This window comes from Arvicanthis niloticus, chromosome 6 (assembly GCF_011762505.2).
Source record: "Arvicanthis niloticus isolate mArvNil1 chromosome 6, mArvNil1.pat.X, whole genome shotgun sequence".
Classification (NCBI taxonomy): Eukaryota; Metazoa; Chordata; class Mammalia; order Rodentia; family Muridae; genus Arvicanthis; species Arvicanthis niloticus.
Window position 1 is genome coordinate 69,216,226 of NC_047663.1, and position 70,259 is coordinate 69,286,484.

The 70,259-nt window shown below is 50.5% G+C and overlaps 1 protein-coding gene and 1 long non-coding RNA gene across 6 annotated transcripts; one reads left to right on the top strand and one right to left on the bottom strand.

Annotated features, from left to right (window-relative positions):
• Positions 1-4,040: 4,040 nt before the first annotated feature.
• On the top strand, positions 4,041-51,679 carry Jade2 (jade family PHD finger 2). 5 transcript variants are annotated; one of them, XM_034505609.2, is made up of 14 exons: positions 5,357-5,730; position 5,968; positions 8,102-8,188; positions 13,879-13,936; positions 16,306-16,400; positions 28,133-28,290; positions 32,468-32,628; positions 33,229-33,440; positions 35,214-35,381; positions 36,855-36,971; positions 38,128-38,592; positions 43,819-43,936; positions 46,334-46,465; positions 47,309-51,679. In XM_034505609.2, exons 1-14 carry the CDS (start codon positions 5,603-5,605, stop codon positions 48,112-48,114), a joined length of 2,706 nt encoding a protein of 901 aa, XP_034361500.1. In that variant the 5' UTR covers positions 5,357-5,602; the 3' UTR covers positions 48,115-51,679. The 5 variants fall into 5 exon arrangements, with proteins under 5 accessions (XP_076792993.1, XP_034361498.1, XP_034361500.1 ...); XM_076936878.1 differs by lacking the exons at positions 5,357-5,730; position 5,968; positions 8,102-8,188 and adding an exon at positions 4,041-4,142; XM_034505607.2 differs by lacking the exons at position 5,968; positions 8,102-8,188 and having other exon boundaries at positions 5,350-5,459.
• Positions 6,019-7,523, bottom strand: LOC143442808 (uncharacterized). The gene is made up of 2 exons (XR_013111305.1): positions 7,329-7,523; positions 6,019-7,150 (listed from the first exon to the last, which is right to left on the bottom strand). It is a non-coding gene; the product is annotated as an uncharacterized LOC143442808 (long non-coding RNA).
• Positions 51,680-70,259: the final 18,580 nt, after the last annotated feature.

Genomic DNA, 70,259 nt, shown 5'->3' on the forward strand with positions numbered 1-70,259 from the left:
CTCTCTCTCTCTCTCTCTCTCTCTCTCTCTCTCTCCACCAAGTACATTAAACTTGGGCAGTGAGGATTGGCTGTACCCACTACGCCATCTCTTCTAATGTTCTTAATTCTTCTCTTTCTTTAACAGAATCAGCAAATTCTGTTACTATACATACAGAACCCGCCCACTTTACCCATCCTCATGGCCACCACTCAGGTCCATGGCGGCATCATCCTTCATCCTAAATGCACATCTTGCTTTGGCCCTGAACTTGCAGTCTACTCTCCATGTGACAGCCAAGTGACATGTAAAATCTAGTGTCAGATCACAGCACTCTTCTGTTCACCCCCAGCCCCATGTCACTCAGGAAAAGCCGAATCCTTTACAAGATCTCACAGAGCCCTACAAAGTCTCACCCTTCACAGATGGCACACTCTGCCAAGAGCAGCTACCTGCTAGCCTCTTAACCTTGTTTGTACCATGTACTCAAGTACTCTGATACCTATGGATTCTCTTCTCGAGTATAAGATCTTTATTGTTTTTGCGATGCTGGGAGTTGAATCCAGGACCTTAGGCAGCCTAGGCTGACCTCAAATTTGCTATATAGTCAAGGATGACCTTGAACTCCAGATTCTCCTCCATCAGCCCCGCTAGGTGGTGATACTGAAGCCCTTGAAAAAAGTTCTATGAATTACAAAGAAACCTAATTATACTGAAATATCACTCTCAAGATATTTTCAAATGTGTAACGCACTAATATGTGTGCTTTATTAAATTACAGGAGCAGCATAGTTTGAAGTAACGATGTGTAATGACATCCTAGGGTATTAGTAACAACTGTAATGGAGTACGAAAATACCTGTGATTTCTACCAGCAAGCAAGTCACAGGTGCACTTAATAGCGAAAATTTGTTGTCCCTATTCATAATTGAAGAACATGCTACATTTTACTGATGGAAATGAAGATGTGACCTTTTCTCCCATAAAATCAAGGCCCCTGAATTCTACCCACAGACCCATAGAGGGGAGCACCCCTAAACTCTAGGTTAAGAAGCTTTCGTTCAGAATGCCCCCCTTCTCACACACACACACTCTCTCTCTCTCTCTCTCTCTCTCTCTCTCTCTCTCTCTCTCTCTCTCTCACTTGTCATCTTCTCAGAGCATCTGATGTAAAACTGTACCCCTTAGATCTGATGCCTTCTTCTGGCCTCTACAGGCACTGCACATACATAAAACATAGACATACATGCAGGCAAGACATCCATAAACATAAAAATAAATCTTAAAAGAATTAAAATTATACCCCTATACTGTTTTGATTTGCAATTGAACTTCTCACTGTAGCACTTAATTATCTTCAAACACACCAACACATTTTTGTAATCCCAGCATTTGGGATGACAGAGAATTTGAGGACAGCCTGGGCTACACAGTGAGTTTGAGGCTAGTCTGGGCTCACACTTGATTACTTGTTTACTTGTCTGTTTGTTTGTTTGTTTGTTTTTCAGGGCCATAGAGATTGCTCTTGCAGGGAATGGGAGTTTTGTCCCCCAAAATCAAGTCAAGTGGCTGACAGAGCCTGTAACTTCAGCTCTAGAGAATCTCATGCCCTCTTCTGGTCTCCCCAGGCACCTTGCGTTCACACACAGATATCCACACACAGGCAGGCACATACACATAATTAAAAGTAGAATACAATTTAAATTCTTCTTCCTCCTCCTTTCCCATTTTTTTGCTGGGGGAGGGGGACAGGCTACTCGCTTAACCTGTCATCTCATTTTGCTGTCTTCCTTGAGTCAAATTCTCTGTGTAACCCAGGCTAGCTTTTAACTCTTGGCAGTCCAGTCCTCTTGCCTCAGCTTCCCAAGCTCTGAGATTATAAGTGCAAACCATGATGCCTAGCCAGGCAGATTTCATATTTGTTTAATTGAGTTAGCACATCCAAGGTTAGCCTTAGACAGTAGCACAAGGCTCTGGGGAATCCAAGGACCAGAGGAGATTTCGGTCCTAAGCCAGTGGTATTTTCTAAGGACTGTTTAGGGGTCCCTGGTTTGGCCCCCAGTTAGGAAACTATGTCAAGGACTAAACAGAGCTGCTGTTCTTACCAAGATCAATCATAACATGACTATATAATAGCACAACTTCTTTCCCTCTGCTGTGTAGCAAGAGCAAAGGATAATGACACTGGTGCCAAGGTCACCTGCACTTAGGTGTCCACTCACCACTGCTGGCTGTGCATTACTATTGAGTTTCTAAGGCCTTTCTGAAGAGGGTAATGGGCTTTCCTGGGGATGAAATGGACTAGCTCGAACGCAGGGCACAGAGGAAGCCCATAATCAGGGAGGTGCTCATCCCTTCCCTCTATCATCTCTCTAGGTCATTTTAGAGTTCCTTGCCAAGACATTTTCCCATTCCAGTTCATGGGCTCCCAATGGCCAAGAGAAACAGCTTGTCCTGTCCTCTCCTGCATAGACACCCCACCCCCAACCCCCAGGCAAAAGACCAAATCTGTGGGTCACTTTAGACTCTGCCTCTGTACATTGTGTCTCTACCTACATCCCGGATTCATGGGTGACAGTTATCGGGACCTTGACCTTATATAGCACACTGTTTCCAACCAGGTCCTCTCTGAGTCCTCTTTATGTGCACGCTGGAGTTCTTATATGTATCCTCAGGGCAAAGACAGAGAGCATTGACCTCTTGTTCTTGCCTAGCATGGGCAAGGCCCTGGGTTCAATCAGAAGCAACAACAGCAAAAAGAAAAGGCAGGAGCTGGAGATATGGCTTTGTAGTTAAGAGCAATTGCTGCTCTTCCTAAGAACCTGAGTTCAGGTCTCAACTATACACATTAGGAGGCTCAAAACAATCGGTAACTCCAGCTACAGAGAGAATCCCATGCCTCTGGCCTGCCTCACCTGCATGCATGCCCACCTGCCCACGGTGCTTACACATAATTAAAAGTAGGTGCACATACACCTACACACCATTAAAAATAATTGAAAAAAAAAAAAAGTTTAGCAGAAAGAAAACAGGACAAAAGCACTCAGGTGTGCTGCCCATTCTTAGCCGGGCCCTGCCTTACCCATAGGGAATGTAAATTTACATATTCACATACATGGGTATGTATGTCTCTGGAATCTTCAGCTCACCAAGGTGAAAACAGACCCAGAGAGATGTATTAACTGATCTGCTCCACACAGCCTTCTGAAAAGGAAAGCCAGGATTAGAAGCCATTAACCACTCTGCTGGGCATTCCCAGACTGCAACACCTGTTAGCAGACATTGACCTGGGCCTGGGAAAATCTTCTCAGTGGACCTTTGAGAACCAAAGCCAGGGCTATCTGTGAAGTGATGATGAGCCAGCCCCTCCTCTTGCCATAGGAGCCTCTTCAAACTTTGTGAACGAAGGCCAAAGAAGAGAAATTCTGCTGGTGGCTTCCTTTGAGTTCATCTCTCTTTCTCGTTGCAGAAAGCGCTTGTTTCAGCTTTCCTCGTGCCCCTTTTTGTTGCACAGACAACCTCCCCGCCAGAGGACTGGAGCTGCTATGAGTTTGTTTATTATTAGATTTATTTCTCCTATAAGCAAATGTGTTCACAACATTCCATCGGGGAATCTTCTTAATTGTCACATAAATGTCATCTTATGTAAATTGAATATTTATCTTTGCAAGCAAGAGGGGTGGGAGTGGAGGGGAAAGGAAAAATAAACAACCTTCAGTCTTGGAGAGGGAAAGGGATTTGAAACTCATCCACCTGCCTTCAAAAACAAAGGTGAGCTGGGGGGGGGGGGGGTAATCATTGGATTATCTCGGAGAGGGTAGACTAGGTTGGCAAGGATGAGATGAGATGCCTTAGGGATGCTGCGCCAGGCTTCCCCAAACCTCAGCCCGAAGCTAGCCAACCTTCCCAGCTGGAGCATTCCCAGGAGGCAAAAGGTTGCCCCCCACGTGTCTACCCATCCAGGAGGCCTGCCCTTTTTCTTCCTAGAGAGAAGGTGAGCTCCCCAGGCGCAGCGGGTTGGGTGGGTGTGGCCCGCAGCTCAGGGAACCGACCCAAGGCTCCGCCACTGCCGGCTAGCCGCCCGACAGCCCGCCCGCCTGGCGAGCGCAGGCTCTTCTTCCAGAAACTGCGAGGATTGGAGAGCACTGTTTGTGCACCACAAGGTCAAGTCGGGAAGTGGAGTCGGAGGAGGAGGGGCGAGAAGGAGAGGGTGGGGAGAGGGGCGCCCCGCTTCTCTGCCAAGTACCAGCCCTGGGAAGTTGCCCCTCGGTTTTTAACCCTTTGCGGTTATAAGATGCACGAGGCAGGAGGAAGGGGGTACCCGGGGGCAAACTCCTCCTGAGGCTAGGACATGTTGCCACCCTGCTAGCCACCCACCCATCACAGTGCGCCTCACCCCCCACCCCCGGAAATGCAGGGCAGCACCGGGCGCCAGGAGGCACCCGCGAGGGGGAGGGGGCAACGAGTCCAAGAAGGGACCCCCTCTAAGGACAGCCCCTCTCTTCCGGAGGTCGCCCACAATTTCAACTTTCCCTGCCTAGAATGCTAGTTTGCATTTGGTGTGGGTGGGGGAGGAGGACCGCGCCCCCTCCCCCAGCCCCGTGCGCGCCCCTCCCCTGCACTCCTGCCAGCACTTTCTGCTCACTTCTGGTGCTGCAAAAAACGCCACGCGATTTTATTCGATTTCGATTTTAAAACCAGTGATTCCGAAACCGGGCGGAGGGCGAGGGTCTTCCAGCACCGGAGTCCCTGGGGGTGGGGCGGGCGGGCCCGGTACTCCGAGCAAGACTGGTTTCCTCCGCGAGTGTCGCCTCCAGGCTGTTATTTGCAAAGAAACGTCTTTTTGACGCAGGGAGAAATGGCAAATTTTAAGTACGTCATTAATATGGCGCCAAAAGATTTTTTTAAGTATATGCTTGCTTTTTTTTTTTTTTAAGGTTGCGGGGGGCTCCGCCTGGGTCTGGGGCGCGAAGGGGGCGGGGTGTGAGCAGAAAGTGTGAGTGAGCGAGTGGAGGGGCGGGGTATGTGTGTGAGTGTGTGAAGTGTGAGCCGACCTGATGGGACTTGCACGGGCTCAGCCGGCGCTCGGGCCCGGCCCTGGGGACAGGGCGGGCTGGGGGCGCCCGGGAGTCCACGAGGAGTCCGGGCCCGCGTGCAGGCGGGCGGGTGACCGTGCAGGGCACCCCCCCGGGGGGGCCGCAACGCTACCTGGGACTGTCGCCGGAGCCAAACAACTGGGAAGGGGGGGGGACGACAGGAGGGGTGCCGGGAGCGGAGATCCGAGTGAATTAGAAAAAAGTGGCTACTCCCCCTCCCTCTCTTCTTGCCCGCCCCCACCCCACCCCCACCCCAACACATTTTTTCCCCCTCTAAAGAGATCACAAGGAAGTCTTGGTTTAAAAAGAAACAGAAACATACACAGGGGGTTGGTGAATGGTGCCGACCGCGGCCATCGCAGTTGGAGGCTATTTTTTTGGGGGGTGAGTAGCGTCCATGGAGTTACTTTGCGCCCACTCCTAGTGGCACCAGCTCTGGGCTGGAGGGCTGACCATCTTCCCAGCAGGGGTGCGGGGCTTGGGGGACGCCGCGGCCCGGTCGCCTCCCTCGCCACGACCCCGGATGGATGCGCGCCCCCCGCCCTCCCGCGCCGGCCCCAGGAGCTCCTGGCTTCGGGAGCATCCTTCCCGCGCCGGCCCCCGCCGCGGCGCGTAGCCGAGGGCAGCGCCCCTCGGGAGGGCACCGCGGAGCAAGGTAAGAGCCAGCCCCCAGCGGATGGGCCCTGCGCATCTCCACGGCATTATTTTGTGGGCTTTTTTTTTTTTTTTTTTTTTTTTTTAAACAGATCTGCCAGTGCTCCTCGCTCCCTCTCTCTTGCTCGCTCGCTCCCTCTCTCGCTGGCTGCCTGTTCTAGGAAGCCAGCGCGGGGGGTGGGGGGACGCACAGCACTGGGGAGAGAGATTGCGCATGTTGGTCAGCCGTGTTTTAAAGAGTACAGTGCGGGGAGGCTGAGAGGGGCGCATGCAACAACTTTTGGAAGGGTGAGCCTGGCGACCTTCTTTATTAATGACTGCGGCAAAGAGCCCCTGGGCCGGCGAGGGGGCGCGGGCGGGTGGGGGCGCTGGGGCTGCAACTTGCCTCGCGGGCTCTGGCCGGCCCGAGGGGCTGCGGCGCGACCGGGGTGCGGGGTGGGAAGGCCGAGTGGCGGGCACCGGGGTACGGGAAACCTGGAGCTATCTGCCCTTCTGTCTCCCCGAGTTTCATTTTGTTGATACGCAGCACGTCCGGGTGCCGAACCGGGCTGAGCCGATGCACATGACCCCGCGCTAGGCTCACGTGCAGCCGGTCCAGTCCTAGACACCTTCCGGGGGCCACCGCCTCCGCCCTGCGCCCCCTTTCCAGGCTGGGTGCACGCGGGAGCTGCACGCGGGGGCAGCATGCTCGGTTCTTGGGTTCAGAGGCATTGCACAAATTAGTTTTTTTTTTTTTTTCTTTTTAAGGGGTGGGGGACAACGTTCCCAGGTGAGTGCTGGGTGCGCAGCCCAGGCAACTAGGGTGCATACTGGGGTAGTGGACAGCAGCTCTCCGGTGCTGCGCGGGAGTCCGGTGGGGGAGAGGCACTGCGAGAGTGGAAATGTACCGGCGACGGCCGGAGCGGCGGGTGCGCGCTCGCGGGGCGACGGCAGGGGGCGTGGCCCTTGTTTACCTTCTCCCAACTCTGCTGGTTCGCGTCCCGCTTCAGGGACGACTCTGCAGCTTCCCCCCCTTCCCTCCGCCCTTACTAAACTCTGGGTGGTACCTAGGAGCAGCAGACAAGTGGAGGGCCCTGCCTGGGACACACGCACCTGACCCCAAAATGAGTGACATTGCAGCCCCCGCCCCCACCAAACACTGCTGCAGTCCTGCCGGATCCCCGGCCCCGCCCCGCCCCCGGCAGTGGCATCTTCCCGGCTCACCTCCTTCCTCCCTCTCCCTCCCTCCTTCCCACCCACTTGCCTGCGCCTGCGGAGCGGCTCTCGCTCGCCCACTCCCCGCCTGGGTGCAGACTTGTGGCTCCCCATGGTCCCTTCCCGCCCATCCCTGGGCTCTGAGACCTTCCCTTCTCCGGGCAAGGGGTGATCCTGGATCAGCTTGGAGACTCTCCGGTAGCTTTTCTGCCGGAGGGTGAGGACATCTGCAAAACCGGCTTGGAGGGTTCCCTCTACCTTCCAGAGAGGCCCAGCCAGCTCAGCCCAGTCCCCCTACTGCACACCTCTGCCCCGCTCAGTACCCCCCGCCCCCACCCAGGGCTCAGTTGCCCTTCCCTGAGTCCCCTAGACCCCTCCCCCGCCCCGGGCGCCAAGCCCACCCACCTTCTGGAACCTCCCCTGGCCCGAACCGCCTCTTGCCCTTCCTACGCCTGGGCCGGAGCCCCCCGCAACCACCTCCGGCTCCTCCTCCCGGCTCCCGCGGTCGGTCGGAATCACGCCGGCGCGCCTCCAGCCTGCGTGCCCGCCGCCCGCCGCCAGGGGCAGGCTGGAGGCGCACAATCCTCTTCTAATCCCCTTAGCCGCTGCAGCCGGCCTGTGCACTTTTTTTTTTTTTTTTTTTTTAAACCAGCTTTGCCTCAGGCCTCCTGCTGGGGGGCGGGGGAGGGGCCGGGTTTCTTTATGCCCGAGGGTACATTGCACTGGCTATCCCGGGTCTCTGCAGATTTCCAAACTTCACCCTTGCCCCTAACACCGCCCCCTCCACCCCCTCCTCCTCATCTGCAGGATTCCGAGGTACAAAGTTTTACCCAGAGGCAGTTTGCAAGAGGTCAGTGGGAGGGATTATGGTTGTTTTCAGAGAAGTGCCAGAGGGGTTAAGGAGGGGCGAGGCCCCCATTTTGAAATGAAGAGTTCTGAGCCCGGAAGAACTGTTAGGATGCTCCCTTAACATTTATGTTTGCAAACAGACTGGAGCTTGGGAGCTGGGTTCTCCCCCCAGAGTGGCACTGTCTCTCCTGTCACTGGTAAAATTCCCAGTAGGACATTTGGCAGAAGATCCTGGCAGAGGGCTGCCAACCGAGCCTGGCCCTGTTTCCTGGGTTCCCAGGGTGCTGACTTCTTTTTCCCCTCGCCTGATTTCTTTTTTCCCCCCTTAGGGCCCAGGCGAACACACCAGCCCTCCAGGCCCTCCTGTCCCATCTTCCTTGGGCGGGTTGGGACTCGCAAAGCAATCTACTAAGCAGGCAAGGAAAATAAGAGAATGAACTGTAAGGGGGGGAGGAATGAGTAATAAAACTGACCCAGTCAAGGAGAGCTTTTATGTTTAGGCTATGCTATTTGCTTTTTAGGTCACAGGCTGCAAAAACAGGCTTTGATCCGAAGTGGGCGAATAATTTATTGAGAAAGTTTGCATGGTGTGGTGGGGGCTGTGGGGGGGGGGAGATGTGTGTTTGATCTGGAGCCCTCTCCTCGGTTGTTCCAAGAGCTGTTGGCTGCTGTTTTGAGTGGGAAAGCATTTGGTTCCACAGTAAGTGCCTTTTAGGGGGGAGTCCTCACCCTACGCAGCAGGACTTAACAGTGAATGTTGGCTTTGAAACTGTTTGGCCAAGGGTCTCCCCAACACTCTTGGAGATGAAGTGTTTAAGGACAGAGTTGTTTGGGCTCTGGATGCAGCAAATGTTTCCAGAGTTCTTCCTCATCCAGCATGCTTTTCCTTTCCCTAAATTGCCTGGGTAAATGGCCAGTGACTCCTATCCAAGAGGCTGTCAAAGATCTCAGCCACTTAGTTCTCATTGATAGTGTGTATGTGGGGGTCCCCGGGTCCCTATTGTACTTTATAATCTAAGTGTAAGCCTTTGACACTGACTTCCCTGTTTGAGGCTGTGTTGGTTGCCTCAGTGCCCCTACCAAGTGTTTCACTGTCTGTGCAACAGGCTGTCTGAAGAGCTTATGGATGGATGTTTGGGTTGCGTGAGAGGTTGCCAGGCTAGAGTTGGGGGTGAGGGATGACTTTGACTTGTCATGTTCCCCATGGATGGGACCTAGATCATGTGACACTTAGACACTTAAATGGCAGGTCTTAGCTCAAAGCTTCAGCACTACGGGAAATTGGTTCTGGAGCCTTGCAGCCCTCTTAGCTTCCGCTCAGAAATCTCTTCGGAGTTTGGAAAACTTCATTTGTACCATACATAAGCTTTCCTGCCAACTTGAGCCCTTTGCCCGTGGAGTCAGCTAGCCTAGGTTTGAATGTCGTTTCCAGCTTGGTAAAAGCACTGTTGGTCTTACTTTACTTATCAGCTAGTAGGATTGAAATACTTCCTATTTCTAAGTGAGCATAGGAAGTAATAGATTGTATTCAAGACTAAACCTGGGTCTAAGGATGTATGTAGCTGATGGTCAACCACTTATCTAACAATTCCAAGGCCCTGGGTACTAGCACTACAACGAAAAGAAAAGGAAAGAAAATAAACAGAGGAAGCCTGAAGTGTGTGGTAGCACACAGCACAGTGTTACCACTCTGTTAATGAACTGAGGCGAGCCAGTTTATTATACGAACTGTGGCCTTTGGTCTGTCTGCCCCAGGCTAGGCCAGAAAGCCAGCTCTCTTCTCTGCAGAAGAGATGAGCATCTAACAGGTGCCCATGGGCAGCTAGACTTAGGAATGGTCCACTGTGGGGTGAAGAATAAGATTGAGCAAGTACTGAAAGATAAATTAGGTAGAACCCATCACACTCTGTGAACTCCTTGCTTGGGTTGTAGAGCTGGCCTGCGTGATACTGTAGGCACTGGAGGTTGGGGCCTGGCTGAGACACTGAGGGTAGGTAGTGATGTGGCAGGAGAGGAATCCAGCTCCTCGCAGGCTCGGAGAAGTAAGAGTCGACAGTCCCAGACAACAGCCCTCTTGCCCTGTGTGCACAGAATCATTTTTTTTTTTATCTGCAGTTATTGTCCCTGAGAAGGCATTAAAGTTAATGAGAGATGGGAAAGAGAGGGGCTCTGACCCCCGTTTGAAACAGTTTAAGAGTGTGCGAGCTCTTGTTTTCTGAATGTCTGGCCTTCCCTGCACAAGGAGGCTCTGAGGACAGGTTTTCCAGCCGAAATATCATTAAATTGTATTAGCATCTTATTACACACACACGCCTTCGCGGTCTGCCTCAGACAGGGAGAGTTTTTGTTTCTCTCTGAGAGATTGTGTCTGGAATGGTAAATTGCCTGCTTAAAGCGCCCCCCCCCCTTATTTTTAAGGAGGACCGAATCCTGCTGTGTGTGTGAGGGCAGGCTTGGTGGCCCCTGGAGAGGAGAGACTGGAGGCCAGGTTGGGGTGTTTTAACTGCCCCAGGGAGTGGCTGCTGTAGCTGGCCTGAAAGACCCACTGTTCCCAGGGTCAGCTGGGAGGGCGTTAATGGAGGCCCAGGGTGTTTATTTGAATTTATTTGCAGAGACATCTTTAAAAGAGACTGGCATTGGGCAGTGGTGTTCCAGGGCCAGAACTTTAGTGGGGGCTAAGGCCGGTGGCCTGTGCTGCCAAGAAAACATCTGCCACCAAATTGCTGCCCTATTACTGAGTTGACATTGGTCATTAGCCAGGAGCCCAACCAAATAAAGCTGCCTGGAAAATGTGTAGGGTCAAGACTGGGAAGGAGGACTGTGCAAACAGGAGGGAATCTTGGGCTGGGGTGTCAGTTTCTGCCAGCAGCAGGCCAGCCAGCTGGGCTGTGTGGTCCTGACACTCCATGAGGGAGGGACCTGCAATGTGTTCAGTACTCCCCATTATACTGGGTGCAGTGTGAGAGTTCTGGCATTCACACAAGGATCTAGCCAGACATGCTCTTTACTCATTCCCAAGAAGGACAGTTGGCAAGTAGCTCAACACACTGAAGTGCGCTCTGAAAACGGGGAAACTGGGCAACTCATTTCTCTAAATAGGGTAATGGTCAGAAACTGACACAGGCAGCTGGGCAACCTTTAGCTTGGGAGAGGAAACAAGAGACCAGAGGCTGTGGCTCATTGGTGAGCTCTTGCCTTGTATGTATGAGGTCCTAGGTTCAGTCCTTACTGTTGAAAGAGCGATGCCGCTGTCCTGCAGTGGAGTAAGGAAGGGGATGGTCACTGTGAACTTTAGGTAGGCAGGGTCCAGATTGGTGTAGGTCTTGTGGGCATATGGAGATCTGGCCTTGGGTCAGCTGGAAGCCTGTCAAAGAGTTTACAGGGTTGGGAGTAAGGCAGGATTTAGGCTTGGAAGATCTCTTTGGGTGCTGTGTGGAGTTTGGATTCTGTGAAGGAGGTCGGGAAACGGAGGAAATGAACTTAGATAGGTCCAGGTGAGAGGTGAGATGGACCTGAACCAGTCAGATGAGTGTAGAGTTGGGAACAGTAGGTGAGTTCTGGACTTGCAGAGGAGGCACAGAACCCTTGGACCACTGCTCCATTGAGAGTGCGGTGATTACTCACAGCCCAAAAGAGAGCGTCCCTTCCTATGTGTGTTTCCATACTAGGGTGGTATGGCAAGTCCAGTGGACCCAGAAGAATGGCCAGAAAAGACCTTTCTTGCTTAGACTCTCCTTTACAGATGGATTACAGGACCAATTCTTATCCCTCAGAAACGAGTGCCATGTGTCACCGAAGTCATCTGCCGGAGCAGAAACATGATTTGGGAGAGGTGGGAGCGGGTATTAATGATCGAGGAAAAACCGGAGGTCAGGCAGACTGAGCAGCTCCGTCGCACACCTGTTCGCCGCCTTAGCTGTGTCCGCCCCCCTTCTCTTGCCAGTGGGCCAGGTGATTTGAGACACGCAGGGCTGCCTTGTTGATGGGCCTGGGTGCAGGGCTACCAGCTGACAGGTTACCTGTTGGTTTCTGGGCAAGGACTCTGGAGTATAAGAAGGGTGTGGACAGCTGTGGTCATTGCTTATGCTTTCCAAGGGCCCGGCCTCTGTAGGGCCGCTGTGCATGTACTAGCTAGCGTCTGGGTGACGCTTCCGCCGCCGCTGCACTCAGTCTTCACAGTCATTTACTCGTTCACTCTCGCCAGCTGATTCCCGCCAACAAATGTGTTTAGTTTGGCCCTTTCAGGGTGTTCTTCAAATTCTGACTCAGTTGCCAGCATTTTAAATTCTGGAGATGTATGGCGAAGTCAGATCCAGTTTACCTCCTGGGGGAAGTACTTCTTTGCCAATACCTCTGGCCTTGTGAGTGTTGGGGGCTAAGATTCGACCCCAGCACACCTAAATCCATGGCTCCTGCTCCTCCTCTTCCTGGACTGGAGGTCACACCCGGACACTTGTGCATGCCGAGCATGTAGCTGGCTACTCCTGAGCTCTACCGTCAGCCCCCAGCCAGCTGTTAGTGTTACAGGAGATTCTGGTTTGGAGGTACTGTTGCCCTCTTTGCTGAAACAGAATTGTGGGATACATTGGGTTAGTGAACATAGCCACACAGTGACAGGACTAGGTTGGGCCAGGTGTGGGCTACGGCCAGAGTTCTTTTCAAAGTCGGCCTTCCTGAGATCCTGGATGTCACAGAGAGTGATGGTTTTGGCTCTGGGCTCCCTCTCTGCTACAAAAAGGTCATAAAGTCTGATGGTCAGGAATTGGGTCTTCTGTTACAAACTCTGTCACCTTAGGCAAGTCACCTAGCCCCCAAGACTTCTTTTCCTCATGTCTTAGACCCTTAAGTAAGAGAGACGCAATTGGCATAGCTACCAAGGGCTATTCTGAGAGCTTCGTGAGGTCCCTGTGTGCTAGAGGAACCCCTCCCCCACCTGCCATAAGGGTCGAGGTCTTTCTTATTTTTTTCTGCTTCTTGGGTTGCTTGAACTGCTGAATGTCTCTTGGTTCTCTGCCCTTTAGGAAACACTGGGTGACAGGCAAGTAGCCCCGTCAAGCTCCTCCCACTCTAGTGGAGGAAGACTGTGGGTAAAAAAGGTTCCTCGCTGAGGTCAAGGGTTAAGCAGGTCCACTCAGAGGTCTGGGTAATGGTTCTTCCCACTTAGTAGATAATGTCAGGGTCTCTGTGGCACTGCGGGGAAAAAAGAGGCATCTCATAGCTTGACAGGAACAGGCTAGAGACGGAGGACAGTGGGTGTGGAGAGCCAGGTGAGCTGTGCTGTATGTAGTCCCTTCTCCCTAAGAACTAGAACTGAACACGAGCATGGTGTGAAGTACCCTGGGTCAGGTATTAAGCCACTCCAGGTGTTCTCCAAGCAGGCTCTGCCTTTCAGGCTTCTTAAGACCTCAGGAAGAAGTGGGTAGGCAGGAAGAAGCAGAGGAGTCCAGGGTAACCTCGGGAATCAGACCTCAGACTCGGGTTCAGCGCTCATCGTCATTAGCTGGTTAGTAGCAGAAAGAGGCAGGCTTCCTCTGTAAATGGGCTGCTAGGCGCTGAGCACCGGGGATGAGGTTGTGAGGGGCCGCCCATTAGGCTCAGACGTTAGATGGCACAGGTGAGGGGCGGTAGGATTGTATTTTACCTGAGGATGGACCTGCTGCCCCATTTCCACACCACAATAGCCACCATGCTGAGGATCGGGCCTTATGATGGTTTGTGCCTGCCTTTGACATCTAGATCCTAGAAGGATTTTTTTTATTTCCTCTTCTCCCTCCTCCCTGTAGGGAGCACTCCAGAGGTATCCGGAGTAGGTCATGCTTTTCTGATCTGCTCATTTCATTGAATGGGAACTGGGGCTTGTGTGGTCATTGTCACTTCACTCTGTGCCCGCTGGCCTCCCTGCAGTCCTCTGACACCAATGGGCAGACTTCTGTTTGTCTTGAGTTCCCCGGGGCCTCTTTTCCCAAATGCTGGCACTGTGGGTGGGTAGAGAAAGGATGAAGCTGGAAGGGAGGCAAGGCCGTGTCCTTTCTCTGCATGGGAGTGTGAGCTGAGGATTCCCCCTGATGTCTGGGAAGATAATCGCTCTTCTCGCCTTTTGTTGCAGATGGAAGAGAAGAGGCGAAAATACTCCATCAGCAGTGACAACTCTGACACCACTGACGGTAAGGCCCTCCCGCTTGACTCTGTGGGGACAGCAGTTAAGTAAAACTGGCAGGCCCAAAGACCTGGTAGGAGGAGGCCCACCTTCCATTCAACTCAGCCCAGGGCCACAGGGGTATAAAGTCAAGTCGGATTCTTCTGCCCCTGAGGTGGTCAGTCTCTGCCCTTATTGGACCTTTACCATCCCCATTAGTCTACCACTCTGTCCTCTCACTGGAATAGACCAACTCCTCTCAGGGCATTTGCTGCTGGTTGATAGAAGAAAATGACTCCTTTAGCTTTTAGAAGTCTCTACAAAACAGACATGAAACCTGTTGCCCTTTATTGTCATAATTAGCTAGTTATTATAATAAGTAACTTCCTAACCAGTGTCAAATCCTGATCAGAGGATTCTTATCATGCTTACTGCTCGGTAACCAGCTAGAAATCTGGCACACAGTAGGTGTTCTATAAATGTTGGCTGAAGAAATTAACAAAGAAGCCCAGCCGTCATGGGAGCTTGGCAGTGCATTCTGAGAGGTAGATTTAGATAAAGGGTTGGGTGCGTCAGATGGATGTCCAGAAGAGGGGGGGAAGGTCCCATTGTCAAAATGCGAATGACATTTTGGGAGCAGAGAAAAAGGCGTGGGTGCAATAAGAGCTTTCCTCCTGGTTAGTGACAAAAGGTAGCTGTGGTCCAGTGGTCCAGGAAGGCATTCTTCAGCCTGTTGGATTAAGGAGTTCCATCTTCATGGGCAGGAAGCTGGATCCTGTCTTGAAGCGACTACTCTAGGGGGCCCTCTAAGAAGGAAGCCACACTACTGGGGAGGCTGAGCCTGGAGCCCTGCATCTCTAGACCTGGTGAACTAGCTGTGTCTGTCTCCCTACCAACCAGAGGATTGATAATGCCTAGCCCTGCCTGCTTCTAGGCCTCATTTGCTGCCCTGTGGGTCTGACTCTGGTTGTAGCTCACTCCTCCCTTCCAACCCCCTTGCTGCAGGAAGGGGTCACAGAATTTTATGGTCGACCATCTTCCACACCTAACCTGCAGAGTCATGGGGCATCTGGGCGTCTGAGCCGTGGAGGAGTGGACCCGGACTTGAAGTTGTTCTCTCTCCGTCAACTCCCACCACTGTCCCCACCCATGACCGTTAACTACTGTGCTCATCGAAAACCTTGGCTCTGGAGCTGGTTGTGGTGATGCACTTCTTTAACACCAGCACTTGGGAGGCTGAGGCAAGTGGATCTCTGTGAGGCGAGGTCAAGGCCAGCCTGGTATCCATAGCAAGTTCTAGACCAGCCAGGGCTACATAATGAGACTCTGCTTCCAACCAAAACAGAAAAGCTCTGGGTCTTCCTGGTCCTTCTTACTGAGGCCATTGCCCTGTAGTCTAGCAAGGGCCTTGGACCCTACAGTCATGGCTAATTGAGGAATCCCTTTGGACCATCCTAAAGCTATAGATATGGTATCTTTTGGTTACCCTTTAGAGGACAGCTCATCTCTGATCCTCTTAGTCAGCTTCACGTTACTATCATTTAAGGTGATAACTTTTGAAAGGACAGGTTTACCTAGCCCCCAGCTTTGGGACTTTCAGTGCATGAGCAGTTGGCTTCTGACACTCTCTGAGGTTTCAGGATCTAAAAAAGCTGTCCCACTTCCCAGTAGCATTGTCCTGAGGTCTAGGGTGGGAGGATGGGGGGACGGTGGGTATCAATGTCTCCCACTTCCCTCCTTTACCCCCCCCCCGTCTTCCTACCTCAATTAACCTACTCAGTCCCTCAGAGGCTTAGGCACAGATTAAATGATCTCTCACAGGAGTGTCTGGAGACTTAATATTCCAGATGATTCCCATCAGGTTGGCATTTAACACTAACCATCTCACACCCGCTCTTCCAGGCTTACAGATAGCAAATCATTTACTGGTGGTGGCCAGTAATCAGGAAGTTCACTTGGGTCTAGCCTGGTAGTCTCCAGGTCTGTTCAGCTTCATACTTCCCTACTCTGCCCTACCCTGCTTTTGTAACCTGCTAGGGCATTCAGGAGTGCTATGATGCACCTAACTTGGGGCAGACTGGAGAGAGGCCATGGAATGTTTCAGCATTCCTTGACCAAGTAGGAAGCAGAACCTCAAAGCGGATAGGGACTTCTTTGGAGTCACAGAAACAGCTGGTAACTACTTTTGATTTCTTAAGCCCCTTTCAGTGGTGAGTAAAGGAGCCTTCATATTTGCATTGGTCTGTGGAAAGACCAGCTGGGGCCCAGGGTAGGAACAGTGGCTCCCACCTTCTGACCCTACAAGCAGGTGCTCGTCTTGGAACTTCCCATCCTCTATGTGGTTGGATACTGTTTCTGATTCTCCAGGTCCCCTCATGGCCTGTCTTTGCTCTGCAGGTCACGTGACATCCACATCAGCATCAAGATGTTCCAAACTGCCCAGCAGTACCAAGTCGGGCTGGCCCCGGCAGAACGAAAAGAAGCCCTCAGAGGTAGGCAACAGTGGTGGAAAGGCTGAGGGAAGGAGGAGCCCTCAGAGGTAGGCTACTGTGGTGGAAAGGCTGAGGGAAGGAGGAGCCCTCAGAGGTAGGCTACAGTGGTAGGAAGGCTGATGGGAGGAGGAGGTTGGGGTGGAGAGACACCTGCGTGGAGTGGGAGAAAGAACTGAGCAGATGCATTGAAGGCCACGTGTTCTTGGTGAAGGGCCCATGCCCAGTGCAAAAGGTGACCAGTATGATAGGATGGAATGAATGGGGACACCAGTACATGCTTCTGACAATACTTCATGTTAAGCAGGGTAATGCCTTCACCTCCTGATCTGCAAGTAGAGGTGTTTATGGCTCTACCTGTGGGTCGAGACCCTCTTGGGTATTGACTGATTCTTCATAAGGGTTGCATATCATATATCCTGTATATCAGATAATTACATTACCATTCATAACTAGCAGAATTACAGTTATGAAGTAACAACGAAATAGTGTTGTGGTCAGGGTCACCACAACATGGGGAACTATATTTAAAGGGTTGCAGCATTAGGAAGGTTGAGAACCATTGGTTCTAAGCCGTTCCTCTTGACCTAGAGAAGCCTTTGAATGCTCATAAACAGGGCAGTGATATAATCTGATGTGTTTATTGTTGTTGTTGTGAGCCAGGATCTCTCTATGTAGCCCTGGTTGGCCTAGAACATGCTATGTAGACCAGGCTGGCCTCAAAACTCACAGAGACCCACCTGCCTCTGCCCGAGTGCTGGGACTAAAGGCTAAAGGTGTGTGCCATCACATCAAGCATAATCTGGTATTTTAATAAAAGGGCCCACTGGTTGCTGTCGGGGGAAGTTGCCTCGTTGCAGGTAATGGCGTAGAGCTGGCAGCAGTAGAGTCAAAAAGCAAAGTGATTGAGGATGCTTCAGTAAAAGCCGAGGACAACAGGGTTTGCTGGTGTAGGCAGAAGGATGGGTGTGTCCAGAGCCCTCTGATGCGCTATTGCCTCTGACAATGCTTCATGTGTACCCGAATGTGTGCATGCCTTCACCTCCTGATCTGCCAGGAGAGGTGTTTGTGGCTCCTGTGGAGGGAGTCCTTGGTTCTTGTGGCCAATGAAACATTGCGTGCAGGGCCTTTATCTGTTCCCGCTTATACTTCACCGGCAGCGCCACTGGGCAGAGACGAGGCCCTTGGTATAAATGTAGCTGTGAGAACTTTCAAGGCTGTGTGCATTTTCAGCCTGGTCCTTATACACATGTAGCTGGTGTAAGGACCATGCTTACGTGGGTGTAGGGTCAAGGACCATGTCTTGTCCCAAGACACACCCCATTTTCTCCTGTTGCTTTCCACCGGGCTTATCTGTTGTCAGTTTTTACCAGCCCCTAGATGTATATTTGGGGTGGACTTCTGATATGTTCTTAAGTGGTCTTCCCTAGAGCTTTATATTTTAAAAAATTGATTTCTTGCCTCCCAAGATACCTTGTTCTATGCATTTCCCCTTGAGGGCGGGATCGGGACCCTATGAGAGTGGTCTCCATCTTCCTTCCAGTGCATGTGTGTATGTCGTGGCATATATGTGGAAGACAAGAGGGCAACTGGAAGGAGTTGGATCTTTCTGCCATTCGGGTGTCAGGGGTCACATTCAGGCCCGGGCTTGGCAGCACGCGCCTTTGCCTGCTGGGCCACTCCATTGCCAGCCCTGATCTCTTCCAAACCTGGTTTGTGTGATTGCGTATGAAGATCTCTCTTAGAGTGTTATGAAGGAAGGAGCTGGATGCTGGGACTGAAGGGAAAGCGTTACGTTGTGACTCTTACACACCCTCCTCGTCAGCTGGCTACTTCGGAGGATAAGAGTGTGTCAAATACAGTGTGGGGAGCAAAATACCGGTAGGATCTCAGAAGGCTCTGCCTCTTTGTGGATGAACAACATTTTGGTCACCTTTATTTGGCCTTCCTGGTCCTTGGAGGCAGGAACTGCCATGCTCATTTAAGACTTGTGGAGGTTACCTCTGAGAATCCAGCTTTCCTACGGTTCTGCATATTGGCATGAGAGGGAAACTCCAGAGGGAGCGGTCTCTTCTGCCCCACCTCCCCATGCTGATGGGGGATGGGGCTCCTTCTCCACTGGCTGGGACCAACCCTGGGTGGAAACAGGTGTCAGCAAGGCTGAGAAGAAAAAACAATTTGCATGGGGCAGAAAATTCCCCTGCCTCTTGGGTTTTCCAGCCCAGAGGCTTTGTACCTAAAAATAGACTTGAACCTCTGTAAGGCACCTTCTGGGGACTAGCTGTGTATAGCCCATGCTCAGACCAGGAGCCCTGCAGGTGTGCCTGTGATGTCCACCCAGGAGGACTAAAGAGTCTTCCCTGCCTTGAATGGCAGCCAAGCCTTCCCTCCCACAGCAGGCTGGAGAGCAGCCTGAGAGGTTTTCCTCATCCCCTGAGTGAGAGGGTTGAGCCGTGGCCGGTATAAATTCTTGAGTTATGGTGGGGCAGAGAAGAAAGCATCAATGAAAGCTTCCAAATGATTTGGCTCATGAGAGGGCGGAGAGAAAAGCTCTTGGCTGCAAGAGTGTGTGCATGCTCTGATGAATGAACTAGAAGCAGAGGGCCTTGCTAGTGAGCCTGGCCTAGAAGGCAAAGGCTCCAGGCACCCTAACAAAGGGGATTCTTGGGAGCCCTGTCTGGTCACATTGTGTGCTCTCTCTGAGGCAGAGTGGTACAGAATCCCCCCCACCCCACCCTCTGCTGTCCATAGAGCTGAGGAAGCCGTGGGTCACTCTCTTGTTTTTATTCCTGAGTGTGTCCAGTTGTGGAGTAGGGAACTTGAGACCCCAAGGTACTTAGCATTGCAGTAGTTGTGGGCATATCATAAACTGTAAAATAGCCGAGGGGTAGGTTTAGGGAAAACAAATACCCTTCCTTTCCTATCTATGGGGTGCTGCACTTCACACACATGGGTCAGGGCCAGAGAACACTGACCGAGAGTCAGGACCCTGGACAGGGCTGAAGCGAGCTTTTCCCTATGGCATTTTACACAGGCCCCTCCCTGAGCCGGTGGGAAAGGGGAGTTCTAGGCTGGGTTTAGGAGTCTGCCTTTAACCAGTGGAAGAGAAGGTGGGGATAGAGCCAAGGTCTCAGTCTTCTTTTCTTAGGCATTTTGTGGGACTTCCACAAAGCTGAAGTCTGTCCCTTGGACCTTAAATTCAGAAAGAGGGGCACCCCAGTCTGAGAAACTGCTACTATGTAAATTCTGCAAGAGCCTTGAAGTTGTCTTGTGTTGTCTTGACCAATAATGTTGGGATCTTACCACTTCATTCTTCCTGGATCATGGCTTCATAGACTCTGAAGTAAGTTGCAGCCTGAGACCATCTTTGATATTCCAGCCCCAGCCCTCTGCCTTGGGGCAATACTTAGAGGGTAATGACCTTCCTCCTGGGGAACAAGCTGAGGGTTCAGCCTTAATTTCTCCAAGTGGGGTTCCAGGCTTCTTGCTGCCAGAAAGCTTTTTAAGTGGCAGACGGTATCTAATTGAGGGCCAGTAAAAGGGCCTGCCTACCCATTCCCTCTGGCTAGTGTCAGGTTATCCCCCATGACACACACAACCTTGCAGTGGACGGGTTTCTTCTAAGCCAGTGTGCTACTTGGGGTGCTAAGGATGGTTCTGGGAGAGACCTGGAGGCCTGCCCTGTAGTTGGTGCCACAGGTTTTATATATATATCTTCCTCATGCCTTGAGACTGCAGGCTGTCTAAGCAGTGGGGATTTCCCGTAGGCCATCTGTCTGGAGGTAAGACACTGTGTATCAGGAAGTCAGTCAATGAGCCTCTGCTGCTGAGTAAGGCTAACAGCACTGAAGGTGCCTGGGAGGCATGGTTTGATGTCGGGTGGGTGCTTTAGGAAGAGTATCTACCGGGCAAGTCCAGCCTGCTTTGCCTCTGAGGAGCTTTGGGACACTTTGACTCTTCCCCCCCCCCCCCCCCCAGCCTCAAGATCAATGTTTAGAGACCTAGGCCTAAAGCCTATTATGGGGAGATGGCTATTTTTTCCTGATGCCTGTAGAACCTGTGGGAGGGTGTCTTACTTATTCTTCGGTTGTAAAGAGGCACTGAGACCAAGGCAACTTAAAAAGGAAGCATTTAATTGGGGGCTTGCTTACAGATTCAGAGGGATTATCTGATCATCATGGCAGGCAGGCAGGCAGAGTCGGAGCAGAAGCTGAGAGCTTACATCTGATGTGCAAGCATGTGGCAGAGAAACTGGGCCTGGTGTGTGGGCTTTTGAAACCTCCAAGCCTACCCCCAGTGACATACCTCCTCCAACGAGGCCACACCTCCTAATCCTTCCCAAACAATTCCACCAACTAGGGATCAAGCATTTAAATATGTGGGGGTGGGGTGGGGGGCATTTTCATTCAAACCATCACAGAGAGGAAAGTTCCGGAAAGAGTGGGATGGATGGATGTCAGGATAAGTTGGCCACTGGCCACTTCTGGTGGTCTCAGAACAGGGAAGGTAGGAGTTGCAATCCTATGCTCCCATCTCCTGTAGGGTCTGCTGAGGAATGAGTCTCCAGAGGAAAGAAGAGGACGACCTTTGTACATTCTACAGAGGCCCTTTACTGAAGCCCAGCTCCCTGCCCTGGCCACAGGGACTAGCCAGGAAAGTGAAAATACCCTTTGCAGTCAGCAATAAGATATTCCCAGATGTGTCAAATGCTGTGTGAGGTTACCCCTGTTCTAGCAACACAGCTTTGCTTTTTTAAAACAAAAACAATAACAACATAATAAATGATCAGATCTATCCTTAGAGAACAGTGATATGGCCAGTTTGTCAGGTCAAAACCAGAAAACAATCCTGGAGGCACAGAGATGGCACCTAGATGTTGGGATTAGATAGTCTCTATGAAAGCAGCGGTGAGGGCTGGGGGTGCAGCTCAGTTGGTAGATGTTAGCCTAGCGTGCATGGGGGTCCAGAGTTTGATCCCCTGCCCTACTTAAATGTCATGGCTGGAAGGTTAGAAGTTCAACCTCGAGGGGCCATCAGAATGGCTCAGGTCAAAATGGCTGCCAAGCAACCCTGGCCACCTGAGCTGAGTCCCTGTAACTCACAGGGGAAGGAGAGCATCAAGCCCATCCATTGTCCTCCAGCTTCTACACAAGTGCTGCGGCAAACACAGCATACACATGAGTATATGAGAAAATCAAAGTCCTCCCTGACCACACACAAGTTCCAAGCTAGGCTGAGCTACATGAGACCCTCAAATAAACCAACAATGGCCAGGAGTACAGTTAGGGAATGCTACAGAGTATGCCCTAAATCCTCGGTTTAATCCCCAGCAGTAAATATACTGGGCATGGTGGTGCTTGCCTGTAACTCCCAAATTCAGGAGGTGGAGGCAGGAGGATCAGATAGATATTCAAGGTCATCCTCCACTATGAAGCAAGTTAGAGGCCAGCCTGGGCTAGAGACCCTAACTTGGAACAATCAGTATGGTGTCTCGTGTGTTACCACACGCAGAGTGCTCACATGCTTAAACCGGAGAACCCCCCAAAGAAATTTCCTGCTCGTCCCTTTTTAGATCCAGATTTCTAGCCAGTTGGGTGGGGGTGGGGTTACATGCTCTTCCTCCAAGGCAGGCACTTGCTCTCTGAGACTTCACTTGGGCGGGTGGAGGGGTGGGGTGAGTGAGGGCTAGATCCACTTCTAGTAGAGTCAGAGACGTAGCTCTTCCCGCCAGCTGGAAAAGCCTCCAGGCCTCTGGGACTTGTCTCGCAAAGGAAATGTATGTCATAAATTCTCTTTAAGAGCAGGAAGTGCTGTTATCCTCATGAAACTAAGAGAAGGAGATGTTGAGTGGTTTTTCAATTTTTGTTTTGAGCACCTGACCAGTTGGCTCCATAGTAGTTTAAAGCTGGACGGTGACTATTCCCTGAACCCCTGTGTGGGATTGCATATCTAATATGTAATGTAAACTTGCTCTTGGCTGAAAAACTGTATCAGGTTCCAGCCCAGAAAAGATTACTTGGAAGTGGAAATGAATGTCTGGCTGTCTCAGGGACGGTGAGTACTGGTGTGGCTGACGACCTGAAGCAAGTGGTTTATCAACTCCTGAGTCTTCTCCATGACTGTGAGAGGAGAGGATCCGGTGTGAGGGTGGACAGTACAGGGAAAGTGTTTGTCACAGAGCTGTGCCTTAGCATCACAGAATGTTATTTGTGACAAGACCAGGCACTCGGGAAACCACTGTGATTTAAAGTAAGTTTTCCAGGGCTGGAGAGATGGCCCAGCACTGGCTGCTCTTGCAGAACCTGAGTTAGGTTTCCAGCACTCAGGTTGGGTGGCTCATGGCCACCTGTAACTTCAGTTACAAGCCAGCGGACACTCTTCTAGCTTTCATGGGTGCTTATTCACAAAGGGCACACACATACACACAAATATATAAATTGAATCTTTTTTTTTTAAAAAGACTTTCAAAACAACCCAGTTGGTAGAATGCCTAGCATGCATGGAACCCTGGGTTTGATTCCAAACACCCCATAAAAATGTGGTGCATACGTGAAATCCCAGCCCCCAAGGAGTAAAGGCAAGAGGATAGAGACAGTCCATGACCATCCTCAGCTACATAGCAAGGGTGAAGCCAGCCTGGACTATACAAGACCCTATCTCAGAAAAATAAAATGATGTTCAGGACAGATCCCCAAAGCTTTCTTGGGCTGGAAAGATAAAAATAAGGAGACACAGGTCCTGGCCAAAGCCATCTATATTGGCTACAGTGGTCGGGACCCATTTCTGAGTTCTCACGACAGACAGACAGACAGACATAGATATACATACACACACACACTCTCTGCCGGTATGAACGACTAACCATACTTCAGGGAAATCTCACAGTGGTTTGCTGATTTGTTTTCTGTTTATTTGCCCACTCATTCCATCATCTTTTCTTCAGAAGTTACTCTGCATTGAGGATGATGTTATAGAATAGATTTAGGAAAGGCAGCAAATACAGGACACATGCAGTACCTGTCCTTATATGGCTTACCACAGGAGATTGACATCAATGTGCATGCATGCGTGTGTGCGTGCGAGCGCATGTGGTTTGGTTTAGTTTATTGAGATAGGGTCTCATTTAGCCCAGGATGGCCTCAAACTCACTGTATAGCTGAGGGTAGTCTTGAACTTACAGTGCTTGTGCCTCTACCTCTCATGCTGTGGATATCGGCATCCACTGCTGCATCCAGTTTATGTGGTGCTGAGGACCATCCCAGGGCTTCCTGCATGCTAAGCAAGTGCTCTATCAACTGCGCTCCGCTCCTGTCCTCTGTGTAACTGTGTCTGTGCTGAGTCTTTCATAGGTAACCAGATTTCCTCAGTCATCCAGCCTCCGAGAAAGGGAAGCCGAGAACTGAATTTCCAGGGTAAAGTGTTTCAAGCTGTGGATCCACACGTTGTGGTACAGAATTCTTCGTGCCTCCTGGCCTCGTGTCAGTGTACTTTGAAAGTTGCCCAATGTCATTATTAGTTTTAGGAGCTCACTCCAACTCTACAGACACCCCCTTGGAGCCTGTTTTCAGTTTTTTTTCTGGGCAGCAGGTAGAGAAAGCAAGTAGCCTATGGTCTTGAGAAGTGGAACTGTGGTTCAGGACCATGTCACGAGCTCCTGGGTAATGTCCTGACATGTGGGAAGAGCAGGGTCTTTGGTCTTCTCTAGGGTGATCTTTGCACCCCTGGCCCTTGGGTTGGTCGGTAGCCTTTAGACAGCCTTTATACAGTTAGAGAAAGCTACAGTTAATATCATCCAGCAGCTCAGCAGAACTTGGTTGCTAGGCAGCGGACATTTAAAGACAACCAAAAGAAAGAAAAGTGGTAAACATTCATATCCTGAGAAAACTGCTTGTTTCCAGCCCCTCGACTTTCTTGCCACAGCAAGAATCCTGTTCGTTAGTGTCCATTTTATTCTGTATTTAGTTTTCATAAATTATTCAAAGGAGTTTTAGGAAAATCATTAGGCTTTCTCCAAGCCTAACTTCTGGTAGTTCAAACAGAAAATATGTAGATTAGGAAATAGGCCACCATGTTGGTGGTCAGGTGTTACCCTGTTCACGAAGACTCCTGAGTACCCAGCAGCTGGAGCCTGCAACTGAAACCGAGGTGTTAATCTGTGGCAACATCTGGAGTCAGCACCTAGCATGTGTACCCCAGATGTTGACCAGCACCTTTGGCCCAGCCAGACCTCACTGAGCTCCTCTGGCCAGGAAGATATACCCAAAAAGCAGGAGACTCCAGCAACAGGGACTTTGGCAGTACAGACAAAGCTTAAGACCCAGGCTGGTCGTAAGCAAAGCGTCCCAGAACCACTGGGGGCCAGGTTGAGCAGGGTAAGATGACGTGTGTGACGAGGGAGATGTGCAAAGGCTAAAAAGGGTTTGGGTGACTGCAACGGCAGCCGCAGCCACGGGGCCTGGGGAGTTCCATTTTTTCCCCCACTTGTTGCAGTTAAAAACAAAAGCAACTTAAAGAAGAAAGAATTTAGTTGTGGTGGAGAAGCCATTTGTGGGGTCTCACACAGCTGCTTACTACGTAACTTAGGACCTTGAACTGGTGTGTGTGTTTGTGTGTGTGTGTGTCTTTGTGTCTGTATATACCAGACCCATGCAAGTCATCAAATACACTTCTGTAAGTCACTTCTCTCCTTCAACTTTGGTTCTAGGGGTTGAAGGCAGGTCATCAGGCCTGTGTGGAAAGTGTTTTACCTTCTGAGCCACCATTCTTGTCCGACCTTTAACTTCTAATCTCCCTACCTCCACCTCTTGAGTGCCCAGATTACAGGTCTGCATCCTCACCATGCTCGATTTCAGTGGTGCTGGGAATTGAACCCAAACCTGTGGGCATACTAGGTGCATACGATCTATGCCTACTGAACTACATCCCCAGCTGAAGAATACTTAAGCATAGTTCTTAGACTGTCTCCGCCTACTGAGTGGTGGCTGATACAGGCAAGTGCTATCTTTGTGTTTTCCTGAGTCTTGCCTAAAAGAGGCACTAGTGTCCCATCCCTTGTTCCGTAGCAGTGGGGACAAAACTTAGAACTGTGTTACAACCTGGCCCATAGTGCTAAAGGACCCCAAGTTGAGCCCCAGATCCTTTCCTGTTCTGAGGACTCTGGGGTCTGAGTCAGGAATGGCTCTCTGCCAGTAAGACCTGGTTACTTCAACTGCAACGCAAGCTTTTCACTGGCCAGGAGACATCAGGCCCTGAGGTACGGGAGCTACTTAGCTCTCTAAAGCCTCATGCAGGTCCATGTGGTTGAGGATCATCACCTCTGGGGCCTCTCTAGTTTGCATCTCACTCTGTTTGTAAGTGTTCCTTGTCTTCAGCGCCAGGCGCTGAGAGCACAGCTAACAGCAAAGCAATGTATGACAGGAGAGAGGACCAGGAACATGACATAAGTAAAGCAGATGACATCTGTGTGTGTGAGTGATTAGAAGAGGGTACCCTGCAGTCCCAGAGCTGATGGTTGAGGTCACTGAGGAGTTGACAGTTAAGTTATATTCCAGTGTGAGGAAACCACAGGGTGGTTTTATTTTATTTATTTATTTTTTTGAGAGGTCTCTTCCTATTCATGCTGGCCTTGAACCTTGGAGGGGAGGATGGCCTAGAACCACTTTCTCCTGCCTCCATCTCTGAATGCTGAGATGACAAGCATGTCCCGCCACATCCCATTTTATGTCTCTATAGACAAAGCCTAGAGCTTTGTTCAGGTCAGGCAAGCCGCTTAGCTACCTACAAACCTAGCACTTTGGTTATTGTTGAAGTAGTCTCCCTGCATAGTTCTGGCTGGCCTGGAACTCACTCTGTAGACCAGGCAGTCTTGAGCCTCTGCCTCCAGAGCATTGGAACCTTGGCCAGGTCCCACCAGGGTATTCATGTCTAACCATATTGCCTCCTCAGTGTTGATTTCTAGATGTGGTGTCCCAGTTTGATGGGTCCCTGTAGCATCAGAGCTACAGGGTCTGGGGTGTCCCACTGAGAAGTTAGAGGGAGTCTACATCAGCTCAGACTCTGGTTGTACTAAAGCCTGTGTTGAAGTCTAGAGAGAAATAACCAAGTCTCTGCAGTGCAGAGCCACGCCCTCTCCAGAAGCTCCAGTGGGGAAAGCTTCTCACCGTCCTTAAGGCGCTGCCGGAGGCCTCTCAGAAGTACAGGCTGCCTGAGTTTGCTGTCTTCTCTTTAGCTGTCTTGCTGCTTGCTAATAAGATATGCAAATTATCAGGGCTGTGAAACCCTAGCCCCATTCCATCTTCTGTTTAATTAGCATTTAATCTAATCTGGTTTTAATTTTTTTTTCACACTGGCACCCTAATTAAATGTTAGGGTGTTAGTCTTAACAATTAAATTATATTGGCAAATAGAGTCTTCGAGAAACTTGACCTTTTTTTTTCAAGTCAGAGCCCTCTGCAGCTAGATGCAGATATTAATTAGATTCTGTGAGATGCTGCTTTTGGGTCCATTGATGAACCCTTTCTGCTGTTTTCCTACGGTTATGGCCCTCCATTCCATGAGGTGCACACAGCCAGTGAGCTGGTCCCAGCAGGCAGTGGATTACAGCCGAATGGGTTTGTCAAGGGTTGGTCCATAGTGTCCAGAGGGTTGAGTGAACTGACCAAGCCCCCGACTTACACTTTAGCAGTGGGTGTTGATTTTGCAAAAGGGCTAGGTGGAAGGTGGGGCTTTGGCCTGGAGGGTGCTTGCTTGAAGTGATTTCTCCCTTCTTGTTGATGTGAGTTCACCCTTGTGATTTTTCAGTGAGGACTACTGGGAAAGTTAGGACTTGAGTAAGTCTCATGGTGTCTAGCGGTCCCACTGTGTCCTACAGTAACACTTTGGGTGTGGGGTACATAAGTCAGGAGGCTTTGCCACCATCAGCTGGGAAGGGGTTCAGAGGTCATTCTCAGGTAGATGTTGGGAGGAACAATGGGAAGAATGTTTTTTACTAATGAGGGGACAGGTTGGTGGCAGAAGAAACCTTAAACATGGCCTCGTGGGAATTTGGGGAAGACTTAAGGACAAAGACAGAGGTCTTCCTCACCCATCACACACCAACCAAGGGTTGCTCTAAAGTGAGATGCATAGTGTCTTTGAGAGAGAACTTGGAAGTCCAGTTCATGAAAGCATCTCACTGGGTTGCCCCAAGCCCCACCTCTTGCTTTACTCTTTGTATAAGATCCAGGTCTTCTTTCTTGGAACTAGAGTGCCTTGTATTTTATACGTAGGATTGTGCCTCTGGGTGCAGATCTGGAGCACAATTTTAAACTTCCCAGGGAGAGTCCCGGAACACTCAGCAGCAGTACTGTGTTCGAGGGTGACCTTTCTACTCTTAGAGGTTCTGTTTGTGTGTCTGTCTGAATGGCTATGGGAGCCAAGAGGCTAGATTGGGACCATGGGTCTGGGAAAGATAAGGAGGCTGCTTTTTGGTGAGGGGCCTAACAGTCCTGGCTTTCTTTCTTAGCCTGTCTCTATTCTGTGATGTAGACTACAACTTGCCGGAATCTTTCCTTTTACCTTGTGGGTCTCAGATACTGAACTCAGGTCATCAGGCTTGCTGGCAGAGCCATTACCTGCCTAGCCATCCCACTGGCCCTACTGTGTGCTGCCTTATTTGCTTCTTTGTCTGCTACCCTGGCCTGTGGAGCCAGCCTCCCTGAGACATCCTGATGCCTCTTTTCCCTCATATCTGTCAGGTTTTCCGGACAGACTTGATCACAGCCATGAAGATCCCAGATTCATACCAGCTCAGCCCGGATGACTACTACATCCTGGCAGACCCATGGCGACAAGAATGGGAGAAAGGTGTGCAGGTACCTGCTGGAGCGGAGGCCATTCCAGAGCCCGTGGTGAGGTGAGCCAGGTGGCCAGGCTAGGACCATTGGGGCAGGGGATGAATCTGAGGTAGCTTTTTGATGAGGGACCTAGCAGTCCTAAGATTCTTTCCTAGCCTGTCTCTATTTTGTGGTTAATTTTCTCGCCAAACAACAACAAACATTGGTCCAGAAACACTGGTAGGATTGCTTTTGAGGCTTTGGGCCTGCACTCTGCTCTGAAGCCAGATCTCATGGACCCAAATTGCCTCTTACCTTCAGTAGGACCTTGAACCAGAAGTATGCTCTTTCTTGTTTCTGAACTAGGGGTGACAACTATTTTCCTTGTGGTTGGAGAAGGTCTAGGAAATGATTCCTAGAAGATTTGGGATGGGACCTGCATGTAGTAGATGTGACAGAAATGGCTCAGGTTAGAATGTTAACCCTTGCGCACGTTGGATGAAGGAAATCTCCAGGCTTTTTACCATCAATTACCATGAAAATAAGCCATGTTGTTCTTTAAAGATATTTTTGAAGGGCAGAGTCTGGTGCCCATCACCCAATAGAAACTTAAGAAGTACTTACCAGTGTCAGCCTCTGAGGTGTCTGTCCTGCTAGGGCCGAGTCAGAAGAGAATCCCCAAGGGCTTCATAGCCTGCTGGTCTTGTGGGTAGGGACTCTTGTCAGAATGTAACCACAGATGGTCTTGCCTCAAACTACATAATATAGTTAAGTGTTTGATTCTGCAACCTGAAAGGACCAGCGGCCCTGTCCCACCAGCTCACCTGAATTGATCAGCTAGTGGTAGTGCCCCTTCCTGGTGTTGGCAGCCTCATGGCTTTGGCTTGAGACCAAGTGAATGATGCCTGGGGCAAAGGTCATTGCTATCCCCTCCTTTGACATTGGCACCATTGCTTTCTAGCAGCCACATATGTGAAGAGCCTGCTTCGTGCCAGCCCTGTGCTAGGATTGCAGGTTAAGGAGGCTCAGCCCAACCCAGGTACTCTGGGACAGGCTAGAAGGGGGAAGGCTTTGTCATGTCTGGGGCCCTCCGACAATCAGATGGATGAATGGATGATGGACAGATGGGTGTTAGGTGGATGGATGATATACAGATGGATGGATCTCCTGGGGCCTGTAACATAGGTCAAGGTCCTAGTGGGTTTTGTGCCCTGACCTTGTCAGTCAGGAGAACCATGACATGACCTCTCCAAGGCAGTCTGCTCCTCGGTGAAATGGGATGATATTCATACCAGTGACTACTGGTTAAGTGAAAATTCTCAGGCCAGGTTGTCACTATATGTGGCATGACAACTTACTGTAATTACTTCTACCCTGGCGGCTTGACTTCATTAAGTCTGTGTTTAAGGTTCTTTATCTGGTGACATGGAAAAGGACCATCCTGTCCTGGCTTTCTGAGGTCCCAGCATCCTTCATCCCATTCAGTTGTTTTGTTGTAGCTATCTTGTTTGTTGGTTTTGTTTGGGGTTTTTGTTGTTGTTGTTTTGCTTTTTGTTTTTTAATGTGTGTCCCAGGCTGGTTTTGAACTTGGTGTGTATCCAAGGTTGAACGTCACATCTAGTTTGTGTGGTGCTGGGATGGACCCCAGAGCTTTTGGCTATGCTGGGCAATCACTCTACTGAGTGCATCTACAGGGTCCTCATGGCTGGGCTTGGCTGACATGAGATAGACATGTAGAGCCTCCCTGTACTGAGAGCAGATGTTCTGAGATGGGCAATTATGTCCTTTCAGACTCTAAAACTCAGAGGGTCATTATACCCCTGCCTCCTGGTCTCCCACCGATCTGGGTGCCTCCCCACTGCACAACCTCCTGGAAGCCTTTGTGGGAGCTACCCTGGAGGACACTGAGTGCCTCCCAAGTCAAGCCTCTCGCCTCGATTCAGGGACCATGGCTGTAGGGTGCATAGTACTGTCCCCACTTGACAGATGAGGAAGTCGGGAAACTCAGGGGAATTTCCTATGGGGCCTCGTAGGCCGATGGGCCAGGAAATGACAGACCACAGGAACAAACCCTGGGCTGCCCCTGTGAGGCCTAGGGTAAGAGCAGTAAGCACACCCTGACTACTCTCCCCCTACATGCAATCCCAGCTTGACTCCTCTGCCTCTCCATGGCTTTTGGACAGTTGTGCTCACCTCAGGGTCTAAAACCTGCCCCTGCGGATTTGTACTGTCCCTTTAGACTTGGTCCATCAACCTCTGGCATCTGTCTACATCTCTGGGATAGCCTCTGCTCTCCCCTATAGGTCTTGAAGAAGCTTTCCTTCCACAGCATCCAGCTCATTCCCTCTGCCGTGTCTGAGGAAGAGGCGTTGGCTTAGGGTCAGGTTAGTTCATACCTGGTAGGAAGTGCTTTTTCTGGTGTGTGTACCTCAGCCCTGCCTCCCCAAAGGGCTAGCCAGGCAGCACCAGTGAAGCAAGCAGGTGTGACTGGTACTTAGCAGTAGGTAGCTGTTCAGACAGGGATGCTCAAACGCTTGACTAAGTGTATGTTTAGGGCACACAAAGCTGGGTTGTGACAAAATTACAGGCTGTGCTTTTAAGAGATGCTCATTTGAAGTGACAGTTTCTTGGGAAAGGCAGCATTTGGTTGGTCTGAGGGCATTGGTGTTGGCTTCTGTTTAAGATAATTTACTTGGTGCAGGAGAAGGTCCTGCCATCATTGTCACCTAAGACTCTCATGAGGGCTTCTCCTTTGGGATGGTCGTGCTAACCTTTGACCTTTGACCCCGTCTCGTTGTCCTCATGACTTCCAAGCCTTCAATCTTTTCTCCCTGCTTTACACCCCTGGCTCCCTGTACCCAGCATCCTTCCTGTCCCCTTTCTGACACCAGGGCATTTCCTGAAGCCAGGACCCTCCCTGTGGCTCAGCCCTGTCCTTGTGCCATCTTGAACCCTCCCTCCCTGCCCAGCCTGAGCTGAGTCACAGCCCTTGGCACGTCCTGGCTCCGACCCCAGGAGGCCTCCCGGGCAAGTGTAGGGCCTCTCAGGCCTGGCAGGGCTGACCAGATGGAGGCCAGGCTCCAGACAATAACCATGGCAACCAGTGGGTATGGGAAGGCCTGGCATTTTGAACTGGCCTCAGAATCTGACAAGTAGCACACAGATGCGTAGAGGACCCCACCCACCTGAGGCAAAATGCCACTTTTTTTCCATTTCAGGAGGAGAAAGGTGATTGACATCTAGCAATCTTAAAGCGCGCGCGCGCGCGCGCACGCGCACACGCACACACACACACACACACACACACACACACACACACACACACACACGGAGTCAGCCTACCCCTCCTGCCTACCTAGCATTTTGCTAAGAGCTTTCTTTGTTAATCCTTGCCATCCTCTGACCAAATGCCTACAGTAGGTTGTGTTAGTAGTATCCTGTTTGAGGAGTGGGGACCCGAGGGAACAGAGGGTGGAGCTTAGTGCCTGAAGCAGGTCCCTGGCCCCAAGGCAAGGCTGGTCTGGCATGGGATCTGAGACAGTGTTGGAGCTTGGAAGTTTGGGAAGGCAAGCTGAAGCATTAAGAAACACAATGCCTGTGTAATCCATGGGGAGGGGTCCAGTTGTGTGGCCAGCATGTCACAGTAACCATAGACCTTTAATCCAGAAAGCGCTCTCCTGGGTTGTATAGTAGAACCCTGTGGGGCTTAAACTCCTGGGAAAAGCAGCCAAACTTCAACTCAAGACCGAGACCTCTAGGTTGGTGAAGAGGGGCCAGGAATTATGAAGCCATACAATGAGTCTTTGGTCCTAGCCTGGAGGGGTACGCCAAAGGGTCTAGAATCCAGCTGGCTCTAGCTTGTCACTGAGTAGCTGGCACAGGGCATATAGCTCAGGATGGCACTTGGGACACCTCCTGCAGACCAAGCAAGGCTGATCCAGGTTGGGAATAACCCTGGCTGGGCAAGGCAGATGCTACTGTGGTGGGTCAGGGCTACATATCATTTCCACATGGACCTCACTCTGCTTTATAGCCCTTAGGGCCTACTGTTCTGTAGATCCACAGTTAATAGAGTCTGCAAGGCAGACTGGCAGCCAGGAAAGAAATGAGAATGGAGGTGGATATGAGAGGATGGGCACTGTGGGGCGTGAGCATGTCACATCCATCTCACCTTGGGCCACCAGTTCCTCAGCCAGGCAGACTGAGGAGGACAAGCTAAGGCCCCTCTCTTTACCCCTACCATTCTCCATTTCCCAGGATCCTCCCACCTCTGAAAGGCCCACACACACAGATGTCCCCAGATAGCCCCACACTAGGTGAGGGTGCCCATCCTGACTGGCCAGGAGGCAGCCGCTACGACCTGGATGAGATCGATGCATACTGGTTGGAACTTCTCAACTCGGAGCTCAAGGAGATGGGTAAGTGACCCTTCTGCACTGGGTACATGATTACAACTGTCAGGGAGGATCTTCTTCCGGGCCCCTGGTGGTATCTACACCTCCAATGGCTGTGACACATCCTGACAGATGTACTGACAGGTGTGGGATTCCTTGTCTCTGCCTCCCAAGTATCTACAGCTCTCAGGTTAAAAAGTAGGATGTAATTCGCAGAGCTCGATGTCATTGAGTTTGTGGGCGTGGGTCTCCTAGGTGAAGCTTTGTTGACATGTCCTAGGAAAGACCAGCTTAGCTATTATCTGAGTGTGCACATAGATGATACCCACACGATACAAGCAGTAGATTCCTCATGGAGCCAGCTGCATCCCAGAGACACCCTCCATCGTATGTGCATACACATGTATGTGAGTGGTCATGGGGAGGCTGTAGATGGTGAGGTGGCCATGATGGGCAGGAACCTGTGGGATTGGTTGGGTCCGTTGTCCAGATGAAGCTGAGGCCCAGGTTACCACTGAAAATGGCTGGATGGAGCTTTCCTCTCGACACCACTGATAGCATTTGCCCTGATTGCTGCCAGGCCTCCTGAGCTGCTAACGGTGTTCCCTGCCATTCTGCCCTCAGAGAAACCCGAGCTGGATGAGCTGACATTAGAGCGTGTTCTAGAGGAGCTAGAGACACTGTGCCACCAGAATATGGCACAGGCCATTGAGACACAGGAGGGGCTGGGCATCGAGTACGACGAGGATGTTGTCTGCGACGTGTGCCGCTCCCCTGAAGGCGAGGATGGCAACGAGATGGTCTTCTGTGACAAATGCAATGTCTGTGTGCACCAGGTAGGTGGACCCTGACCCTCTCTCCCACACCATGCCGCCTGAGCCCAGCTGAGGCTGGTTGTCCTGGATACAGGAGCTTGGGCACAGTATCCCTAAGGAGGGCTAGAGGCAGACTTTGCAGTACCTGGGACATCAGTGGCCTGCTTGGCTCAGTCCTGCTAGCCACATCTAAGCAAGGGTCCTTTGGGTAGTCTGTCTTCTCTGTCTCTCTCTGGTCCTCCCCTCAGAGAACCACTCCCCAGCTCCTCACATCCTGACCTTACAAAGGGATGGCAGCATCAGGTAGTGATGGAGAGCCAAGCCGCCTAGTTTCAAAACATGGTTCTGCTTTTTACAATGTTTGAGACCTAGAGCAAAGTTCTTAACTTCTCTGCGGGTCCCGTCTTGTTAACCGTGAATGAAGGTGAGAAGTCAGAGCAGAGATGACTGAGTGGTAGGGTGCTTGCCCAGTATTGAAGAGACCTTGGGTTCAATCCACAGCACTACTTCCAGCCCCCAAAAGAAAGTGAATTGTTTATGATGTTTTTTGCTTAGTGAAAAATAGTAGAAAAATAGCCTGTGAGATGGCTCAGTGGGTAAAGGCTTGTGTTTGTTTTGTTTTGTTTTTTTAAGTATAGTGACGTGAATTCAGGACCCATATAAAGATGGAAGGAGAGAACCAACTCACAGAGTCGTTCTCAAGCCTACAGTGTATGCCCTGCCATATTCTATCCCCGATAAGCTTAAGAAATACATATAGCCTATGCTAGAGTATTTATTACTGTTGTTATTGTAACAGAGCTAGCCAGAGTCCCTTTTCTTTTTTTAATATTATTTTTATTTTTTTAAGGGTGTGGGAGGGGTATGTGCATGTATGAGTGGATGTATGTGGAGGCCAAAGACAGCCAATCCCTCTGGAGCTGAAGTTGAAGATGGTTTGTGAGCTGATGTGGGTGCTGGGAATTGAACTCAGGTCCTCTGAACTCAGCAAGTAGTTTTAGCTACTGAGCCATCTCTCTAACCCACAGTTAACTTTCTTTTCTTTTTAAAAATTATTTTATTAGTTTATATATATGGGTGTTTTGCCTCATGTATATAATTGTGTGTGTCTGATTCCCAGAGAGGGGAGAAGAGGACATTGGATCACCTGGTATTAGAGTTAAAAATGCTTGTGAGCTGCCACGTGGGTGTTAGGAACTGGATTTAGGTTCTCTGCAAGAGCAGCAAATGCTCTTAACAGCTGAGCCATCTCTCCAGCCCGTATATCCCCTTTCTAGGTCCTCTGTATCTCTAGGCCTTGTTTCCAGAAGACCTGACTTGGATTCAGGGACCCACTTTGGCCCCCAACTTTGAGGCACATGTGTCTACAACAGCTGATCCTGGGAAGCTGAGAAGCAGAGACTTGAGCTACCTAGCACCTCTTGGGTCCCTGTGGATCTCCTACACCCCTGGGATGGTGGGATGGGGGCATCACTGTTTGCACAGAGGATCCTGTATAAAAAGATGAAAGTTTGGACTTTTGACTTGAGAGGTTTAGAACCAAGTTTGTATACAATTTAGGAAGCAGTTGAGGCTTTTCCTAAAGCCTGTGCTGGTTAGAAACCTCTGACGTAACTCGAGTCTTCCAGCCAAGAGCAGCCCCGATTTCTTCCAGAGGATGGGATTGTACACCCTCAGGAAATCTCTGTGCCACCCAGTGTAGCCTGGGGACAGAGATTGCCACCATTGTTGGCAAGTCACTGAGCAGACACATCACGTTTGCCAATGCCCCTGACCTATAGCCTCTGCTCCCAGGCATGCTACGGGATCCTCAAGGTGCCCACGGGCAGCTGGCTGTGCCGGACCTGTGCCCTGGGAGTCCAGCCGAAGTGCCTGCTCTGCCCCAAGCGAGGAGGAGCCTTGAAGCCCACCAGAAGTGGGACCAAATGGGTACATGTCAGCTGTGCCCTGTGGATTCCTGAGGTGTGTAGAAGATTTCAGGGAGTAAAACATGGGGGGTACGGGGAGAGCTCAGGTTGGGCATGGAAGAATTTAGGTGACAGAACATAGGAAAAGAAGGGGCTGTTGGGTTCCAATGAAGACTCAGAAAGACAGTGTCTTAGGGATTTACTGCTGGGAACAGACACCATGACCAACTCCAGGCAGTTAGGATGAGGGTCTTAAAGTCCACACCCACAGTGACACACCTACTCCGACAAGGCCAAACCTACTCCCACAGGGATATACCTTCTAAAGTGCCACTCCCTGGGCCAAGCATATACAACCATCACAGACAGGTCTGGGAATACCTGGGAACATTGTCTGTGGACCTGGTCATAGGTCTGGTCCCCAACTCTGAGACACTGGGAAATTCAGGAGGGACAATTTGAGGTCTAGACCTTAGTCAAGCAAAGAGGGTGGGGATGGAGGCTCAGATTATGGAATCCATCAAAAGAAAGGTTTGGTTGAAATCAGAATAAAACCAGCCTTGGTGACGTTTGCCCGTAAATCCAGCACTTGAGAGCTTAGAGTAGAAGATCAGGAGTTCAAGGCCATCATCAGCTTGAATTTGATGTTAGCCTGGGCTGTATGATAACCCTGTCACAAAACCAAACAAAAGAGTAGATGGTCCCCTAATCTAGAAGGTAAAAGTAGGAAGTTGGATAATGGGCCTCTCCTGTGGCTGCAGAAGTGGCCTGTGGCTGGGGTCACATGGAAGGGCCATTGACAGCAGGCTGGGTCCACAGTAGCCATCTTCACTAAGGCTTTAGTCAGCTCTTCTATATCGAGATGCCTGTTCAGTGCTGTCTGAGTCTAGAAGCAAGCTAGGAGACCCTATCAGCATGCAACTCTTCCCTTCCTGGTTCTCTGTCCAGAGATTCCTACTGGGATCCACCTTGTCATTTCTGGGGTAGTGGTTATTTATGTCAGATTTTTATCTTGAAGGCCAGGACTGCCTCTCGGTACCTTTTCTCCTGGTTACGCCAGGAGAGACTGACCTATTGAGGACGTCATGCTTGGGGGCCAGCAAGATGGCTCAGCAAGTAAAGGTGCTTGCTGCTAAGTTTGACAACCTGAGTTTAGTCCCCAGGACCTGTGAAGTGGAAAAGGAGGACTTACTTCTGCAAGTTGTCCTCTATCCTCCACACCTGTGCCATGGCATACAGGAACACACACATGCATACATGCACCTCCATGTCTCAAAGTCTACAGTCCAGGCACATGCTTCTCCTAGCCAGCTACATTCTTACACATGTGCACGCTCTGGGGCTAGTTCCAAGTCAGCCGGTACTTGATTGAGTGAGCATCGAGGACTCAGACCTTCAGCTCTGCATGTATGGAGACAGGGAGGACTTGGGACTTGTGAGTTGAATCCACATTCTGTCTGCTCACTATCTGGCTATGACTGACAGGATCCCACTTGGGGACTGATGCAGCTCTCTGTATTCTGCCCAGGTCAGCATTGGCTGTCCAGAGAAGATGGAGCCCATTACCAAGATCTCACATATTCCGGCCAGCCGTTGGGCCCTATCCTGCAGCCTCTGCAAGGAGTGCACAGGTACCTGCATCCAGGTATGTGGCCTGCTTCCTTCTGCTGCCCGGAGCTGCCTTGTTACCAGACAGATGCACCAAGGTACCTAAAATACCAGTAGTTACCACCACATAGCCCCTGTGGCTACATCACTAACGGGCCCTAGAGGATTAGGACCAGGTCCTTATGGGTATTTCACCCACATTCATTTGTCCCCAGGCTTCCAAGAAATAGGGACAGCCCCTACCCATGGAATACTAGGAACTTGGCTTTCCCCATGTCTCTGGGCTTGATGATTCATTGGCCTTTTAGACTGTAACCCTGGCATGTGAAAGGAATGGAAATCTGAATTCCTCTCCAGCTCGGCAAATGGGCCTGCCTGACCCAATGCAGGGGCTTACTGGTCTACCTGTGATGGTGGCTCCTATCTTGGTGATCATCAGGACCACCTGAGTCGTTCAAACCACAGGAAGCTATAAGCTTCACAGCTCTGATGTGGAGGGAGCGTGGACCTGCTTTTTTTTTTTTTTTTTTTTTTTTAACAAAGCAGGGGTTGCCAGTGCTTCTGGTCTCTGCTGTCGGGTAGAAACTCTCCTTTGTCTCTCTCATCTCCCCAAGAACACAGTCAGCCTTGCAAATATGCCTCCACGTCATTTATCAGACCTCCAGAATGGCTCTGGACGGTGTGGCAATGGTACCTGATGTCGCATACACTGTCGATGAACTGGTTCCAGCTGTCCACTCCCCATCCAGGGCTATGAAGAATGGTTGGTCCAGCCTTTATCTGCTTGGTTAAGAGGAAGGCAGGGGGTCCAGCTGCTCCCAGAGTACCAGGGCAGACTCCTGTCTTTGATAACAATACAATAGAGGAGACCCTCTTCAGGCCTTTCCCCCTGTCCTCTAACCTCAAAGTCATTTTGGCCACAGGACAGCGTATCTTGTCCCCACGAGGGGTGTATCATTACCTTCTGACTTGTGGCTCCTTCGGTATGTTGGGGATTTGCTCTGTCACCTTTCCAGGTGCCCTGTGGCTCCTGTTTCTCCTACCAAATGTCCACACTGGGGGATGTTGGAGCCTTTGCCATTTTATGTAGTGTCCCCACAGCACTGTGTGTGCCTCTCAGTGCCTTAGATGGCCCCCCGTGTTGCCCCCTGCCACTTCCTTGATGCCTGACACTGCCCTTCCCCTCTCTCCAGTGTTCCATGCCTTCCTGCGTCACGGCATTCCACGTCACGTGCGCCTTCGACCGAGGCCTGGAGATGCGGACTATCCTAGCTGACAATGACGAGGTCAAGTTCAAGTCACTCTGCCAGGAGCACAGTGACGGGGGCCCTCGAAGTGAGCCTACTTCTGAGTCTGTGGAGCCCAGCCAGGCTGTTGAAGATCTGGAAAAGGTGACCCTACGCAAGCAGCGGCTGCAGCAGCTGGAAGAAAACTTCTATGAGCTGGTGGAGCCAGCTGAGGTGGCTGAACGGCTAGACCTGGCTGAAGCACTGGTGGACTTCATCTACCAGTACTGGAAGCTGAAGAGGAGAGCGAATGCCAACCAGCCGCTGTTGACGCCCAAGACCGACGAGGTGGACAACCTGGCCCAGCAGGAGCAGGACGTCCTCTATCGACGCCTGAAGCTTTTCACCCACCTGCGGCAGGACCTGGAGAGGGTAAGTAGCCCCAGTGGGTCAGGGGCCTTACCTCTTACTCTATGTGTCCTGCCCAGGGACAGCCAGGGCTTGGAGGTTGGGGGTTGGGAGGTGGGCACGGTAAAGGCTGCCAGGATTAGAAGACACATTGGGAGGAGAGATACTTGGTCTTTGAGTCTCTTGTGCCAGCCATTTCCGAGGCCTGGGTGAAGGTGATCTCTGGAGACAGGAATCAAGGCTACTAGGACCCAATTGCTGGCAGTTCCCCCTTCTGACCTTTGTGGATGGTGACTGAGACTAAAGGAGCCAGTGTTACAAGATACCTGACATAATCAGAGTAGGGATTGGGATTGCATGGCATGGTGGCACACACCTTTAATCCATCCTAGCATACAGGAGGCAGAGACAGGTGGACACCAGTAGAGACCAGACTGATCACAGAAAGAGTTCCAGAACATCAGGGCTACACAGAAAAACCCTGTCTTAGGGGTGGGGGTGGGGGGTAAGAGGTTTGTGTGTGTGTGTGTGTGTGTGTGTGTGTGTGTGTGTGTGTGCGCGCGCGCGCGCGCGCGCGCGAGATTGTCTAGTTAGCAGGCATGTTTGTGCTGGCCAGAACTGGGTGGGCAGGGGTGGTTGTGGATGTGACTCCCATGGGCTGCCAGGCAGAGAACAGGGATTGGGATAGACGACACACACCAGGCATTGCCCCACAGAGGCATTCTAGGCCTGGCCTGGGTGACTGAGCCACACACACTTCCATCTTTGCTCTAGGAGACAGAACAGAACTGTGGCTTGCTCCCTGGTGTGGTATATGTGGGGGTGAGGGAGGTGAACACATCCAGATCTTAGACCAGTCTCTGAACCCAGGAGCTACTCCGTAGTCTCTTCCTTTCTGAACATTGAATTCTAGAGTTCAGAGAATCGTAGAATCATGTCAGTGTCTTTCATGGACCTAGGCAACATGTTAACCCTTCCTGTGTTAAACAGTCCTGATTGGAAACTTCAAAGGGACTTTGGAGTTCACTCCTTTTTTTTTTTTTTTTTTTTTTTTTTTTTTTTGCATCTGGGCCTCAGTGAGCCAGTTTGCAAAATGGTTGGGGCATCCCAGCAGGTGATGTGCTATGTGCTATGGAAGGAGCTGCACTCAGCTTCCCCCCCACCCCACCCCCATCCCTACCATCTCCACACATCTGCCCTTGGGCCTAGGCAAGGGAGAAATGATCCTGGTGGCCTGAGAGTAAACCTACTGCTTGACCACTAAGTCGGTCACCAAGTCAGAAGGGAGAGTGGGAAGAATCACGTGTCCCTGGTTCAGCCAGTGCAGAGGGGAAAGCTGGCTTGCACTGTAGCCACCACTTCCGGGGCAGTTCAGCCTCCCCAAGTCCCCACCCCCAGGTCTTCAGTACATATTACTGTTCCTCTTGTCGCTTCCCAGAGGACTTCATCAGATGTTACCTCATGCTCTGTGCAAGCCAGCCCCGGTATGTGCCCCCCCCCCCCCCCCCCCCCCCCCCGCGTAACTTAACTTCCTAGAGACTAACTGAGGACCTTTCCTGCCCCAAGAAGAAGCTGGTCCATCCCGATTGGGCTCAAGTTAGTGAAATGATTGACAGGAAACCTTAGAGAAACTTGCCTCCTCTGGCTGAACTTGAGTGGGTGGGACTCAAGAAAAGCAACATTGACTGTTTATAGTTTTGTAGGTTTTCCTGAGAAAGTGTGTTCTCCTTCCATTCCTCCATCCTCCCATCCCCAAGGTCAGCTAGGACAGGGGCCACTGTCTGAGGCTGGCAAGGGCTGCTATGCCAGCAAGCTGCCTGTGTATGCTCCAAAGGCTCGGGGGGCTGCCACAGACCCCTCCAAGGAGAGGTGGCACCCATCTGAGCATCTAGAAAGAGGTGGGAGAGCCTACTTGGAACTCTACGAAGTCTCTTAGGAGCTTTAGAGAGAGGAAGCTTGGGGGTCTGGGGCAGGGATTGTCTAGTTACCAGGCATGTTGGTGCTGGCCAGAACTGGGTGGGCAGGGGTGGTTGTGGATGTGACTCCCATGGGCTGCCAGGCAGAGAACAGGGATCGGCATAGATGACACACACCAGGCATTGCCCCACAGAGGCATTCTAGGCCTGGCCTGGGTGACTGAGCCACACACACTTCCATCCTTCCTCTAGGAGACAGAATAGAACTGTGGCTTGCTCCCTGGTGGTATATGTGGGGTTGATGGAGATAGATGTGTGTGTTTTGGAGAGGGCAATTCTGGAAGACTGAAGAAGAAAGCTAGTAAAGACAGCAATGAGGCCCAGCCCCAGGTGTCCAGCCTCAGTCCCTCGGAGGGCCACCAGTTGGTGACTTAGACTAATGAAAAGCACCAAGTACTCTCTGGGGTGGGGTGGGCTTCTCTGCAAGGCCCCATAGTGGCAATGGCTTGTCCAGCAGGCCCAGTCTCTAACCATGGCCCAGAGCCAATAGCTGAGAGTACTCCACCTTTGACTGGGCACCAGGCCAGCTTGATCCTGCTCCTGTAGTTAAGGGGCAGGGCAAGGCTGGAGTTAGAGGCCTTGTGTGGTCTGGCCATGTCCTGATTCTGACCCCCCCCTTCCTCCCAACTGGTGAGTTTCTGTTTCCTTTTCCATGAACTGGAAGTTAAGGATCCAACTGACATTGGGGTCAGGGTTAGGGGTCATACAAGGACAGTGCCTTTCACCCCTTTGGGTCACACAAGGGTGGTGGCCTCCACCCCTTGGGGTCACACAAGGATGGTGGCCTCTACTGTTTGTTGTGTTGTTTGAGGCTCCTTCTCACCCTGCAGCCCAGGCTGGCCTCACCCTCCCAAGTACTGGAATGATAAGGCTATGAGCCCCCTTCCCTTCCGTACTGCAGGTTGATTGTTATTACTGTTGGCCCCGTAAGCAGTTCAGCTCTGAGTAGAGCGGTGAAGCCTTATATTCCAAGAGTGGGCTCCACAGAGCTGCAAGGCTTGGCACTTCAGCATGGTCATCTTCCCTAATGGTTCAGGAGCAGGATTGCCACCAGCGGGAAATCGATTTTACGGCCAACCCAAAAGATATGCTTTCCTACAAATTTCAGCCGCAGGCCTGGACCTTGGCAGGCAGTGTGGATGGGCACGGCTACACAGCGTCCAGAGTTATTCACGGCTGACAGAAAAATTGCAGTAGTGGACATCAGCCTGCAAATGCCAGCTCATGTCCCCTAGCAACCATGGTGACTGTTAGGCCCTGCAGGACATGGTTGTGGTTCTTGCTGTAAGAGTTATTTCAGCGACTGAATGGACCTTGTGTGAGAGCCAAGAGCCAAGAGGGAGGCCGGAGCTCTCAGTCATCTGAGATGCCCAGAGATGAGCGTGGTGTGGTGGCCTCACCCCTGCTGCCCTCCGAAGGATGGGGAGGAACAGCGGGAAGCAGATCCTGCCCTTTCTGACCCTGCCTTTGCCCCCCTGTTGGTCCCTATATTGGGGTCCCTTGCCAAACCCTTAACTGCACCTGGCTGATGACACAGTCACTCTGTCCACCACATCATTCTGCACTCCATTCTCCAGGCCTTTGTCTTCATTCAGTCATAATGGAGAAAGGGCCCACTCCAAGGGGGGGATGACTTCATCTTAGCTAATTTTATCTTCTGAGACCTTAGTTCCCATTCTGAGGTTCCCAGCAGGAAATCTTGAGGAATTCCACCCAGATAGAGGCCCTAGAAGGTGTGAGTCCGCCAGGAAGTGCTCTGATTTGCATTTCAAGAGCTTTGCTGAGGGATGGTTTTACTGTCCCTGTGAAAGGATGGGGCATGGGAAGAGGTGGAACCAGGCTGGGAAGAGAGCTGTGTCCCTCACAAGGGGAGACTGGAGTAATCGTACTGATGGGTCAGTTATGGCCATGGGAGTTACTTCCTGCCTTGCTGGGTGGCAGGCAATGGGAAGAAAGAGGTCCTGGCCCCATTGCTTTCTACAGATTTATCCAAGAATGTAGGAAGGCGCGGAGCCAGGCTGAAGTGCAGGAGAGGAGTGTGGAGGGAGGTTGATTGGAAAATGGGTATGCTAAGAGGTTCACCGGCTGCTACCAGTGGTTAAAATCCAGGGCTATCCCTTGAGGAGGGGGCTGGGGTCAGTAATGGGTGGACCACAGTGGCCTGGTGTTGACAGTTAGGTCTCTCTCTCTCTCTCTCTCTCTCTCTCTCTCTCTCTCTCTCTCTCTCTCTCTCACACACACACACACACACACACACACACACGGAATGTCACAGCAGAGTCCATATTGAATCCCTCCTGTTGATGATGTGGACAACACTGGCTCTCCTAGAGTCTCCTTCACAAGTAATCTCAGAAAGGACAGGAATATCACGCTTGATAAAGATCTGCTCATACTACCTTGAGCTAGGAGGAACGGGGGTCATGCCAAGAAGGAGGGTTTCTTAATATGTATGTAACCCAGGCAACTTGAAGACAGAAGGACCTAAGTAAGACCTGAAGGCCACCTGGGGACTAGGTAAAGGAAGACCCTAGTGGGAATAGGAGTCAAGCTGAGTGGATGTGGTCAGTAACTGTCCCTGTTTCTGGAAAACTCCACATGAGCCCAAAGGTGATACCAGACCAGACCAAGGGAGTGAGTGTCTCCAGGGCTGAAGCCTGGATGTGTGTAAGAGAAGTGTGTGAGAGAGCAGTGGTTGGGGGATGGTGGCACCCTGAACAGGCAGGGACAGGTCCACTTCATATCTTGCCAGCCAACCTGAAGAATGTGTGCCTGTCCTCTAGGCTAAGCCAGATAACTTCAAAGCCTACTGTAGGGACTCTTCCCAGCTGGCCTGAGGGAGTCAGGAGCTGCTGTCCTTTATAAAGTAAGGCGTCATGTTGTGGGTATGGGAACATTGGCCCCGGTGGCAGGGCCCTGGCTCAGGTCCCAGTGTAGCAGGTAGACTTGGGAAAACTATTCTTCCAGATTGTGCTCATTTGAAAATACAGTGATGCTGGTGCCTTGGGCCAGGCGCTGGGTTTTACTGTGATGGTTGTATCTGCAGAGTTGCTTTGCTGGGAAAGGTGGGTGTTAGACAGGAAGAGAGGGTTGCCAGGTTGAGACCAGATACTCCCTGCACACTCAGGGTTTGGGAGTGAATTCTCAAATGTCTTGGGCAGAGGGGAGGCAGCAGTGGTGGCCTGTGTTCAAAACACTGCCTTTTCCAGCAATGAGGCCCCCCTGAGATGACCGGCAGTAGGTGAAGTGAGAAATCTCTCCTGTGTCTCCTCAGGTGAGGAACCTGTGCTACATGGTGACAAGGCGGGAGAGAACGAAGCACACCATCTGTAAGCTTCAGGAGCAGATATTCCATTTGCAGATGAAACTTATTGAACAAGATCTTTGCAGAGGTAGGCATGGCGCCTCCTGCTGGGAAGGAGTGTCTACAGGGGGCGGGCCTGGAAGGGCATGGGGCCAGAACCCTTCAGTCCTGTCCTTTCTCACCAACATTACAGGTCCATATGGGAACCTATCAAGGCCCTGGTTGTGCTGATAGGCAAGGTGCCAGAGTTTGGACGGTGACTTTCAAGCCACTCCCCTCAGGGGCATCACTGGTGCCTGGGGACAGCCTGGTTCCACCAACAGTGGCTTAGCTTGTGTGAGGACAGGTGCAGAACCACAGTCTTCCTGACTTCTGGGCTCAAGACAGGCTGGAGCTGGCCAGCTCCCCTGAACTTTGGTGTATGAGGGTTCAGTCCTCAGGGGCAGCTGTGCGGAGATGAGGCTGCATCTCCCTCTCTGAGGTGTCACGTGATGACGTTCAGGCTCTGATCAGCTGTGTCTTTTATTCTCTAGATATAACATGCACCTAGCAGATCGAGAAACTAGGAGCAAAGGTGTCGACAGACATTGACTGAGTTGGTTAGTTATGGAGTCTGGACATGTTGAGGAAGACGAGCCTAGCACGCACGCACCTACGCATGCCGCAGGAACGTTATTTACACTCAAATATTGAACATACACATCAGAAACAGCAAGAGAGAGCTTTGGAGATGTGCCTGCCACTACCGACTCAGCTTGTGGGTCATTCTGGGCCTTGAGTTGAGGAGGGAAAGCTGCAGAATAATACCAGTAAAGGGAATGGGTGCCCCCTTTTCTGCCAGTAGCTGAGTTGCTCCGTTTCCCCTTTGGGGTTACCAGCATTCATCAAAGCCAAGTGTGGTGGTACACACCTGTAGAGAAAGGGGTCTGGAGGCTCAGGGATTAAGAATACTGGCCGATTTTTCCAGTGGCTATGGCTTCAATTGCTCGCACCCACATGGTAGCTCACAACTGTCTGTACCTCCAGTTCCAGGGCATCCAGCGCCCTCTTCTGGCTTCTGAGGGACTGGGAATGTAGCTTACTGGATAGGGTGGTTGCCTAGCATGCATGAAGCCTCTCTGGGTTTGATCCCCAGCACTGCTTAAAACCAGATGTGCAAGTCCAAATCTAATCCTAACACTTGGAGGTAGAGGCAGGAGGATCAGGAGTTCCAGGCTACGCACAGCTACATAGGAAGTTCGAGACCATCCTAGACTATATGAGAACCGTTTTCTTATGCATTTTTGTTTTATGTGTGTGTTCTCTGCATATCTGTACATGTGTGCCTGGTGCCTACCTATGAAGGTCAGAAGAGGGTGTCAGATCCCCTCCAACTGGAGTTACAGATGGTCAAGTGTCACCGTGCAGGTGCTGGGAGTCAAACCCAGTATAATTAAAGGGGAAAAAAAAGAGAAAAGAAAATTACTGTTGCCAGTTGCAGAGGTCAGAGTAGGTCATAGCCCTGTGGAACTAACAGTCATGAAGCCTCCAGAGCTTTCCTGCCCACGGACAGAAGAGAGTGAATTTGAGGCCCAGGATGTACAGTCAGTGGTGGTACAAGGGCTAGAGGTAATGAGGGAGAACTCTACTGTACTTAGAGGCCACACAAATCAAGGAAGCTGAAGGTAGCAAGGCAGGAATAGCACCTTCTGTCACAGGATCCTATACACCAGAGGGCCTGCACCCCAACCTAGAGTCTGAGGACCCTGCAAGCTCCTTGTCCCCGGTAGGAACCATTGTTACAAGCATTGCATCTTCAGTCTCTGAAGTGGATGCATGTCGGGGAGGGAGGTGCTTAGAGGAGGCTGTAGGGTAACTGAGGTGAGACATGTAAGGTCTGGGGCCTTGGAATGTCAGGCATGAGGTCTGAGTTACAGGCAAGGAGACTGAGGTCTAATTAGAGACTCAGGGGACTGAGAAGAACTCAGAACACATCTCTGCCTTCTTTTGACATTGTTCCCAGAGCCTCTCTGCCTCTGCTGAGCAGCTGGGGACTCACCTTTCGTAGACCAAAGGGCAGAGAACCAGATACAGAACCCAAACCTCTTGTCTTCTGCTTGAACAGAAATAGAGCTGGAGGCCGAGGCAAGAAGCTTGGCTGTGGTGTCAGGCCCAGGATCTCGGCCTCTTACCCAGATGATGTTTTTCTGCCCTGTGTTCAGTTCCTTATCCTGGCATTCGGTCCATATAACATCCAGTCACCTTTTCCATTCGCCAGAACTCTCCAAGGTCTCTGGGGTTTGTAGGTCGCACTGAAGCCCAGGTCCCACAGGACTTCTTGTTCCTACCTCTATCCTTCATAAAGCTGTAGGCAGTTACCTTGTGTCGTACCCCAGCTGCCCCTGTTTCTGGCACACTGACTCTGACCTTGGTACCATGGTTGGTAGACACAGTTGATGGATAACCCATGGGCAGCCACTCAGGTTTAACTCTTTCTCTAACACAGAGCCTTCTGGGAAGAGGTCAAAGGGCAAGAAGAATGACTCAAAAAGGAAAGGCCGAGAGGGTCCCAAGGGCAGCAGCCCTGAGAAGAAAGAGAAGATGAAGGCTGGTCCGGAGTCTGTGCTGGGGCAGCTGGGTAAGTGAGGGACCCTTGTAGCCTGGCAGATGCTAACTCTACCCTTTTCAGCTTCACCCAGAAGAGGGCCAAGCAGCATGAAGCAGAGGTGGCCCACTTAGGCCCTTCTTCCTCCAGGTGCCCACAGCAAGTCAGCCCCACCTCACTGGAATTCCCAAGAACTTCTGGCTGGATAGAGTTCTGCAAGCTCAGGAGCTGCCCTGGCCCTGGCCCTGGCCCTGGCCCTGGCCTGGGTGCTGGATCCTCCCAGAGGTCCTTAGAAATCAGCCCCATGCTGGGATGGCAGGACTGCAAGAGGTCTTTATATCCATTCCACTCTTTCAGAGAGTCTCCACCGCGCCTTGCGCCTTCCCCACCTAAACCTAGCCACACCAACCTGATGTTTGTTCAATCCCAGCTGACCTTTCTTGAGCCACCCAGAGACCAAGAAAAGTGGTGAGAGGTCCCCTAGTCACTGCCACGATAGATCTCAGTAAAACTGGGCCCAAAGCTGAAGGTCCTGGCCACCCTGTTTCAGGGAGATCTCTGTTGGGTGTTTGCTGCAAGCTGCTGGAGGGGGCTGCCCATAAAGATGCAGCGCCCCCTGGTGGCCAGTCTGCTCTTACCACTTGGAAATTTTTACTGTTTGAACAAGGAACTCACCACTTCCTTCCTTTCCATTACTCCACAATTTAAAAAGCTGGTCCTGAGGTCAGTCAGCCTGGTGAGCAGGGGCTGCCTCCTGCTCTTTGGTGGCATTAGTGGGATGCGTGGACAGAACAGGATGGCTTACCTGGGTGGGTTGGTTGTCCTGAACTTACACACCTGTGACATCTCACCTGCCTCCTTTCTCCCATTCATCAGGCCTGTCCACCTCGTTCCCCATCGACGGCACTTTCTTCAACAGCTGGTTGGCCCAGTCGGTTCAGATCACAGCAGAGGACATGGCCATGAGCGAGTGGTCTTTGAACAGTGGGCACCGGGAGGATCCTGCTCCAGGTCTTCTGTCAGAGGAATTGCTACAAGATGAGGAAACTCTGCTCAGCTTCATGAGGGACCCCTCACTACGACCTGGTGACCCTGCCAGGAAGGCCCGAGGCCGCACTCGCCTGCCTGCCAAGAAGAAACCACCCCCGCTGCAGGATGGGCCCAGTGCACGGACCACTCCAGACAAGCCACCCAAGAAGGCCTGGGCCCAGGATGGCAAGGGCACACAAGGACCACCCACAAGGAAGCCACCACGGAGGACGTCTTCTCATTTGCCGTCCAGCCCTGCAGCTGGGGACTGTCCAGTGCCAGCAGCACTGGAAAGCCCTCCAACACTGGCCTCCGAGATCCCGGACGAGACGGCCCCCATGGCTTCCGACTTAAATGTCCAAGTGCCTGGCCCTACAGTGAGCCCCAAACCCTTGGGCAGGCTCCGGCCACCCCGAGAGATGAAGGTCAGTCGGAAATCTCCGGGTGCTAGGTCTGATGCTGGGACAGGACTGCTGTCTGCTGTGGCTGAGCGGCCAAAGGTCAGCCTGCATTTTGACACCGAGGCAGACGGCTACTTCTCCGATGAGGAGATGAGCGAGTCTGATGTAGAGGCGGAGGACAGTGGGGTACAACGGGCTTCCAGGGAGGCAGGGGCAGAGGAGGTGGTTCGCATGGGGGTGCTGGCCTCCTAACTCACCCAGGCCCCGCCCTGGTCCCCTACAAGGCCTCAGCCCAATCACAACTGCCATTTCCAACTGCTGAGTGTCTCAGACCCACCACTCTGTCGTGGTTTTATTTTTAATATAGAGAGAGTTCTGAATTCCACTCCGTTGTCTTTCCTCTGTGCTGGCCTAGGACATTAGGATTCCTCCCGTGGCCTTGGCCATGGGGACTATACCAGGTTCTATGTGCCACCCCTGTCCCAGCCCATGCGACATCGCCGGGCTTCTGGCTTGATGTAGACGAGGCGAGGGAGAGCGCTCAGGGCTTCTGCCTACTGCCATTGGGTGACACAGACTGTCGTTTGGGCATTATTTCATGGCAGATGGGCCATCCCAGGGCCTGCCCCGCCTTGTCCCCCCCAGATTGCACTGGGGTCCATTTTTGGGTTGGTGGGGGGTGTCTTGCTGCACTCCACTGATCCCTAAGGAAGTATAACAAATGATACCCAGCCAGTCTATTCACTGTCACAAGCACAACGAGTTTCTATGAGAAAGCACTGAGGGGATGCAGGGGGCCCCGCTGGCTCCTGAACAGCCCACCACATCTGAGGCCCGCCCGCCCAACCCGCAACCCCCCCTCCCTTGCTGCTCTGTCCCTGCCAGTGCCCAGCCCAAGCAGCTCTGGGAAAGGGTTCCCAGGATCCTTCCTGAGCTGTGTTCTTTACTCAGGGGACTCCCCAAACAGTCCTCCATCTGTACAGGTGGAGGACTCCAAGGGAGGGCCAGTGCCCAGCCCGGGACTTGGGGCTCAGATCAGCCCACTGCAGAGAACCACTCTGGGGCTTTAACTTCCTTCTTCCTTTGGGGCCAGTCTCGGCCACAGTCTTGCTGTCTCCATATGGAGCTGGCCAGACCAGACCGTTTGCCTTTTGAAGTTTCCTAGTCCTGCTAAGAGATGAGCTTCCTCCTTGGTTTCCTTCTGGAAACACCCTTCCAACAAGTGTAGTGGGATCCCGGGGCCCAGGGCAGGCCAATGCTGGCCTGCTGGGACTGGTTGATTTGTTGCTGGATCTTCCTGTATTCCTCTGTCCCTTAGCGCCTTAACCCCCTTTCCCTCCCTACTGAACCCCTTTTTCCTACTCCTCTTCAAATCCCCCTTCCTTTAAGCCCCCAGGTAGTTCTGAAGAGTTTTGATGGAGTGGCCCCAGGGTGATAGATAGCTCAGGGAACAAAGGAATTCCGTGAAAACATTTTTTTTTCTTTTATGAATTACTCTTGGGTCACTTCCGCCACTGGTAAAGCCAGAACTTCTCCAACCAGAACCTTGCAAAAGTCCAGTGAACCAGTCGAATCATTCTGAGAATGCCAAAGAATCTTCTGACCATGATACACAGCACAGCCCAGACCTGACAACTGTCGACTTGAACTTCCTTTTCAAAGGAATTGGTTAGCAACGAAGTTCAGAGACTCGGTTATTGCACACACCTACAGAGAAGGGCCCAAGGCCTCGGAGGAGGCTGCTGCTGCTGCTGCCGCCGCCGCCGCTGCTGCTACTGCTGTTGTTGGTTTACGGTCCCTGGGCTGAGCCGCTGTTGAGTGTGGTCCTAAACTTTGAGACTCCCTCCCCCTTTGGGGGGGGGAGAATCCTGACTGTGAATCCAGTGTGGTTCCCCCATTGCCACCACATAGATACACAAAGAGCAAAATACACGGGACCTTCACCCACCTCGACTCCAAAATTATCAAGGTACGACAGTGAGTTTGAGCAAAATCAGAAACAAAGATAATGACTTCAGTTTGGGGATTGGACAAACGTGTCTTATCCAAATGGACTCCGAGGGCGTGGGGTGGGCTCCAAGGATCCTGGGCATCAGGATGGCATCGGCTACCACATAGACTTAGTCTGCCTGCCCGTCTTGGTAATAGTGACAGCTCGGTGTCAGCGTCAGCATCCCCACCCGTCTCTTGTTTACTGCCTTTGAACAGACCTTCCCTACCCCTGTGCTTTGGGTCACTTCGGGTCGTAATCTCATCTGCTGGACTGCCTGGTGGTCTGACCTGCGGGACACGAAGGGCATGGGGGCTTAAAGAACAACCAAAAGCTACAGGGGGAGGAAGGGAATGTCCCTGACCACTGTGTCCCACCAGGCTCTGTGCCATAGAAGCCCAGTTGTTGTCTGTGATAATGGCTGGTTAGCAGACCCCTTTACTAGGCCAAGCCCCACAGCATCTTCATCCGGCAGCTGTCTCCACTTCTAAGATGTCCATCGGGCTGCGGGGAGGATGAGGATGTCCCATAGCCTCTCCCTAGGTCCTCCCAGGCCACACTGTCTGTGGTGTAGATGGCTTTGCCACACTATGACCAAGGCACCCTTCTAGGCCAGAGGCAGTGCCCACTCTTGCCCTCATTCACAACCCCTCCTTAGGGAGGGAGGACGGACTCTGACTCGTTCTGGCTAATGTAACCCTTCCACCTCATTTCCTCATCGCAGGACACAGGCTAATGTGCAAGGAAAGTATTTTTTCTGTATCATAAGTGTATTTTGAAACAAGTAAAGAAAAGAAAGATAGGATGCTCCTTTACTTTATTAAGTGGGCTCTGAGTTTGTGAAAGGCGTGAGAGTGAAGTCTTTGCAATGTAAGGGCAGGTGTGTTGGAGAAGCCAGCAACCCAGGTTCCTGGGCGTAGGTGTTGGACTGCGTGCGTGCGTGCGTGCATGTGTGCGTGCGTCTGTGTATGTGTGTGCGTGTGTGTGGCAGAGTGCTGTGCAATGCATGGATACCCTATGGGACTTGCTGGGGGTTCTAGAGATTCAACTGCCTGATTCTACAGGAGTATTGGCAGCAGGTTAGACTTTGGGTTTCCTCACCATTGCCACATAAGGTCAGCCTGTGCCCATACCTGAAGCTCTGCGTAACAATATGTGATCTCTGTAGTAAGGTCCTTGAGGCGGCTACTCTCACGTGCCCTTGGCCCAGCTGGCCACATTGGCCGAAGAGCCAGAGGTGTTGGAGTCGGGGACCTTTGGTCGTTCTTTAAGCCGCTTCCTGCCGCCTTCTCCTAAGGATGCACGCTTGTGCTCCATCCAAATCATGTGGGGGTGGCGGTGGGGAGGGTGATATGAATGTCACAGGAGGAGACACCTTCTGTCTTTGTTTCAAAGAAAGTGATGTGCCATTTGTTAATATACAAGAGAAATATTGAAAACTATATTGAAAAGAGCAATTTTAAATTATTTTTGGCTTATGTTGCAATATTTATTTTCTTGTATTAGAGAAGATTTCTTTGTAGAGAAAAAAAAATGTATTTTTCATTACCGCAAAGACCTATTTCTCCTTTTTGTACATTGTCCTTGTTCGCGACCCTTAACGAGCAATAGAATGTTCGGTCACTCCTGTGTGGCCAGCGCCCCTGTACCCTGCATGACTGTGTTGCTGCTGTTGCTGCCGCTGCAGAGTTTCCGGCCCCATCCTGTCCTGCTCACTCACTGGGGCATCCGGACTGCGGCCCCCACCAGGGTCTGTGTCTAAGAAGCCCACAGCACTCCTCGTGTGTTGGCAAATTCAGTTAATAAAGCAATGTTTTCTGTGCTGGCTACCGTGAGGTTCTGTTGTACGAGGCGGGTAGGAGACCTAGAAACCCCCATTGCTTGCCTACAGCAGTATACCCGGCAGCAGGCCTGCGTTCCAGAGGAGCCTGCAGACATTCAGGACATACCACTGGCTATACCTTAGAGTGGGTGTCTTTGATCTTCAGGGTTAGCCCCTGCCATTCAGGGTCAGGGATGAGAAGGTAACCTGAAATCCAGTAAAGTACCACATCAAAGGTAGGGCACAGGGAGGATGGCTCTGAGGGAGTGGCACCATTCCTTCCTGTAGTAGGTAGTGTGCTAACCACATACTGCGAAGGTGCTCTACCCACCCAATCTCTCCATGGAAACCCAAAGAACCAATGGGAATAAGTGTGGCGTATGCATATGATCCTAGCACTTGGGAGAATCGGAAGTCCAAGGTTATCCTCCCAAACATAGCAAGTTTGGGGGATGTTGGGGACTAAGGTCATCTGAGGTCAGTCCCTCAAAACTTTAAAAAGATGAACTCGGTGTACCTGTAATCCTCAGTACAGTTGTGTATTGACCTCGTGTGCACAGTTGGACACACACCTTTTGTTTATTAAAACTCCAAACTTTACCACAGCCACCAGATTCCTTGAAATGATTTAATACTATAGTGACAAAGTGAGTTGTTTCTTTCTAGAATGCTTCCTTTAATATTTCTGGGTTGTGGTGAACCACAGGTAACATACAGATAACGAAACTGGGCTGGGCACCATGGCTCTGTGGGCAGAATGCATGCACAAAACCCTGGGTTCAATTCCTAGTACTGCCTTTAACTCGTGGGAAGTAGGGTATAGATACATGACATCATGTAAGTGGTATCATGCACCAACTGTGACTGGCTCCTCCTCACTTAGCACAGTACCCTGGAGGCTCACTGTGTGTTAGGATTCCCTTTGTAACACTTTCCCTCTGAGGTTGGGTCCCATGGAGTCTAGCTGACCTGGAACTCTGTAGAGTTGAAGACGACTGACTTTGAGCCCAGTCTCCTGCTTCTTCCTCAGTGCTGGGATGACAGTGACTATCACACCTAATCCATGCGAGAGCTCACTCAGTTACCATCATGTGGCCCTACAGGGAGGTGGTCGGCCAAGAGGGAGAAAACTGTCTCTGGGAACATGCCCTTGAAGGGAGTACAGAGACAAGGAGGTCCTTTCCATTTTTCTTTACTTTCCTGGTCATAAAACAAGGCTTTGTCATCCACTGCCCCATGATGCCTTGCTCCACAGGCCCAAGAGCAACAGAGCCATCTGACCTCAGACTGAAACCTATAAAATCATGAGTCAAATATGTCACGTGTGTCCTCACAGTGATGGAGATGAATACCAGGATGTGTAATCATTTCCTCTTTTGAGACATGGTTTAGCTATAGAGTCTAGGTTAGCCTTAATCCCACAATCCTCCTTGTCTCAGCCTCTTAAGTATCTGGGAATACAGGCACAAGCTGCTATATCTGGATCACATTTGGTATTTAGAATAGTTAAAATTATAGAGACAAAAGTAGGATGGTGGTCGCCAGGGACTGGGAGAAGAAAGAGGGGTGGTTTGGTGGGCATAGTGATAACTAGGGTTCAGGGGAACTGGCACTCACAGATGTGTGTATGGTAGTGTGCTTCAATTGGAAACTACTGAGTTTCTTTTTACTTTATACATGATGTTAGCCCAAAGGCCAGGAAGTGATTGTTTTATATTATTTGCTCAATTGTTCTCAATTATATAATTGTCACAATTTGGTAAAAATGACAGAATGAAAGAGCTGGAGAGATGGCTCAGCGGTTAAGAACACTGACTGCTCCTTGGGCGGCGGTGACGCACGCCTTTAATCCCAGCACTTGGGAGGCAGAGGCAGGCGGATTTCTGAGTTCGAGGCCAGCCTGGTCTACAGAGTGAGTTCCAGGACAGCCAGGGTTACACAGAGAAACCCTGTCTCAAAAAAACAAAAAAAAAAGAAAAAAAGAAAAAAAGAACATTGACTGCTCTTCCAGAGGACCCTGGTTGATTACCAGCACCCACATGAGTGCTCACAACAACTAACTTTAGTCCCAGGGCAGCCAATGCCCTCTTCCTGTGTTGGTGGGCTCTGCAAGCAAATGGTGTTCAAACACATGCAAATAAATAAATCACCATACACATAAAATAAAAATGCAAAAAAAAAAAAAAAAAAAAAAAAAAAAAAAGCTAGGTTGTGGTGGCACTCGCCTTTAATCTTGGCACTTGGGAGGCAGAGAAAGGCAGATATCTCTCTGTGAGTCTGAGGCCAGCCTGCTCTGCAGAGTGAATTCCAGGACATCCAGGCCTACACAGAGAAACCTTGTCTCAGAAAACAAAACAAAAACAAGTACTCTGCTACTTAAAATAAAACACAACTGCTTTGCAGCAATGATAAATGCATGTTAGACACGAGAGTGTTCCCATTGGAGTCTTGGGAAGAACTAAAGGGTTGAGGGCTCCCCTAGCATGTGTGAGACTCTGGTTCTGTCCTCAGTATCTCAGAAAAAGGGGAGGGTAATGAGATGACTCGGTGGGCTGAGACACACGCTATCAACTCTGACACATAGTGGAAGAGAAGAGCTAACTTCTGCAAGTTGTCCTTTGACCTCCACACATGTGCCTTGCACATGGCATGCAGGCACACACATAAGAATAGAACAGAATAGAATACATATTTGAAAAAAATGAATTGTTGAGTTAAGAGTGTTTGCTGAACTTCCACAGGACCCAAGTTCAGTCCCCAGCACATGTGTGAGAGCTCACAACTGCCTGTAACTTCAGTTGCCTGGCTACACTCTATAGATCAGGCTGGCCTTGAACTCTCAGACATCTGCCTGCCTCTGCCTTTTGAGTGCTGAGATTAAAGGGCTGAGCCACCATCATGCCCAGTTAAAAAGAAATCTTTTTTAAAAAATAATAAATTTCCATTGGTTCCCTACACACTGGCAACACCCTTAGGGGGTTCTCGACTTCAACTCAAGGCTCCTTTTTCATTACTAACCCCATATCCACCTACCTGGCTTTCTGCACAGTGGGTTAGGAAAATTCTTCTGACCCAGGAGGGAGAAGAGAAACTTTTTAAGTCCCAGGCCCAGGGCTTATGCTCAGGAGGATCAGGTGTCCTTGAACTGTTCTATCACTGGGAAGATACACCATGACTATGGCAACTTATAAAAGGAAGGATTCATTTAATTTGTGGTTTGCTTACAGTTTCAGAGGGTTAGCCCATAATCATCACTAACTGGGGACCAAGCATTTAAATATATGATCCTGGGGGGCGGGGTGTCATTCTCATTCAAACACCATGCCATGTGAGAGCTGCTCCTGCTTTTTTTTCCAGGTGTGTGTGTGTGTGTGTGTGTGTGTGTATGTGTGTGTGTGTGTGTGTGTGTGTGTGTGTGTGTGTGTGTGTGTGTTGCCTGCTTATAAATATGTGCACCATACATCACACACATCCCTGGTGCCTGCAGAGGCCAGAAGAGGGCGTCAGAACTCTTGGAACTGGAATTATGGGAACTTGTGCTCTACCTTGTTCTCTGAGAGAACAAATGCTCTTATAACCTCTGAGCCAACTCTCCAGGCCCTTTAGAAGGATTTTTAAACCCAGGAGCAATTGGATGAGGTGGCTCTAGACTCAGGCAGTAAAAAAAGATGGGTAAATTTTAATCCGTGCAGCCTGGGTCTTTGCCCAATCAGAACATGCCACGGATCGTGACTCATCTGTTGCTGAGTGAGAAGGCCATTGAAGCATAGGATTAATTGGGGAAGTGATCAAGCATGGAGCACTTGTCTAACATTCATGAGACTCTGGGTTCCATCCTCAGTATTGCTGGGGGTGACCACAGGGGGTAAGAAACCTACCATCTGAGGGGCTGAGAGTGTGGGAAGCCCTGGATTCCAGCCTCAGCAGTGGGGGAGTGGAGACAGGAGGATCACAAAGTACAAGGTTATCCTCCTCTACCATATGCTGAAATTGAGGCTAGCCTGGACTACATGATATTGTTGAATGAATGAATGAATGAATAAGCCACATGTGGCTGTCAGGGGATAAGGAAAGGCAGGGAACAGGGCCCAGAGGTGATGAAGGTTGACATCCGTGAGGCCTGGGCTTCTCAGACAGGTTTTGAGACTTGTGATTTGAGTGGCATCCTTTTCAAGGCAGGCTTGTAAGTTTGTGTTCAGTACATAGTCTCTACTCATTCTCCCCTCCCCGCAGGGCTTCCACAAAACAATGTGTGGCCATCTGAATGTCAAGCACACGTTTGAACGTACTGTGAAAGAAGACTGTGGGTTTCTACTGTGAATGCGCTAGACAGAGACTCGAGTGGGCCTCGAGCTCCTGGAGAAGTGCAGGCCCGCGTTCTGACCCTTCTGAGCTGCTGTCCTCTCTTTGCTAAATACCTGCCTGGGCCTATAAATAAATCCAGGGTGGCCAAGAGGTCATCTAGATGTGAATTCAAGGACACTGAGATGGATTGCTGAGGTCAAAGTTTACTAGAAGAGTTAATTCATGCCATGGTCAGACAGACAACAGCACTACAGACATCAGGATGGGGGCTCTGAAGACAGGAATCAGGGTCTGCATAGTAGAAGTGGGGGTGGGGGTCTCTTGGTGTTTTGAGGGTGGGAGTGGTTTTACTGCAAGAATCTCAAGTTTACTGAAAGTTCCCGTGCAGGGGCCAGGAAAGGGGTAGAGAGCATGCTGAGTGGTCAACAACACCTCCTTGGATATAAACTCACCTCACCAGGTGCAAAGTGGGTATCTGGAAGGCTGTTAGCCAGAGCTGGCCTATTTGAGAGGGAAGGACTGCTGCCGGAAAGAGGCCTGAGCATCAGTCTGGGCTGCACCCTCACAGCCAAATCCCTTTTAAAATACAGATTTGTTTTATTTTTTGATCATTCGTATGTATCAACGTGTGAATGTGGGCACATGAACTCTGGGTGCCCAGGGTTTCAGATCATCTGGAGCTAGAGTCCTTAACGGCATGCTGAGCCATCTTCCCAGCCCCTTTAACATCACATTCTTACAAAGCCAACAAAATGCTGATTTTCCAAAGGTCTTGAGGGAGTGCTGGCAGCCTAGCTGTTGCCCAGAGGAACTGGGTTTGTTTACCAACTTGCACTTCCTGCAAGCCAAGCTGGTAGCCACCCCTGTTTGTTTATGAGTTCTCCTTGAGCCTGCCAGGACAACTGTGGTCTGGGGCTAGGGCAGGTATTAGCTTTGTGCAGTTCCCTGACCGGGGTTTGTTGAAAACAGCTGGTGAGGATGAGAGATGAGGTGTAAGTGACAGTCAAGCTGCTTGCGTCAAAGAGACATAGCTGCCAGCGTTCTAAGTTGCTCTGGCTTTTCTCAGCTGTGGTCACCGGTGCACCTGAAACCTTGTAACCTGAGAGCAGACCAGGCAGAAGAATCTGGATTGGACCTCCTCCTCCCCCGCCCCCAAGGGATTGACTGCTATGATCAACTTGAGACTCAGAAGGTTGGCCAGAGATGTGCAGAGGAAACCAAGGGAGAAAAGTAGCTTGTCAAAAACCACCCCTCACCAGTGGGCATTGCCCACTGCTATTTGTGGCATCCAGGAGACTAGTTGGCTCTGGTATTAGGATATTGGGCTGCAAAGACTGAAAGCCTCTGGCCACTCCTTGCTGAAGAAGCATCTTCTTGCCTCCTGAAAGGTCTTGGATGTTGTAGTAAAGGATTCTTTTCCAAGACAAAGTGTCACTGTCTTTAGACATACTGATGGGTTTCTTTGTAAAAGATCATTAAACAAACAAACAAACATCCTAGCTGGACTTATTGACTGTTGAGGTTTCCTCGTAGGAGAGATGGAGGGCCATGGGACTCTCACCTGACTATCCAGATACTCCTCCTAGCTAATCATAATTGCATTCTTTTCTAACTGTACGTGTGGCCTTGTGGTTTCAGGAGGGGTTTGGAAGGCCTGGAAGAAAGAGGCTCCATCTATACAACCACAGAAACCATTCATTTTTGTGCACAACTTCCAGTGCCAATTTTTGGAGATCACCCACGCTCCTTTGCAGCCCCTCACCCTTACTCTGTGAGTAACAGATATGACACAGCACAGAGACAGATTGTATTTGGAGGCCATAAGATTTACTGAACGCCATAGAACCATGGACAGTCAGAGGGCTCTGAAGAAAGGGAGTCAGAGCCCACGTGGCAGAAGTGGGGGTGGGGGTGGGGGACGTGTCTCTTTTTTGTAGACAAGGTTTCTCTGTGTAGCCCTGGGTTGTCCTGGAACTCACTTTGTAGATCAGGCTGGCCTCGAACTCAAAAGACCCGTCTGCCTCTGCCTCTGCCTCTGCCTCTGCCTCTGCCTCTGCCTCTGCCTCTGCCTCTGCCTCTGCCTCTGCCTCTGCCTCTGCCTCTGCCTCTGCCTCTGCCTCTGCCTCTGCCTCTGCCTCTGCCTCTGCCTCTGCCTCTGCCTCTGCCTCTGCCTCTGCCTCTGCCTCTGCCTCTGCCTCTGCCTCTGCCTCTGCCTCTGCCTCTGCCTCTGCCTCTGCCTCTGCCTCTGCCTCTGCCTCTGCCTCTGCCTCTGCCTCTGCCTCTGCCTCTGCCTCTGCCTCTGCCTCTGCCTCTGCCTCTGCCTCTGCCTCTGCCTTGCCTCTGCCTCTGCCTCTGCCTCTGCCTCTGCCTCTGCCTCTGCCTCTGCCTCTGCCTCTGCCTCTGCCTCTGCCTCTGCCTCTGCCTCTGCCTCTGCCTCTGCCTCTGCCTCTGCCTCTGCCTCTGCCTCTGCCTCTGCCTCTGCCTCTGCCTCTGCCTCTGCCTCTGCCTCTGCCTCTGCCTCTGCCTCTGCCTCTGCCTCTGCCTCTGCCTCTGCCTCTGCCTCTGCCTCTGCCTCTGCCTCTGCCTCTGCCTCTGCCTCTGCCTCTGCCTCTGCCTCTGCCTCTGCCTCTGCCTCTGCCTCTGCCTCTGCCTCTGCCTCTGCCTCTGCCTCTGCCTCTGCCTCTGCCTCTGCCTCTGCCTCTGCCTCTGCCTCTGCCTCTGCCTCTGCCTCTGCCTCTGCCTCTGCCTCTGCCTCTGCCTCTGCCTCTGCCTCTGCCTCTGCCTCTGCCTCTGCCTCTGCCTCTGCCTCTGCCTCTGCCTCTGCCTCTGCCTCTGCCTCTGCCTCTGCCTCTGCCTCTGCCTCTGCCTCTGCCTCTGCCTCTGCCTCTGCCTCTGCCTCTGCCTCTGCCTCTGCCTCTGCCTCTGCCTCTGCCTCTGCCTCTGCCTCTGCCTCTGCCTCTGCCTCTGCCTCTGCCTCTGCCTCTGCCTCCTGAGTGCTGGAATTAAAAACTTGCATCACCACCGCTTGGCTTTCTTTACAACTTTCTGAGGAGAAAAGTTGCACCACACAAGCCTATAGCCAGGCTCTCCAATCCCGGACAGAAGGGAGAGAAAGTGGGTGGGGAGTCGGGGTTGTGGCCAGAATGCAGCCTTTTGAGTTCAATTCAACTGCCCAGGTGAGACTGTTGGTCCTAACTAGAGACCCACAGTGTCCTCAGCTGGGCCCCTGTCAGGATCCGTGGGAGGACAAGGCTGCTTGTAGGTATATGTTGGCCTGAGCCGCAGCTGGATTTTTAAAAGGTACTATTTATTTTTATTTTACGAGTACGAGTGTTTTGCCTGCCCGTATGTACGCGCACCTGTACGTGCTTGGTGTCAGATTACTTAAATTAGCTTAGAGAGGTTGAAGCGGGAAAGAGCGAGGTTTGGTCGGACCTTAAGTGGGTCTACGTTTATTAGCAGGGAGGAGGCACTTTCGTCACCCACGTGTGGGTGGCCAAAATGCCTACAGACGACAGGACGCAGGTTCCTCGTGAGGAGGAAACGACTACCAACTACATTGTAGTCCCTCCTTTCCAGGAACTGCTTGGTCTGGCCGCAAAGGGATTCTGGGAAGTGTAGTCTTTTAGCAGAAAACTCTCACTTGATGTTCACAAAAACCTGAGAACCGAAGAGGACGTTGGGTTCCTTAGTACCGGAGTTGCAGGTGGTTATGAACCGACATGTGGTTGCTGGGAACCAAACCTAGGTCCCTCTGCAAAAGCAGCAAGTGCGCTGAGCCTTCTCTTCCATTCCAGCAGCTGAAGCCCTCTCTCCCTCTCTCCCTCTCTCCCTCCCTCCCTTCTTTCCTTCCCTCCCTTCTTTCCTTCCTTCCTTCAGTCCTTCCCTCCCCATAAGGTCTCATTTAGGTTAGTCTTAAACTTGTGGCATTCGTCAGCTAGGAGTGCGGGATTGTAAGTAGAATTGTTCCAGTCAAAGCCTGGGCTCTGACAGGGCTAACACCACAGGCTCTGCCACTTGTCCACAATATGTTAAATACACAGATAGCAGCGAAAGCAGAGATTTAGTCAGTGTGGCCACACTGAGAAGAGGAACAGATAGACAGCTTTAGTCACCCTCACCCTCACCCCCACCCCAAATCCATCTTTAGGGTCCTGACATAGGACCCTGAAGTTTAGGTTTAAATAGAAGGCAAGAGGCATTCTTAACTAAGCCATTGTGGTCAAGGTGTGGTCCACCCATCACTTACCCATCACTCCTGTCCTCTCAGGTGGGCTGACAGTTGTCAGAATTAAATCTCTCTCCAGGAGGCAAGTTCCTCCTTCAGCTAGCACCAAGGTTTGCAGCTTCTTTCTTCTAGGGGATTTTAGATTTCTTGGGGACCCTTGTTTCAATAGCCTGATGGTCAAAGACGAGTCTGTATAGACCAGTGTCAGTTCTGTAAAGACTGGTAAGGGTCACAGGGTTACAAGCATGAGCTGCCAGCCTCCCGATTACATCCTCCTTATGGTCCTCTGGGTCCTCACAGCATAACAGCCGAAGCATGTTGCCACCTGCCTTTCTGAATGCAGTCATTTCTAGGGTGAACTTTCCAGTGCCTCTCTAGTACATCCTGCTCAAGGAGTAGACTCCACCATCTTGTTCAGGCCAAGCCAGCCCTAGGCCAGGGGTTAATATGAAGACTGGTCAGATAGGGCCTCAGCTGTATCAAGAGTCTCACCTCAGGGCTCAGTCAAGTGCTTCTCAGATAGACATTGCCTCCTGTTTCAGTAACTTCAGCTTGTCCATTATATATTCATTTATTATTTTTGTATTTTTATTTGTATTTTGCTGGGGATTGAACCTGGAGCCTTAGTCATGCTTTTGTTCTGCCACTGAGCTATGCTCAGCCCAGCGTATGTTCTAGTTTTCCTTCAGACCATAGTTTCCCACAGTACCACACGTGTCATTGTGTAAGCTCAAAGGCCCGTCTGCCATTCCGAGGACACATCTCTCCAGATAGTCCTGACTTCAAATAATCTTTCCTGATCTGCTAGTCCATGAGTTTTGTGAGCAATGGCTCTCTCTAATCTTAGCTTAGAAAACAAGTGTCATACAAGGTTCGGGTTGGAATCAGTATTGGACCTAAAGAACTTATGGTGGGTAAGAAATGGGTTAGGGTTAGCGGCTCAGTGGGTAACAGTGCTTGCTGCCAAGCCTATGGACCTGAGTTTGATGTTGGAATTCCCCCTCTCCTCTCCCTCCTCTCCCCCCTCTCCTCTCTTCTCCCCCTCCTCTCCCCCTCTCCTCCCTCTCCTCTCCCCCTCCCCCCTCCTCCCCTCCTCTCCCTTCCCTCCCTCTCCCCCTCTTCCCCCTCCCCCTCCTCCCCTCTTTCCCCTCCTCTCCTCTTCCCCCCTCCCCCCTCCCCCTCCCTCCCTTTCCCCCTTCCCCCACTCTCCCCCCTCCCTCCCCCCCTCTCCCTCTGTGTGTGTGTGTATGTGCGTGCGTGCGTGCGTGTGTGTGCGTGTGCGTGTGCGTGTGCGTGTGTGTGTGTGTTTCATTTGAGAATCCACAACACTGGGGTGGTATCAAGGAACTAGCACCATCGCCGCTGGCAAGTAGATTGGATCAATCAACTACTGCTACAGGAGAGAACTCCCGAAGGCTGTCCTCTGCTCTCCATGTGGATGGAGAAGCACGTGTGTGTGCATGCACACACATGCAAATAGCAAGATAACAATGATTGGGTTGAAAGCTGGGAGAGGCCGTCCTGGAATCCTGCCTCTTTGTCCATTCAGCCCTCTGGCTCTGTCTTCTCCACTCTAATCTATTCCCTGCCCACTGCCTGCATCATCATGTACTAGGCTCTGTCAGCCACCAGACTGCAGTGTATCCTTCTGTCTCTGCTGGTCTGTGTGCCTGGAATGTCCTACCTTCCCCCATGCTGCACTTAACTGTCTCAGGCTCTGCAGCATTCTTCTTGTTCTGCCTTATGTGGCATGTCAAGTGTCTGTTTTTTTTTTTTTTTTTTTTTTTTTTTTTTTTTTTTTTTTTTTTTTTTTTTTTGAGACAGGGTCTCATGTAGCCCAGACTGGCCTGAAGCTGTCTAAGGCAGACTTTAAACTCTTGAGCCTCCTGCCTCCATCTCCTAGGTACAAGGATTTTAAGTATCCACTAGCAAGCTTGGTTTATCTTCAAGTTTTTTTGTTTTTAGATTATTATTTATTTTATATATGGGAGTACACTGTCGCTGTCTTTCCGACACACCAGGAGAGGGTGTGTCATCATCATCATAGCCCATTACAGACGGTTGTGAGCCACAATGTGGTTGCTGGGAGTTGAAGGCAGGATCTTTGTTAAGAGTGGTCAATGCTCTTAACCGTTGAACCATCTCTCCAGCAAGCCTGGCTTATGTAGAGCTGAGGACTGAACCTAGTGCTTACTACATGCCAGACAAGTATTTTCCCATTGAGTATTCCCTTTCTGATTCATTTTTTAAACAAGGGCTCAACCTTGGCCTTAAACTCATGGCAGTCTTCCTGCCTCACTCTCTTGAATATTGGAATTACAGGCCTATGGCCCCAGCTGGTAGTTACAGGAAGTGCCTACTGATAGAGGGAAACAGAAAAGAAATAGAGCCTCTGAACGTTAGTGCTTTCACACGCACACATGGTTAAATACATGGTAACAAAGTTCACTTTCCTGCTAGGGTTTGAGAAAGGATTTGACACTATCTATTTTGTGATCTCTGGCCCTGCTGGGCAGGAGCATTCAAGTGAAAGGGAGAGGGTGCAAGTAAGAAGGGGCAAGTGTAACCACTGCCACTGTTGCTCTGAGATGCTGAGCCGAGTTGGCTGAAGGCAGGCTAGCAAGGGAGGTGCAGGGAAGCTTCTAGCAGCAAAAGCTTTGGAAGAGCATTCCTTCCCAGGAAGAGCTACAGTTTTATAGGACAGATGCTCTCAGGCGATGGAGTAATGTTCACACACCTTTGTTCCTTCTGGATAGGATCTTACATATAGTTTTGAGGTAGGTTGGGGTTTGACAGCAGGTGCTTCCTATTGGCCTGGCCTAGATGTTAGGGATGCCTCATCTATGTGTGGAGGGGCTTGGGGGCTTGACTGATGGCCACAACTCTCTCTATGGGAGGCTGTGGCTATATGACAGGGGCCTGGTGTTGGGAGCAGGAGAAGTTCCTACCATCTCTTTTGGGTCCCCAAGGCTCCCAACCCACCTCAAACTTACCAGTCTTCCTCTCATGGTCCACCACCCCACACTAACCCACAGATCAACACTGAGTAGGTGTCCTGTCCTGATTTTGCCCAGAGCAATACAAAAGGGTGTTTACATAACAGGTGCCCAGGTCCCAGGTAATCAAGACTGAGGACCAGCTAATCCAAGAGGGACTCCAGGGCCACCTGACTGCCAGACGATACTAGGGGTGTGTCAATTCTCAGCTTGTCCCCAAATAGAAGCTGGGTTGGAGAGAAACTCTGAGAGTGTTCTCTAAATAGCTTCATGCCCTGCCATCTGCTGCCGAGCAGTCAGGAAGGAAAGCAGTCCCAGCTGGCTTCCTTCAGGAGCCATTGGGCTGAGGGAGTAATGGGTTTTATCGGCAAGAGAGTGCTCATTACATTCTCTGCTGGCAGGATGGGCTGAGGCCCTTCTACATTGACTTACTGAGGGTTCCCACTCCCCTTTCCCCACACTGAAGGCCCTAGACAGGAGGGAAGGCCATGTGCTTTTCTCCAGCCTGTAACCCATTTGGTCTGGCTTCCTAATCACAAAGTGAAACTAGAAACCAGCTCACACTAAAGGTCTCCATGGGTGCAATGAAACCCAAGATCTAGATGAGACCAAAAAGGTGATGCCAGTACTTGGCCATATTTGTGTCCTCTGAGCTTTCTGCAATGTGCCCAATGCCAGATGAAACAGGGCTATAGTCCCACTGAATTTCACATTAAATCTTCTTTTCTTTTCTTTCTTTCTTTCTTTCTTTCTTTCTTTCTTTCTTTCTTTCTTTCCCTCTATCTTGGTTTACTGAGACAGGGTTTCTCTGTGTAGTCCTGACTGTCCCAGAACTCATGTTGGACCCTAAGATCCAAACTGGGAAGATGCACTCCCACAGAAACACTCACGAACAGGGGGTTCGATGCAAAAGCAAGAGGTTTATTGATCCAGTGCACTGGGGTTCCCCACCCCACCCCACGCAGGCTAGAGGAACCCCAAGCTAAAGCTAAGAGCAGTTTTTATACAGTTTTCACAGGGATCACAAGGCAGTTTTACAATCACCTTTTAGACAATGCTAACCACAAAGGCTGACCTCAAACACCCACTCCCATGCCCAGTTTCTTGGCAACACATATTTGCATATTATCTTATGACGATGAGTGTTAGCTAAGTCTGTCTTACCACAGCTCCTGTTTACCCAGGTTTATTTCGCTAAAGGCCCAGCCTTCTGAAAACCTCTTAACTCTCTTATCTTGGGCCCTCTTCTGGAATGTATGTATAAGTCTTTGGAATCAGCTTCTCCCAGAACGTGTCTCTGGAAAAGTTAATTTTTAAGTTTAGGCTGAGACCTGAGATTCCTTCACTCACTCTGTAGACCAGGCTGGCCTTGAAAGCAGAGATCCACCTGCCTCTGCCTCCCGGTGCTGGGATAAAAGGCGTGCACCACCACGAATCAGCTATATTAAACTTTCTTTAGTTCACAAAGGCAGTGAATAGAGCTGGGTGATAGCCCAGTGGGTGAAACACTTGGCATGCAAGCATGAGGAACTAAGGCAAAATCTCCTAAGTCAGACCAGACACAGTAACAGCACACTTCTGGACCGCCAGGACTCCTACAGAGAGATGAGAGAATCTCTAAAAGCTTGAGGGCCAGCTAGCCTGGTGGATGCAGTGGTGGATAAGAAACTCTGCCTCAAAAGAATGGAAGGCAAGGCCCAGCATGCGAGCTGTTGACTTCTGTGTGGGTGCCGTAGTGTGTAGTCTCCCCTCCCCCAACACAGGAAAGCAGTAAACAAGCTGAGGATATAGCTCAGTAGTAGAGCACTAGCCTAGCATGCAAAAGGTCCTGGGTTTAATCCCCAGCACCGGAAACAAAAACTGGAAACAGTAGCAATCCCTTTATCCCACAGACTTCTCTCATCTCCACTTGAAGCTAACCTTGAGTCACTCGTTCTTCTTTCTATTACTGACAACTGTGTAGACACCCCACATGCTAACTTTTTTATAGTGCTGTTTTGAACATTTTACTTACCATTTATATATATATAGGTGTTTTGTCTACACATATATCTGTGCTTCACATGCATGCAGTGCCTGCTAAGGCCAGAAGAGGGCGATAGAATCAACACCACTTGATGCTGGGGATTGAACTTTGGTCCTCTAGAAGAGCAGCCAGGTGCCTTTAACTGCTGAACCATCTCTCTAGCACATCACACAAATTCTTCTAAGTAGAAGAAATCTATTGCCCATGAACCCAACTCCCTAGGAGCAAATCATGAAGAAAATTTCATTTTATTTTTGCAACATTATCTCCTGTTTGTAGTGCCCAATGACCATCACTTAAGCCATTGAGACATCTAATTTTTTAAAAATCTCATTTTATGTGTATAGGTGTTTTATTTGTATGTATGTACATGTGTGTCTGGTGCCCGAGGAGGTCACCAGAAGGCATCAGATCCCCTGGAACTACAGTTACACATGGTCGTGTGCTGCCATGTGGGTTCTGAGAACTGAACACAGGTCCTGTGTAAGAACAGCTACTGCTCGTAACCACTGAGCCATCTCTCTGCTCCTACCATAGCAATATCAGAGAGGAAGAAGGGGGGAAAGGAGGGAGGAAAGGGGAGAGAGAAGGAGGGGGGAGAGAGATAATGATAGGTTTAATGTTGTTGTTGGTGGTGGTTTTTGATTTTCTGAGACAGGGTTTCTCTGTGTAACCCTGGAACTCACTCTGTAGACCAGGCTGGCCTCAAACTTAGAGACCCACCCGCCTCTGCCTCCCAGGTGCAGGGATAAAAGGCATGTGCCACCACTGCCCATTAAGATAGTGACAGTTTTAAAAGAGCTGCCTAGGAAATTCTGTACATGGTAATGATAGAACACCTTTACAGAGGTGAAACCATTGGCGGCTGGAGAGACGGCTCAGTTGATAAATTGGTGACATGCGAGCCACGCAGGCAGGAGGACCTGAGTTCATCCCTGGAACCCACTTAAAAATCCAAGTGTGCTGGTCTGTGCTTTCAATCTAGGTGGACACGGCTCACCGGCCAGGCAGCTGGCCTAGTTGGCGAGCTTCAGGACAGTGAAAGATATTGACTTAAGAAACAAGGTGGAGGGGGCTAGAGAGGTAGATCAGCAGTTTAGAGCACTGACTGTTCTTCCAGAGGTCCTGAGTTCAATTCCCAGCAGTCACATGATGGCTCACAACCATCTGTAATGGGATACTATGCTCTCTGCTTGTATTTCTGAAGACATTTACAGTGTACTCATATACATAAATAAATACATCTTTTTAAAAAAGGAAGAAAGGAAAGAGAGAAAGAAAGAAAGAAAGAAAGAAAGAAAGAAAGAAAGAAAGAAAGAAAGAAACAAGGTGTCCCCAGCACTTGGAAGGTAGAGGTTAGCAAATCTCTAGCTAGCAAAACTCTAGTGAGTTCAAGACCAGCCTAGTCTACCTGCATATTGAGTCCCAGGACAGCCAGCACTTCATAGGAAGGAGACCCTGTCTCAAAAAACCAAAACCAAACCAAAACCCAAAATGGACAGCTCCTGAGAGTGACATCGAAGGCTGTCCTCCAAGGCCCACACACATATACACAACAGAAACACATACATGGTGTGCATATACGTGAACTCAGTTGCTCGCTCCTTCTTTTCATCTCATTTCAGTTTGTCTGTAGTTTTCCATCTTAAAGGGTTAAAAAAAACCTTGCATAAAATATACTTCCAGGGAAAATCTCTTGTGTACTATATGGGTGCATCACCTGTCAATAAAAAAGCTATTGGCCTGTTAGCTTAGGCAGGAAATAGGAGATGGGAGTTCTGGCAGGGAGAGAGGATTCTGGGATAGAGTCAGGTACATGAAGAGATTCACCCTGAGGAGAGATAACTAACCACATGGCAGAACTTTGAATAGAATAAACAGGATAATTGAGTTACAAGCTAGCAGGAACAAGCCAAAGCCTTTGGCCTAGGCAATTATTCATAAATAATTCAGTCTCAGAGTTGTTATTTTGGGAACTTGGGCACAGTTGGAAAAGCCTGCAGTTACATATACATATATTATACTCTTTAAGATTTTTATTTTATTTTTAATGTTATGTCTATGTGCATACTTGAGGGTTGGTGCCCAAGGAGGCCGGCCAGAAGAGGGCACCAGATTTCCTGGAGTTTGAGGAACAGTTAGTTGTGAGTTGTCAGATGTCAGTGTTGTCAACTGAACAGCAGTCCACTGAAAGAGTGGCTGTTGGGAGCAACCTTGCTTAAACATTAACTGCCTCATCAGCCATATGTGCTTACTGGCACAAAGTCTTGGCCTCTGTGGGAAAGTACTAGCCCAGTTGAGAACAAATAGCTATAGATCTTATGGACAGGTAGCCCAGTTGAGAACAAGTAGCTATTGATCTTGTGGACAGGTACCTAGCAACCCATTTTGTTCTGTACTTTCTGCTGAACTTTTCATCCAGTCAACATCCTATTCTTGAGAACACCTGTGCTCCCCAGAGACAAATCGACCCTAGGTCACCCCCCTACCCCATATCCTGCTTCTGTGAGTATATAACCTGTGTAGGAACAATTGGAATTTGACAGCTTGATCAGATCTCTTGACTTGCTGTTCATTCTTCATGTCCCTTGTCCCCCCCATTCTTTTCCAGGTGGCCCCCCAGTCCCCTGTTCACCGCCTTGTGGGTCGGGGCAAGTGGCACTTGAACAGGGACCCTGGGGGGTTGCAGAGGAGAGAACGCTGCTCACCAGGAAGATAGGCCTACCTGTTCATTTTCAGAAGCACCCAAGAGCGACTTCGAATCTGCAGGATGCCACAGTCAAACCTGCTGTGAGACAGTCCAGAGGAGGATCATAGAGTGGCAGAGCCCTTAAGGTAAGACATAGGATAAGATTTCTCTAAACAGTCAATCTTTGTGACAGGGCTCAAGGAGTCCATCAAATGTGAGGTACTAGGGTTAAGAAAAAGGATTTAAAGAAATTTTTAGATTTCGTAGGAGACATTTGTCCATGGTTCACCAAGAGAGAACGATTAATGAGAAACGGTGGTGCTGAGTTGGAGATTGTTTTAAAGATTATTATGAAGCATTTGGACCTACAAAAATACCTGTTATAGCCTTTAACTATTGGTCCCTCATTAATGACATTCTTAGAACCACCCTAGAATGGCCAGATCTCCTGCACTTGATATCCGAGGGAGAGCAGTCTCTTAAAGAATCCATCTCCTGTCTTCCCTCCACTAACCTAACAACTCATATACCCCTGTCCCCTTTAAGAGAGGGACTTTTGGGGCTGGAGAGATGGCTCAGCTGTTAAGGGCACTGACTGCTCTTCCAGAGGTCCTGAGTTCAATTCCTAGCAACCACATGGTGGCTCACAACCATCTGCAATGCAATCTGATGCCCTCTTCTGGTGTGTCTGAAGACAGCTATACATATACATTAAGTAAATAAATAAATAAATCTTTAAAAAAAAAAAAAAGAAAGAGAGAGGGACTCTTATCTGCCCCACCTTCTGTGGCTGATGGTGTCTCAGACCCCAGGTACGTTCCTCCGTTGGTTTTTATTGACATGGAGGGTGTTCCTGACCTTCTCCCAGTAGTAAAACTTTCCCCCAAACCTACAAATAACAAGCCCAAAAGAAGCCTCTATCCCTATGTGCCCTTGAGGATTCTGGTCATGTCACCCCCCTGTCCCCCAACTTCCCACCCCCCCATCCCCCAGTCGATTAGGAGGTCCTACACGAGGAAGCCGCCCGATATGAGTCAGATCATTATCTCGATCTGCCCAAAACAGCCTCAGCCTTTTCCCTAACGGCCACAGTCATGCCTGTTCCCCAGACTCATGCAGAGAAAATTTCGGGAAAGACACTGCCCCCCGTCTAGGTTGATCAATGGTTGCTAACACAAGAGAAACTGGCTGCTGCAAAACAGTTAGTGCAGGAACAGTTAGCAGTTGGTCACATTGAGCCATCTTTGTCCTCTTGAAATACCCCAATTTTTGTTATTAAGAAAAAGTCCAGCAAGTGGAGACTCTTACAAGAGCTCCGTGTGGTTAACAGAGTCACGATTCCTATGGGAGCCCTGCAGCCTGGTCTTCCATCTCCTGCTGCCATCCCAGGAAACCTCTTTAAAATTGTTATTGATTTAAAAGATTGCTTTTTCACCATACTCCTTCATCCAAATGATTATCATCATTTTGCATTTAGCCTTCCTCAAATTAATTTCCAGGGATCCATGGACCTCTTTCACTGGCAAGTCCTCCCTCAGGGTGTGGTAAATAACCCTACCCTGGCCCAGAAGTATGTAGCCCATGTAATCCAACCTGTCAGAAGTGCTTGGCTACAAATATACATTCTTCACTACATGGATGACATTTTACTTGCTGCCCCTAATAGACAGCAAGCCCTTTCATGTTTTCAGCAACTTCAAATGGTGCTGAGGTCACAGGGACTTAAAGTTGCCCCTGAAAAGATTCAGATAAAATATTTTTATTTTTATCTGGGGTATGAAGTTGAGCTGGGACAGGTCCGTACCCCAAAGATTTGAGTTTCAGCTTTCCTCCCTTAAGACTTTACACGATTTTCAACAGTTGCTCAGGACTCTCCAGTTTATTTGCCCCAAATCTAAAGATTCCTCCTGAGGTTCTAGTTCCCTTCAATGAACTCCTCTCAGGAGACTCCCATCCTTTGTCCCCTCAAGCCTAAGCCATTTCAGCCCTGCAGCAGATAAGTCAAGCCATATCTTCCCAAACCTCATTTCAAATTCATTACACTGCTCCACTTAATTTTGTTGTTTGTGCTACAACACATACTCCAGTGGGGGTCTTTTGAAACAGCCACAGACTCCTGCAAAAAAGAAATGTCCTTTGTTATGGGTATATCTCCCCTCAAGTCCAAGTAAGGTTTTTGGCAACCTATTATTCCTTGTCTGCCACCCTAATTGTTAAAGGAAGAAAAATGTCCAGACAATGTTTTGGCAAGAATCCTTGTGGGGAGCCAACAGAAAGCAGCTATCATCCTTGCAGCCATCTTGAGCCATATACCCTGACAAGAGACTTGTTTTCAACAGCC

Bases quoted from the DNA above. Each gene is read 5' to 3' on its own strand.
- Jade2 (XM_034505609.2), top strand. From the start codon at position 5,603: ATGCGCGCCCCCCGCCCTCCCGCGCCGGCCCCAGGAGCTCCTGGCTTC. The intron at 32,629-33,228 runs GTAAGTGACCCT...TTCTGCCCTCAG, and splicing joins CTCGGAGCTCAAGGAGATGG to AGAAACCCGAGCTGGATGAG. The intron at 43,937-46,333 runs GTAGGCATGGCG...TCTCTAACACAG, and splicing joins TGAACAAGATCTTTGCAGAG to AGCCTTCTGGGAAGAGGTCA.